Source organism: Solea senegalensis, linkage group LG3 (genome assembly GCF_019176455.1).
Source record: "Solea senegalensis isolate Sse05_10M linkage group LG3, IFAPA_SoseM_1, whole genome shotgun sequence".
Classification (NCBI taxonomy): Eukaryota; Metazoa; Chordata; class Actinopteri; order Pleuronectiformes; family Soleidae; genus Solea; species Solea senegalensis.
The window spans coordinates 31,839,290-31,907,471 of NC_058023.1; the positions used below are offsets into that span (position 1 = coordinate 31,839,290).

At 44.5% G+C, this 68,182-nt stretch overlaps 6 protein-coding genes across 8 annotated transcripts in view; 5 read left to right on the plus strand and 1 right to left on the minus strand.

Annotated features, from left to right (window-relative positions):
* The first annotated feature begins 5,595 nt into the window (after positions 1-5,595).
* On the plus strand, positions 5,596-27,721 carry kcnd2 (potassium voltage-gated channel, Shal-related subfamily, member 2). 2 transcript variants are annotated; one of them, XM_044020497.1, is made up of 6 exons: positions 5,596-7,203; positions 21,202-21,364; positions 22,055-22,153; positions 24,373-24,468; positions 24,753-24,997; positions 26,421-27,721. In XM_044020497.1, the coding sequence occupies exons 1-6, from the start codon at positions 6,092-6,094 to the stop codon at positions 26,605-26,607; spliced, it is 1,902 nt and encodes a 633-aa protein (XP_043876432.1). In that variant the 5' UTR covers positions 5,596-6,091; the 3' UTR covers positions 26,608-27,721. The 2 variants fall into 2 exon arrangements, with proteins under 2 accessions (XP_043876432.1, XP_043876433.1); XM_044020498.1 differs by lacking the exon at positions 22,055-22,153.
* A 2,493-nt stretch (positions 27,722-30,214) lies between these two features.
* tspan12 (tetraspanin 12) lies at positions 30,215-34,723 on the minus strand. The gene is made up of 7 exons (XM_044022639.1): positions 34,128-34,723; positions 32,948-33,030; positions 32,714-32,849; positions 32,470-32,535; positions 31,522-31,629; positions 31,003-31,146; positions 30,215-30,875 (listed from the first exon to the last, which is right to left on the minus strand). The coding sequence occupies exons 1-7, from the start codon at positions 34,191-34,193 to the stop codon at positions 30,573-30,575; spliced, it is 906 nt and encodes a 301-aa protein (XP_043878574.1). The 5' UTR covers positions 34,194-34,723; the 3' UTR covers positions 30,215-30,572.
* Positions 34,724-35,761: 1,038 nt separating this feature from the next.
* ing3 (inhibitor of growth family, member 3) lies at positions 35,762-40,529 on the plus strand. Its single transcript, XM_044022798.1, has 12 exons — positions 35,762-35,889; positions 36,034-36,105; positions 37,481-37,581; positions 37,795-37,860; positions 37,951-38,047; positions 38,131-38,202; positions 38,317-38,433; positions 38,523-38,686; positions 38,878-39,071; positions 39,166-39,358; positions 39,490-39,528; positions 39,638-40,529. Exons 1-12 carry the CDS (start codon positions 35,862-35,864, stop codon positions 39,752-39,754), a joined length of 1,260 nt encoding a protein of 419 aa, XP_043878733.1. The 5' UTR covers positions 35,762-35,861; the 3' UTR covers positions 39,755-40,529.
* A 460-nt stretch (positions 40,530-40,989) lies between these two features.
* On the plus strand, positions 40,990-53,051 carry cped1 (cadherin-like and PC-esterase domain containing 1). 2 transcript variants are annotated; one of them, XM_044021238.1, is made up of 20 exons: positions 40,990-42,803; positions 45,096-45,270; positions 45,585-45,676; positions 45,759-45,843; positions 45,939-46,005; positions 46,081-46,243; positions 46,319-46,452; positions 46,664-46,736; positions 47,031-47,177; positions 47,267-47,365; positions 47,908-48,017; positions 48,116-48,180; positions 48,270-48,456; positions 48,538-48,706; positions 50,764-50,863; positions 50,963-51,320; positions 51,398-51,499; positions 51,896-51,983; positions 52,117-52,263; positions 52,396-53,051. In XM_044021238.1, exons 1-20 carry the CDS (start codon positions 42,534-42,536, stop codon positions 52,582-52,584), a joined length of 2,820 nt encoding a protein of 939 aa, XP_043877173.1. In that variant the 5' UTR covers positions 40,990-42,533; the 3' UTR covers positions 52,585-53,051. The 2 variants fall into 2 exon arrangements, with proteins under 2 accessions (XP_043877173.1, XP_043877174.1); XM_044021239.1 differs by having other exon boundaries at positions 40,991-42,803; positions 46,081-46,213.
* Positions 53,052-53,597: 546 nt separating this feature from the next.
* On the plus strand, positions 53,598-58,352 carry wnt16 (wingless-type MMTV integration site family, member 16). Its single transcript, XM_044021240.1, has 4 exons — positions 53,598-54,193; positions 56,210-56,436; positions 56,891-57,183; positions 57,279-58,352. The coding sequence occupies exons 1-4, from the start codon at positions 54,087-54,089 to the stop codon at positions 57,735-57,737; spliced, it is 1,086 nt and encodes a 361-aa protein (XP_043877175.1). The 5' UTR covers positions 53,598-54,086; the 3' UTR covers positions 57,738-58,352.
* Positions 58,353-59,983: 1,631 nt separating this feature from the next.
* Positions 59,984-68,182, plus strand: part of stab2 (stabilin 2) — an 18,298-nt gene continuing 10,099 nt past the window's right edge. Inside the window, exons 1-28 of the mRNA XM_044021237.1 lie at positions 59,984-60,027; positions 60,201-60,411; positions 61,828-61,952; positions 62,027-62,142; positions 62,685-62,770; positions 62,864-62,930; positions 63,010-63,105; positions 63,184-63,306; positions 63,461-63,657; positions 63,760-63,887; positions 63,970-64,103; positions 64,194-64,273; positions 64,356-64,505; positions 64,594-64,737; positions 64,819-64,881; positions 64,962-65,078; positions 65,231-65,284; positions 65,380-65,460; positions 65,629-65,781; positions 66,004-66,063; positions 66,158-66,259; positions 66,341-66,427; positions 66,774-66,885; positions 66,964-67,138; positions 67,282-67,375; positions 67,682-67,840; positions 67,933-68,028; positions 68,114-68,182. The exon at positions 68,114-68,182 is cut by the window's right edge and continues 24 nt beyond it. Coding sequence (XP_043877172.1) covers positions 59,999-60,027; positions 60,201-60,411; positions 61,828-61,952; positions 62,027-62,142; positions 62,685-62,770; positions 62,864-62,930; positions 63,010-63,105; positions 63,184-63,306; positions 63,461-63,657; positions 63,760-63,887; positions 63,970-64,103; positions 64,194-64,273; positions 64,356-64,505; positions 64,594-64,737; positions 64,819-64,881; positions 64,962-65,078; positions 65,231-65,284; positions 65,380-65,460; positions 65,629-65,781; positions 66,004-66,063; positions 66,158-66,259; positions 66,341-66,427; positions 66,774-66,885; positions 66,964-67,138; positions 67,282-67,375; positions 67,682-67,840; positions 67,933-68,028; positions 68,114-68,182 — 3,108 coding nt within the window. The 5' untranslated portion in view covers positions 59,984-59,998. The remainder of the gene's footprint in view (positions 60,028-60,200; positions 60,412-61,827; positions 61,953-62,026; positions 62,143-62,684; positions 62,771-62,863; positions 62,931-63,009; positions 63,106-63,183; positions 63,307-63,460; positions 63,658-63,759; positions 63,888-63,969; positions 64,104-64,193; positions 64,274-64,355; positions 64,506-64,593; positions 64,738-64,818; positions 64,882-64,961; positions 65,079-65,230; positions 65,285-65,379; positions 65,461-65,628; positions 65,782-66,003; positions 66,064-66,157; positions 66,260-66,340; positions 66,428-66,773; positions 66,886-66,963; positions 67,139-67,281; positions 67,376-67,681; positions 67,841-67,932; positions 68,029-68,113) is intronic.

Genomic DNA, 68,182 nt, shown 5'->3' on the forward strand with positions numbered 1-68,182 from the left:
GGACCAGTCCAGGGTCTCCTAATTTTTTTTCAGTTTCTCTTTCCTTCACGTCTCATAGATTTTCTTTCTTCTTCTACTGCCACCCCACCCAGTCCCCTCCAGTCCTCCCAGTGCTCCCCCTCCTTATGTCCACATTAGACCACATCTTTCTCTGCAGAGGGGAGCTTACACTATATATAGAAATGGAGGATAAAGTGAAGTGATTCTAAAGCTCCTGGGAGAGAGAGAGCGTTCATGTCCATTTAGTGTGGTGTCACCTCAGAGCTGCACAGGAAACAGAAACATAAACACTGTCTTTTCCTCACGTCCACTGAACGAGTCTCTGACGTCAAAATGAATCAAACGTGGACCAATGAGACGACAGCTCAGGTGTCTCTGTAGCGCTTCACTGAAGTCTGGACGTGTTCCTGAAACTGTCCAGAGGGAGGCGCTGTACGGGCTAATGCAAACGTCTGCAGGAGTCCACGCTGACAGACGATCGATAAATAAAGATTGACACAGTATATAGATCTATATATAAAACATGCAGGTGTGTTTATCTGCTGTCAATCACTGTCATCTTCATTCATTCATTCATTCATTCATTCATTCATTCATCACACCACTTTATCTGCATTGGACCAATCCCATTTGACATAGGGTGAAAGGTGAGGTCATTTTATTGTCCACTTACCTCTGCATGTGGTTGGACTGTTGGGAGGAACCCTGAGAACTTGAACTGGGATTCAAACCGGCGACTGTCTTGCCGTGCAGCAACAGTGTGTGCCACTGCGCCGCCGCGTGACACCTGTCACATTCATTTTCATTTCTATACTTCATCTTTTTTCTCTGTGCGATGTTAAAATCTGTGTTTCCGTTGTCATGGCGATGCATCATAAACCACCCCTGCATCTTTCAGGCTTGTGAGACCACGAGGAGACAAAAACTGGATTTGATTGCAATCACTTACTCCACCTTTATTCCTCACCGGTAACATTATCACGCCCGAGCAACCACGCGCAGCGCCACGGCAACCATCCGTCAACGTCTCCTTTAATGTTATCATAGTAACTGGAAAGCCTTGGCAACATTTGTAACACCCCAACTACCACTTAATATACCATTAGATGCCTAACAACGCCAGGAAACCATGGCAACAAACTGGAAAAAAAAACTTTATTGTCATTGTTATGCTCGTTTAATCACGAAAAAAATTAATTTAAGATAATTTATTTTGGTAGCGCACTGACACGGAAACCACCGCAGTGCCTTAGCAACCGCACCCTAGCAACCAACCTTTACTGCCCTGTAACCGTCCAGCCGTCACGTTTTAATGTAACCAGTTTACATCTGTCTTCAACGTGGACACAAACTTCCCGAGAACGTCGTCGTCCATTCAGAAGCTCGTAGAGAAAGTTTCTGGTTTTTGAAGTTTGTCTTCGGTGTCGTGGTGACGCCGCGCAGTTAACTGTGTAACCCTGGTTCTCTGAGAACAGGAAGTGATGACAGTGAATTCAGCTGGACACATGGACACTTTTCCCCGAAAGTTTCAGAACTTTCCCAGAACCTTTTCCGGAACATTTTAGGAGATTTCTAGAGCTGTTCCTCAGAAACGAGGCTCTGCCTCATTAGGACCAGGTTTTGGTCTCTGAACACATCACTCTCACAGACTGACACATGTGTGCATGTGTATGTGAGACTAAAATCAGCTGACCTCACGTCGTTACTTCCTGAAAGACTGCAACTGCCCTCTAAATGTGGACTCTAGTCTCAGACGACTTTAAGACCCGGAGGACACGAGGGCCGTGAGACACAGACGATTTTTCATTAAGGTTTAAGAACAAAGCACCTGAACGCACCACTGGCTCTGATCTCTGTGCCCTAAATCCTCTTGAGGGGACGATCGTCCTCGAAAGGAAGGAAGGACTCGTCCTTCAAACGGGAGACACATCATGACGGTGCACTTTGTCTCCGGCTACAATTCACTGACTCAGCAGCGCAGCAGTGTGGGACACTCTCTGTGGACAGATGCAGGAGACGGTGTCTGTCCGTCCAACAGGACATTCAGAGACCAGCAAGTTAAGGACCGCGGTGTCACAGGTCACCTGTGACCTCTGACCTCGGTCCCGGGACCACGTCTCAGCGGCTGGATGGATTTCATCTCGATGCTCTCAGTAACCACGGCGACGTCTTCACGGTGTTGCTGAGCGTTGTGCTGATGCAGCAGAGAGGTGGATATGATGTGTGTGTGTGTGTGTGTGTGTGTGATGCCTTCAGTGTCAAACCTCACAAACATCAGCTCGTAGTAAACATGTAGTAAATCATTTGTGTGATTAGTTTTTTATTCGTTTTCTGTCGATCTGTTTCCTTGTTGTGTTGTTTATTGTGTTTTTTTGTTGTGTAGTTGATGTTGCTGTTTGTTAATTCAATGTTATTTGTGTGGCCCTGATTCATAACTGAGACGTTTCACACAACAAGATCAAACCTGTACAATTATTACAGAGAAAAGACAATGAACAAACAACTGCTGTTGTTTTTGTGCAACTATTTTATATACAGTGTCTTGCTGCGGGGTAATTGTTGTGTTGTTGTTGTGTCTCAGCAGCAGTAGCAGCAAATAGTTGTTGCAGCAGCAGATTGTTGAGTTATTGTTGTCATTGTGTTGTTGCTGTGTTGCCGCCGTTCTATCTCAGCAGTAGCAGATTATTGAGTTATTATTGTGTCGTTGTGTTGCTGTTGTGTTGCCGTTTTGTCTCAGCAGCAGATTGTTGTGTTACTGTATTGTTGTTGTGTTGCTGTTGTTGTGTCTCAACAGCAACAGATTGTTGTGTTGTTGTGTTGCTGGTTTGTGTTGCCGTTGTTGCGTCTCAGCAGCAGCAGCAGCACATTGTTGTGTTGTTGTGTTGCCGTCGTTGTGTGTTGTTGTGTCTCAGCAACAGCAGCAGATTGTTGTGTTATTGTATTTTTGTTGTGTTGCCGTTGTTGTGTCTCAGCAGCAGCAGATTGTTGTGTTATTGTATTGTCATTGTATTGTTGTGTTACCGTGTTGTGTCTCAGCAGCAGCAGCAGATTGTTGTATTGTTATTGTTGTGTTACCGTTGTTGTGTTTCAGCAGCAGCAGCAGATTGTTGTGTTGCTGTTGTTGTGTCTCAGCAGCAGCAGATTGTTGTGTTGATGTGTTGCTGCTGTTGTGTCTCAGCAGCAACAGATTGTTGTGTTGTTGTGTTACCGTTGTTGTGTTTCAGCAGCAGCAGCAGATTGTTGCGTTGTTGTGTTGCTGTTGTTGTGTCTCAGCAGCAGCAGATTGTTGTCGGTCAGAGTGTGAACACAGATGAAGAAAACAAACTAAATAATAAATGTTAAAGTGAAATAAAAAAATAAAAAAAAAGATTCTGTGCAGCTTCAGTCTGAATGTGTTCAAGGCCGAACAGCAGCTGTTGCCCCAGGGGCTGATGGGAGGAGGAGGAGGAGGAGGAGGAGGGGCCTCACTTTACACCTTTGGTCTGTTTGAAAATCGACCTGAAGGTTTTTGACACTGAGACGTCACAAGAGACAGAAGACGATGAAACGTTCACTTCATTCACTTTGTCATTAAACATGGACGCACAGTTTCTGTCAGCAGGGGGCGCTGGTATTACATAACATCACACACATGGTTAAACAGAGCAGTTATTATTTAATAACGCTGAAATGATCGCACTTTGTTAAACATCAGCAGGTGTCCCGCGGGACGCCGAGGAGCTGCAGAGGTGGTCAATAACGTGTCCAGAGGTGGCGAGAAAATGAGCGCCCATGCAGACGAGGACGTTTACATTGACGTGTGAGAGTGAAGTCTTTGGGGACAGACAGAGAGACAGTGTGAGACGTGTGGAGGACTGACTGCTGATGAGACGCATGAAGGAGAAATTGTACGTGTGGACGTTGTGATCTTTAAGGACACGTGTCCTACATGCTGTGAAGAAAGTGCTGCGTGAGGACAAACGCGTCCCCCGGGTAATGGGAATCTGACCACAGGGGGCGCCCTTGTGGTCAGATTTCTAACTCGAAACCCTGCCATGGATTCTAAAATGGCTGCCACTCTTGCTGCTACACGTTGCTATGCTGTTGGTGTTAGCAACATAACATCGGGTGCGTCGTTATTGACCGGTGTTGCTAACAATGATTAGCCCCAAATACGTATGTGTCCATGTTTTTTTTCCAACTGGGTCAACTTAGAGGCGACACCTCTACCAGAATAGCTGTTAGCTGTTAGCTTCAAATGCTATGGTATGCTGTCAGCTCAGCTAAAAGAGTTAGCTGTCAACTGAGCTCACAGAGTAAGGTGCTAGCTATCAGGTAGCATCATTTGCTGTCAGAGCAGATGTAGCTCAGATCAGATAGCAGTGCTAGCTGTCAGCTCAGCTAAAAGCGTAAGCTGTTAACTAGATCAGATTGAGCTCTCAGCTCAGACAGCAGAGCTAGCTTTCAGCTCAGCTAAGAGAGTAACTTGTTAGCTAAGACCACATTTAGCACTTAGCTCCGATAGCAGAGTTAGCTACTAGCTCTTATAGCAATTTTAGCTGGTAGCAGAGGTAGCTGTTATTTTAAGATATAGGTTAATATGTCTCAAGAGGCTTATGTCTTTGCTCTTATGCTATGCTTTGCTATGCTAACTGTAACGTAGTGTTGTTCAAAGTCTAAACACAGACGTGGATTTTTTTCTTCTTCAGAGTCTGTAAAAAAAAAACAACACCTGACGTGTTTCTGTTCTGACGTTTCATCAGCAGCAGGAGAGAAAGACGAAGGTCAGACACAAAGTGAACATCAAAGCGACGCCGTCTCCCGTCTCCAGACGCTCGGAGCGTGAGGACGTCCCGCTCGCTGAAGACATGTGGAGACACAACAACAAGAAAAGACAAGTAACTCAACATCTTTTATTCTTTCATTGTTTGTGTTCTTTTGAGACCGCAAGGCCGTAACCATGGTAACCACAGGTGGTCAAACACTACAGCAGGTCTACAGTGTGTTCACTGTCTCACACACACACACTCAAATAGTTGAGGACATTCACAGACATAGTAAATTCCCTGTTCTTTATTCTTAACTTAATTATTTACCTTAACTGTATAGACTTGTCTTAAAATAAATAAATAAATAAAAAGCTTTTGTAAGTTTTAAGCACCTGCAAATGTAAACATGTCTTCACAAAGACACACAATCAGCAGTCAGAGGAGGTACGAGGTCTCACTCTGCTGCGAAATCAGTGAACAAAAAGACCCAGAGGAGTTCCGATCAATGAGTGTGTGTGTGTGTGTGTGTGTGTGTGTGTGTCCGTGCACTGAATACCATGTATGATTGATCACACGCACGCACACACACTAACTCTCTTACTGATCAGGTCTTAATTGACTCGTCGTGACGTCATCACAGTCACACCTCTGTAGTTGTTCGACTTCCACACTGATGAAGATTCGAATGTGATCAGTCAGTGTTTTCTCCTCTTCACTGACCCGATGATGACACGTGACGCTCCGACAGTTTCACTATGCGTAAAGGAGGAGTCACAAGGGATACGCCCCCAACAAAGAGAGAGTGTGTGTGTGTGTGTGTGTGTGTGTGAACAGTGGTTCTCAGCTGCTCCTCAGAACGAGCCGCGTCGTCTCTGCAGGTGAACATCACTGTTCTCCTGCTGTGTTTCAGTTCAGTTCAACTCGGTTCGGTTCGGCTCGGCTCGGTCCTCCTCTCCTCTTCTCCGCCGCAGGTGTCGGAGTAGCAGCAGTCAAACCCCCGGGACGCTCCGGCGGTTAGAGCCGGAGTACAGTGTGCCCGTGGCGGCTCGGTGCAGCTCCGTGTCCCGCTGCTGAGCGCGGGATTGTCCGGGTCCTAAACTTGTTGCTGCTGGAAGAAACGGTTCTGATCCGAGGATTCGGATTATACCCGAGTTTCCAGTGTTTCTTAACTGGCCACGTGTGGATTTGTGTGTTTGTCGGATTCTTTTTTGGGGGGTTTTACGCGTCAGGTTTTGTGCGTAAAACTCCCTCCATCTGTTGCCCCGGCTCTGACTCTTCCCTCCGCGAATGTGCGCTCGCCGCTCCGTGAACCGCCTCTGACGCACCGCTCCAGCAGCAGCAGCATGGCAGCGGGGGTCGCGGCGTGGCTGCCGTTCGCCCGCGCGGCGGCCATCGGCTGGATGCCGGTGGCCAGCGCGCCAATGCCGCTCCCGCCGCAGGAGAAGCGACGCGGCAAAGACGCGCTCATCATGTTGAACGTTAGTGGCACAAAGTTCCAGACGTGGCGGGACACGCTGGAGCGGTACCCGGACACCCTGCTGGGCAGCACAGAGCGGGACTTCTTCTTCCACGAGGAGACCAACGAGTACTTTTTCGACCGCGACCCGGATATTTTCCGCCACATCCTCAACTTCTACCGCACCGGGAAACTGCACTTCCCGCGCATGGAGTGCATCTCCGCGTTCGACGAGGAGTTGTCGTTCTTCGGAATCATCCCAGAGATCATCGGGGACTGCTGCTACGAGGACTACAAGGACCGGCGGCGGGAGAACCAGGAGCGGATCCAGGACGACGAGGAGAGCGAGCAGAACAATGACCTAGTGGCCGCGGACTTGAGCTTCCGGGAAACCATGTGGCGCGCCTTCGAGAACCCTCACACCTCTACCATGGCACTTGTCTTCTACTACGTCACTGGCTTCTTTATCGCGGTTTCGGTGATGGCCAATGTGGTGGAGACGGTTCCGTGCGGGCTCATGCAGAACCGTGTCAGGGAGGTGCCGTGTGGCGAGCGGTACGCGCTGGCCTTCTTCTGCCTAGACACGGCGTGCGTCATGATCTTCACGGTGGAGTACCTGCTGCGTCTGTTCGCCGCGCCAAGTCGCTTCAAGTTCGTCAAGAGCGTGATGAGTGTCATCGACGTAGTGGCCATCATGCCGTACTACATCGGCCTCGTCATGACGGACAACGAGGACGTCAGCGGTGCCTTCGTCACGCTCCGCGTCTTCAGGGTGTTCCGGATCTTCAAGTTCTCGCGGCACTCGGCAGGACTCCGCATCCTGGGCTACACGCTGAAGAGCTGCGCGTCTGAACTTGGCTTCCTCCTCTTCTCGCTCACGATGGCGATCATCATCTTCGCCACCGTCATGTTCTACGCCGAGAAAGGGTCCAGCGGCAGCAAGTTCACCAGCATTCCCGCCGCCTTCTGGTACACCATCGTCACCATGACAACGCTGGGGTGAGTACCGCTGGCCCTTTAAGTGTGGGTGGTTTTCTGGGGCGGGGCTCAGAAAATGGGCGTGGTCGAGGGAGCACAAGTTGCAAAAAAAGAGGAAAGTTTGTTTTGTGTCTCTGTCCGTGGTGCTGAAACAGACGCCCATGTTTCCTGTTCTAATGTTTGTATCAGCCAATAGGAACACTGCTGATCATGTGACATCATTGGCAGCGTTATGTTTGGTCCTTTGTTGGACAGACGGGACACATGTGGGACAAAACCTTCATAACCTTCATGACAAAAATTAAAAATAATAAAATTATATATATATATATATATATATATATATGTATATGTGTGTGTGTGTATATATATATATGTGTATATGTATATATATATATATATATATATATATATATATATATATATATATATATATATATATATATATACACATATATATATATATATATATATATAATAAAAGTCAGCAATTCTCTCCCACACCAAACCCCATAGAGAAAATCAGTGATTTTACATCACAGCACACGGAGCTGTTGATCCACTGCTGCCTCCATCAGTATGTTCAAATGTCTTATTTTGTGTCTTCAGAGTTTGAAATCCTTCGTTTAAATTTACCTCAGTGACACAAACAGTACACAAGCAGTAGAGCAGCGGCTCCTGTGTCCCCGAGAGCTAAAAGTGCTCATTTTCTGTATGGACTTTGGTGTGGGAGAGAGAGCTGTTTACTATAAAGACTTATTGTATAACAATTAAAAAAAAAAAAAAAAAGATTTGTAAATGTATTTATTGAATGAAAACATTGTGAAGCGGCTCTGTGGTGAGCCGGCGTCTTTGTGTCTCTGCCGCCGTCCGTGTACAGACACAGGAAGTCGAGTTTCACTCTGATGAAACATTAGTTCACACCTGCCTCAGCAGGTGTGTTTACACACAGAGACACACACACACACACACACACACACACACCTGCTGCTCAGGTGTTATGTAACCACGGGGAGGCGACGGTGTTGTGTCAGACGTCTGTTATTGTGTGACAGGATCCAGGTGAAAGAGAGAGACGTTTCAGTCATCTGCGATACACAGTAAATCTTTATATTACACATCTATACATTTATCTGTCCCGCCCTTTTTACCAAATACACTTCCTGCACCAGTGGATTGGGACAGAAGACAGATGCGCACAGTTGAGGACATTTGAAAACAGCTTTCTGAAGATAGCTGAGGACGTTTTGAAGACTATTGGAGACCAGTCGAGTGCTGAGGACAGTCCAAGACTGTTGAGGAAAGTTTAGGGCTGTTGAAGTCAGTTAAGAACAGTTGAGGACAGTCGAGAACATTTAAGGACTGTTGGGGACAGTTAAGAACAGTTGAGACAGAAACGAAGTGGTTTCGGACTGCCAAAGACAATGGAGAATGGTTAAAGGACTGTTGAACAATGCTGAAGACTTTTAAGAACAGTTGAGGACAATTGAGGACTGTTGGGGACAGAAACAAAACAGTTAAGAACAGTTGGGGACAGTTGAGGACCACCAAAGACAGTTGAGAATGGTTAAAGGACTATTGAACAATGTTGAAGACTAAGGCAGTTAGGGACAGGTTGAGGACAGGTTGAAGATGGTTTGAAACACAGCTGACAGTGAGAGGACAGTTGAGGACACGTCCAGCGTCTGGTCGTTAGCATTAAAAGTTGATATAAAGATAAACGTGAGACGAGGCTCACGCCTTCTTTTGTCCACCAAGAGACACTTAATCCTCACAATGTCTACAAGGGTTTGATGTGTGTCCACGTCAGGATCCAGTAGCTCAGGTGGCGTGACGCCAGGACGAGACGCTCTGTGTGGACAGGAGACAGTTAATCAATCACAGATAACACGATGCAGGTCAGTGAATGTGTGGGACGGTCGTGTTAATGCAGCTAATAAAGTCTGTCACCACACACACACACACAGAGACACACACGCGCACACACATTATTTTAATGAGGTGTGTAATGAAACCTCCTACAGGAGCAGCCGAGCTGAAAACATGATTTTTGTTGTCAGAGGAATTACCCACGGTTCCTGAACGCTGCACCTATTTAATTCTGAAATGACCCTTTTAATGGAGGGACATCGCCGTGACAACACAAGACAACGCCGTGACAACACCGTGACAAGCGCTGCAGCCTTGCCAGAGCAAAGCTGCTGTCAATCAGAGCAGAGAAAAAGACGCTTACAAAGAGTCTGAGTGGCTAAAGTGAGAGGATTTCCATATTTGGAGTCACGTAACAGGAAGTGAGCAGGTACCACACCCACTAAACACGCCCCACTCTCCGATGAGCTGTTTCCAAGCAACGTCATGTGACTCTAGTGACTTCATCAAAGTGTCAGCCAGTCACATGTGACATGTGACCAGTCACATGTAATTAGTTCACACTAATATGAAACCACACCGTTTTCAAATTAAAAGTCTCACTTTCTGTTTGTCCACACTAATACGAAACTCCACCGTTTTCAAATTGAAAGTCACATTAAAAACAACGCCATGCAGTTTCCAAAATAAAAGTCTCAGTCCCCATTTGTCCACACTAAAACAATACCATGCATTTTTCAAAATTAAAGTTTCTGTTCTTACTTGTTCACACTAAAATGCTGTTTTCAAATTAAAAGCCTCTGTTAGTCCACACTTACCACGCAGTTTTCAAAATAAAAGTCAGTTTGTGTTAGTCCACACTGAAACAAATCATATTTTCAAAATAAAAGTCAACCAACAATGGTGTCTTTTATTGACATAAGGTCTTCATCATCATCATCATCAGATGAGGTGAATATTGTGGTCATGGGTGTGTTGTGGTTTTGCTGACATCAGCTAAAATAGAGAGAGAGAAAACTGTGTGTGTGTGTGTGTTATGAATGGATTCACATCCTGTTCCTGATCTATGAATCCTGGCTCCGCCCGCCGAGTCATTAAATCACAATCACGACAAGGCAAAATCAATTCCTGCTGACTCATCACAAATAAACTGAAAGTTAAAAAAAATAGTCTGAATTTCACTAAAATATTTTTTTTTAACTATAACTTTATTGAAAGTCATTTTCAGTGACAGTGTTGTTTTTGGGTTGAACACCTGTACAACACACACACCCGATCACCTGACATCACGTGTCACCCCACACCTGTGGGGGGCGTCACCCGTCCTTGAGTCTCTGGATCAGGTGTCCTCCTCGTCCTCCACATGCTCCCTGTGTGACCTGATCTCCAGTCAGGATCCGATGGCTGCACCTGTCACCTGTGTGTACCTGCGGGCCATGTGACCTGTGACCCTGCCCCCCTGACGAAGCATCCACACGTGTAGAAGACAAAATGTCCCGCAACACGTGGAGGATGTAGTCCTGATGCAGGAGCCGCAGACATGTGAACATGTCACATGACCTGTGTGTGTGTGTGTGTGAGAGATCATCATCATGTGTTCACATCGCACTGGTCACAGAAAGTTTTTCAAAATAAGAGTCAAACCACACATTATTTCCACACTAAAACATAACCATGCAGTTTTCATAATAAAAGTCTCGGTCTCCATTAGTCCACAGTAACAGGAAAACCACACAGTTTTCAAAATAAAAGTTTCAGTTCCTGTTAGTCCACACATTAAAACAATATGCACTTTTCTTAATAAAAGTCTCAGTTTCTGTTAGGCAACACTAAAACAAAACCATGCCGTTTTCAAAATAAACATTTTTTCCATCCTCTTTAAAACACGTCCCCACAGTTTTGAAAATAAAAGCCTCATCCATCCTCAGCTTCATCCACACTTTTCTTTCTTTTTAAATTATTAAGTCGCGAGTCAAAAGTTGTTGTTTTTTTCTTTCTCTATTTGTTTTTCTGTGAAGCTGAGACAGAGTGAGACCTCCCGCTCTGCGTACAGCGTCGCTGTTTGATCCGTTTACGTTGGATGTAAACTATCAGCGTGTTTGTTTGTAGCTGCATAAACACACACACGCACAAAGACAAAAAGGTAAATTGGTTGCTGTGGAAACAGCCTGGACCTGGGCAGCCAATTGGCCCTAAGCATGTTAAGTCTGATAAAGGCTGTGTGTGTGTGTGTGTGTGTGTGTGTGTGTCAGAGCAGATTGCACATAAACAGTTTGGACGAGTAACAGATGAAAATTGACTAAAAACCATCAAGTGTGTGTGTGGGGGGGGGGAATCCACATTCCGTGTTTTAATCCTGAAGTTAAAAAAATAGTTCAGTTTTTTTTTTTTAAGGTACAAACGTATCCAGCACTGACTGTGAGCGCCCCCTGCTTCTTACATCTTACCATTACACTGGTTTTTGTGTGGTTTTGTTATGTCACTTTGTAAACACCTTCTCTCCTGCACCAAACTCCATAGAGAAAATCAGCGATTTTAGCTCACAGGGGGACACAGGAGCTGCTGGTCCTCTGCTGCCCCGTGTGGACACTGGGTGAATCTGAGCCAAAGATTTCAAAAGCAGAATTTACACGACAACACATTTGAAACTTGAGACATTTAAAGATATGTTTAACTTTAAAGGTCTTCGTAACACACAGACTGGATCTGTGACGATTTCTGTTTTTTAATCTTCCTTGTCTGTGTGTGTGTGTGTGTGTGTGTGTGTGTGTGTGTGTGTGTGTGTGTGTGTGTGTGTGTGTGTGTGTGTGTGTGTATGTAATATGAGTAGGCAGAGCAGGTGTGGAACAAAGAGGATAAACTGCCCTGTGTGGGATAGAGTGACACACACACACACACACACTGCGGCTTCATGGGCCCGTGTGTGTGTGTCAGTCGGGCTCCAGAAGTTCAGGAGGTGTGGTTCTCGGGGGTTGCGATGGTAACGTGGCGGTTTTATTGTTGTTCTGTGGTTCTGATGATGATGATGATGATGATGATCCTCCTCCTCATTCTGTGCGTTCCTCTCCTCTCGTGAACCCGATCCGGCCGGGCCTCGGGATAGTCGTGGTCCGTTGTTTGTTTCCACGGCAACAAGCAGGTCACGCGGGGAGCAGCTCGGCCGCCCGACTCTGGTCAAATCACATTAAACCATTAAATCCGCGGCTTTTCTTTTTGTAACGTGAATCATTTATTATACAGGAGGTTGAATCACATATTTGCAAACGTGACGTTGACGTATGTTGATCAAATATTAATGAGAGCACCTTTAATGTCTATGTGCGAGGTTTTAAGGGCTTTTTAAAGGGTGAATTCCCTTGTAAAAACACTCTGAGGATAGCCTTTAATGAGCCTATTAAAAAGGCCTTAATGTTTTAGCTTAGTTAATCATAAGTCTCCAGGTTCATTATTCAAGTTCAAGTCATTATTTCTCCTTAAAAAAAACCTCAAACTTAAACCCTGGATTGAATCCATTAAAAAAAGAAAAGCCCATAAAGACGCAGTGTAGATGTTAATGTTGCTGTGTTGCGTTCCCAGTCGCCGTGGCGATAAGGACATTATCATGGAGATAAAGACCTGCTGTGAGCTGCAGGTAAATCTCCTCTGTGGGAAAACCGCCGAGGTGAAAACTGTGGGATTGAGGGGTTTTTACAGAGGCAGGCGGCGGCCTGTGATTGGACGACGGGGGTCACGTGGTGAACGCGGAGTTCAGAGGAAGGATGGAGAGGAATCTGGAGGATCAGGAGGAAGAAGAGCAGGAACGTTTTAAATTTATGACAAAACAAAACGTTTACCTTCAAAAAACCCAGAGTTTATGCCTTTAAACTCCCCTTATGTCCTTTATAATTGATTTTTTTTTATAAAGATTATTTTCATAATTGTTTAATTTGTCGATGATTTTGTCGATCATTAGATTTATTGTTAAAAACACCTCAAACACATCAATCAATCATCAAAAATCCTTTTTCTAATCAGTTAATAATCAACGAGTCATTGCAGCGCATTCGTTCACTTATTTGAATAAATTTTAACTGTTTATTCACATTTTTAGAGGTTTTCCGTCCTGAAGGCGGCAGTTAATCCCTCAAATATAATCCCTTAATTTATACAGGGATTAAAGGGAAGCTCTCACTTTGACTTCAGGTAAAAAAAAAAAGGTGTTTTGAATTTTAATGAAGGTTTATTGAGGTCAAAAGGATTTTATTTTCTTAACCCTGTTTCTGACTCGTGTATTCGACTCTTGTATTCGACTCGTTAGCGACTCAACGATTTGTTGCCTACTCGTTTACGAATCGGTTGCGACTCATGGATTTGTTGCCAACTCGTTTGTGACTCGTTTTGCGACTCATGGATTTGTTGCCGACTCGTTTTGCAACTTATGTATTTGTTGCCGACTTGTTTGTGACTCGTTTTGCGACTCATGGATTTGTTGCCGACTCGTTTCGCAACTTATGTATTTGTTGCCGACTCGTTTGTGACTCGTTTGCGACTCATGGATTTATTGCAGACTCATTTGCGACTCATGGATTTGTTGCAGACTCGTTTGCGACTCGTTTTGCGATTCATGGATTTGTTGCAACTTCGTTTGCGACTCATGGATTTGTTGCAGACTCGTTTGCGACTCATGGATTTGTTGCCGACTCGTTTGCGACTCATGGATTTGTTGCCAACTTTTATGTAATGTAAACATGTCGCGGACGACGTCTGATGGATGTTTGAAACCAGCGTCCACTACAATGTCAACCACAGAAAGGGAGGGTTTCCATGGCGACCTGTAGTGCACCGTATCACATTTCGCTCCTCTGTTGGTTTATTATCGTCACATGTCGTAGCATGTAGCTAACGCGCTGTAACCATTAGTGTGTGTGTGTCCTGAGCAGCAGAGCGTGAATTGTAAACACTTTTCTTCTGTATCACCACTGCGACCAGATGGTGCTGCATGAAGACCGTCACCAAGGTGACCGTTAGGGCAACGACCTGAGAGAACTGACATCCATCACACACACACATGTGTAACTTGACCCTGACCATGTGACCTGATGTGGTGTGAAGTCACGAAGCATCAACTTGTTTTTGATTCATTTCATGTGGAATCACCTCGCAGATGTTTTCACCGTGGTTCCCTGGTCACTTGGTCCACTTTGACCTGGCGCTCAGACACTGAGAGACAAAGTCACGTGAAGACAGTCGTGTCATCTGCGTATTTACATTTTTTGGATCCAGAAGAACTTCCTGGATCTGTGTAGAACTTTACCTGCTTATAGTTATTACCATTTTACATAAACATGACAAAGTCCATCCTGATCTGTGAAGATATCGCTGAGATAAACACAAAAATCTGAATCCAATCTGGATGAAACTTAGTGTGAGAGTAGAGAACCTGATCCTGCATACTCATACCAAATTCCATTCAAATGCATTGAGTTTGGACAGAGTTCCTGGAAAATGCGATAATTTTGGGTACAAATCTGGGTAAATTCTTACTAAATTCTAATGGGAACATACTTGGGTGATTACCTACACATCAGAAAGAAAATCTGATCAAAAACTGCACACAGGAAGTTGCTAACAGAAGGCTCCGAAACGCTGCCCTGAGGGACACCACACATTTAGTTTATAAGCGTAAGTGAAGACATGTTAAACCTTACAGGTTACATGTTTGTCAATAATTGTCAGTCACATCATGCCAATTGATTCTAACTTTAATTCTAACCCTTAAACCAGGTCTTAACCCCCGAAAAGGCCCTTTAAAGATGTGAGGACCAAACAAAATGTCCTCACTCCCTATGGTTTCTGTTTTTTTGGTCCTCACAAGCTCACACACAAACTTGTTTTTATGTCTTAGTGAGGACACATCATAGACAAGACATTCCCTAGCCCCCTTACCTTAACCACCACAACTAAGTATTTTAAATAATCTTCAAACTAAATCTTAAACCATGAACAGCCATTTTAAACAGTGACAGATCATGTGGACCAACAAACACACAAACTTTTTTTTGTGTCTTAGTGAGGACACATCATAGGTCGACCCTAACCACCACTTCCCTAGCCTCTTATCCTAACCTTAACCATCAAGTGCCAACCAAGTGCTTTACACTAACCCTTACCTTAAACCAAATGCCTTACCTTAACCCTTACCCTAAACCCAATTCCTTTACCTAACCCTAAATTTGTGGGGCCCAGGCAAACTGTCCTCATAAAGATAGGTTTTTTGGGGGCCTCACAAAGACATAATACAAAATGCATTCCTTAGCCCCTTATCCTAACCTTAAACTAAGTGCCTTACCCTTACCCTTAAACCTAAACCCAATTCTAAACCTTAATTTGTGGGGTTCGATAAAAATGTCCTCAAAAAGATAGGATTTTACTTTTTTCTTGGTCCACACAAAGATATAGATACAAGTGTATACATATACACACACTCTCAAACTTCTCACACAGCAATCTTTGTGAGGACATAAGGTGTTCCCTAACCCCTTATCCTACCCTTAAACATCACAAATAAGTGTGTAAAACTAGGACTTAACCCCCAAAAAGAGCCCTTAACGTAGTGAAGACCAGACAGAATGTCCTCACTCCCTGTGGTTTATACGTTTTTGTTTTTTGTGGTCCTCACAAAGATACAGATACAAGAACACACACACACACACACACACACACACAGTGAGTTGATAAGTTAAGTGTCTCTGAGACTCAGTGATAAGAGACGTTCACTGACTCTGATAGTGCTGCAAAATCAAGTGGTGCTCTTAATGTCTTTAGTGACACACACACACACACACACACACACACAAAGTTACACTGTTGGGGGTGAAGGGGACAGGGGGGAGTATTTGGGTTTCCACGGCGACAGCAGCATCCCTCAGGCTCACCATGGCGATTAAAACCTGCAACACAATCAGCTTCACTTCCTTTGCCCAAATTAGGAAGCGGACGTAACAAACGACAACAAAGACGCGGAGAAGAGGAAGAGGAGGAGGAGGAGGAGGAAGAGAGGGGATTTAAAATGAGTGCGATATATTTATTGATGACGAAATGCGTTTGAATCCGCGTCTCGCTGTCGTCGCGTGCAGCCACTGATCTGATCGCTGATCCTCGCGTGTCCCGCTCTGGTGGCGGTCTGTCGTGTGTGGGCGGGGCCTCTCGCTGTGATCTCCTTATGGTGAAGATGCTGTGGGCGATCGTGTGTGTGTGTGTGTGTGTGAAGATGTTCAGAGGAGGATGGTATTGTCGCCTGAGGACACACACACACACACACACACACAGACACACTTCAGCTCACTGATCTGTTTACAGTGTGAAGATTTGTTGCGGTTAAAGGGGACAACACGACATAATTCTGGTATTTTAGCCACTAAATAAAAGGCCCGTCTTATAAAATCTGTGTCAGCTTAAGTCTTTTATATCTTCAGAATGTTTTTCGCCTCTTTATCTCACTTTTTTCAAGCAGGAAACAGAAGTTTGCGCTGATTTCTAAACCGCTCGTTCTCCTGCACCAAACCCCATAGAGAAAATCTGCATTTTTAGCCTGTGGCCATAAAGGAGTCATGGATCCACCGCTGCCTCCGTCAGTGAGTTCAAATGTGTTGTTTTTGTCAATTCTGTGTTTGAAATCCGTCTCTCAGACTCACCTCAGTGACACAAAGTGACCACACGAGGCAGCAGTAGACCGGCAGCTCCTGTGTCCCCGTGAGCTAAAATCGCTGGTTTTCTCTATGCGGTTTGGTGTGGGAGAGTGAGCAGAAAAGTCCGTCTAACAGCGAGATTAAGTCGCAAACATATTCTGCAGTTGTCGTAAACATGAGCGGGCGTATATATTTTAAAGGGTGGCCCCTGTGTTTAATCTGCTGAGTCATGGTTTCATGTGCCAGTGCTTACTTGCATACAAGCACACTTAAAACAAATGGAATAGCCCTTTAATTAATCATGTACACAATATATGAATACATCAACAATACGGTCAAATAACATCCAATAATCTGCCGTGAAATGAAAACATGAACATGAATGAATGAAGTGAATAAAATAAAATGACCTTTTTTGCTTATCCCATTTTTTTTCTTCTTCTAAGCCGTCTCTCGACCTTTCGCTCGCTCACAAGCTCTTCTTTTATCTTCCTTTAAGCTCTAAGAGGCAGCGTGTGTGTGCGTGTGTGTGTGTGTGTGTGTGTGTGTGTGTGTGTGTGTGCGTGTGTGTGCGTGTGTTTTCCCTGCAGGGAGTCCGTCAGCAGATCCCGGATCAGAGCGCTGCTCATTTATCTGAGCTGGTTATTTATAGACACTGAGACTCGCAGCTGGAGGAGGAAAAAAGAAGAAGAAAAAAAGAGCGGATTCATCCTTTAACATCAGACATCAACACCCAACTAATCTGTTTATCCATATGTTTGATTGTTTAATCGGATTAATCGCCTGTTTATGTCTGAAAACGGCTCCTTTTAACTCAATTAAACCAAAACGAACACACACACACACAACCCAGCGCTGTCATGTGACCTCTGACCTCTGACCTGAGGCGGTCCTTCGGGACAAACGACTAAAACTTTATACAGATCAAACATGTGCAGTAAACGTTTGTTTGCTGTGTTGTGTCTTTGTGATGCGTTCAGGGACTGGACACTGAGTCTGTCCTCAGAGGACAGCAGGACAAGACTCCACAACAACTGTCCCGCGTCTCACAGCCGCGTATTAAAGAGTGTTACACAAGTGTTCAGAGGTACTCTTATGACCGTGTGTTTTAAGGGATTAATTAAGGTAGTTTTATGAGATTTGTTTGTGTTTTCAGTGATTATTTCAGATTGTTTTCATGGATTTGTAGATTTAAAGGGATTTGTTGAGGGTATAAAGTCATATTTGTGGGTGATTTCAGGGATTAATTAGAGGTTTCGATGCAGGTTTTAAGGGATCAGTTAAGGGTGTTTGTAGGGAGGTTTGTAGCTAGTGTGTTTAAAGGGATTTTCAAGGATCTATGAGAGATGTTTTTAAGGGATAAATCACGGTTGTTTTCTGTGATTTGTTGATATATTGATATGAAGTCACATTTGTGGGCGTTTCCAAAGATTGATTAAGGTGTTCTGAGGGGTAAATTAAGGGGGATTATGTAAGGTTTTAGGCATTAATTAAGGGTGTTTTAAATTACTCATTTAAGGTTTTTATGGATTTGTAGATAGTGTGTTTAAAGGGAATTTCTTTTTTACCCTCAACTTTTTCAAGGATAAATTGGATGTGTTTTAAGGGATACATTAAGGTTGTTTTGGGGAGCTTAACTGAGGATATTATAAGGAATTGTTTGGGGTGATTTCACGGGTTTTAAAGGGATAAGTTAAGGTGTTTTCAATGATTAATTAGATGTGTGTTAGGGATAAATTAAGGTTGTTTTCAGGGATTAATGAGTGGTGTTTTCAGTTATTAATTAAGGTTGTTAAGGGGTTTATAAGGGATTAATTTGTTTCCAGTGCAGGGTGAGTTCTGTGGTGTGTTCAGGGACTGTCGTGATGTTTGGGCGTCGCGAGCGGGCGCCTGAAAGTTGATCTGTTTAAAGCGGTTTACAGTCGTTAGAGAGCGCGAGAGGAGAGAGTGAGCTGTTACGTTTACACGCTAAGCTCATTAGAGGATTTTCATGCTTCAGACGCTGAGGCTGCCTCCAGGGGTCAGAGGTCAGGGGACAACACTGCATCCGACACATGATCTGCTGCTCAGTTTGTCACGTTAGAAGAGTTGTTGTCCTGTCACAGCTCCTCTCTGTCCTCCTCCTCCGTCCTCTTCTCCGTCCTCGGCCCATTGTTGTTGTTTTTTTAACTCGTTCTTTTATTTGAGGCTTTAAAGTCTGATCAGTGCTGAGCTGAGCTTTGAGCTCTGAGCTGAGCTTTGAGCTGCAGGATAATGAGCTTCATCAGCCGCCCGCTGAGCTGCTACAAAGCTCCACAGTCCTCCCGCTGCTGCGTTACCACCCGCCAACAACACATTACACAGTCTCACACACAGACACACACTCGTCAAGCCGACGTGTCACATCAGAGGGAGACGTGACAGCGGCCTGAGAGAAGGAACCGGTGAGGATGTCTCAGAGTTAGAGTCTACTGTAGTGTGGAGCAGAGTGAGACATCACGTCTCTCAGGATGACTCGGGGTCACCAAGTTCAGAGCAGAGTGAGCCATCGCGTGTGTAAATGAGTGCATGCATTTGCAGCAGAGTGAGGCGTCATTTTTGTGTATTTGCGAGACATTGCGCGTTTAAGGAGCCGGTGAAGTTGGAGCAGAGTGAGACATCACACATGGATGGATGGGTCCATGCATTTGCAACAGTGAGACATCACATGATATCCCGTGACATCACGCGATGAAGAGCGCGGCCTGTAGGCGGCGCTCTCTGTCACTGCAGCACTGTCTTGTCTCCACCAACAACAGATGAGGCGTTCAAAGCCCCGTCCCTCGGTCCGGGTCAGTAGATCAGCAGATCAATGAGTCCCCTGTGTGATGTCATCAATCAGTGGACGGTGCCGTGGACACGAGTGACAGGACGAGACTCGGCGGACACACACTCGCCGTGGTCACATGGGTCACGCGTCCCTTTTTATTAACGGCCGCGTCGCTGAGGTCAGTCGATCGTTTCGCGGCGAGCAAAAGTGATTTATGGTTTTTCGTGTCAATGTGACGCCTCCTTGTTAAACACGAAGGAAGATCTTTGTCCTCTGTCACTTTAATGTCCATTTAAACTGCAGGACTTTACAGTACTGTCCTCGGAGACACAGGACAACGTCCAGGTGCTGGTTGTGCTGCAGTGGTGGACGTTAATAATGGACACACGTGCGCACACACACACACACACACACACACACACAGACAGCTAAGAAAAATAATCTATAATAGATGCTGACTCTCATTACTGTGTGTGTGTGTGTGTGTGTTAATGGTTTGGTCCAATTGAAGCATGAATGATTCAGAGGCAGTGAACGCAACACGAAGTCACTTTATGAAACGTTAAACATGTTGTTAACACACGACACGCTCTCTCTCTCCTTCTCTCTCTCTCGCTCTCTCTCCCCCCCCTCTCTCTCTCTCTCGCACAAAACAAACACGTTAAATTTTAATGTTTTACTTTCACGATGATTTGATCGAAGCTGAAGGTTCGTAAAAAAATTGTTTTTTTACTGCATATTTTTTACAAATGTTTTTTATTTCCTACAGCGCCACCATGAGGACAAACTTTTTACCTTCAGTTATTGTTGTGAAACTACATTTCCCATGATCCCCTGCATCTGAAGCAGCTGAATTCCCTGACATAATTTCCTGTTTTTAGGTTTCCACTGATTAACACCTCAAACATCACTGTGACACTGAAGAAAACATAAAAACTGTCATTTTCTCTATGAGGTTCTGAATGGAGTTCTGTCGTCTTAGCTTTCAAACGGAGTTTCGCCGTGTTGATGTCACAGATGATGTTTTACACTAAGTCAGACTGTGACATCACAGCAGCTGAATTAACTGACCTCACCTCTTGTACTCAGAAAAGTAGTGTTTCACTAATTAACACCTCATGCATCACTGTGACACTGAAGGAAACCTAAAAACAGACGTTTTGTCGATGAGGTTCAGTTTGAACTTTCTCTGAGCGTGCAATATCAGAAGCTGCAAATTGACCGAGTCTGATGTCAGCGCTTTGTATCACTTACTAGTCAATAAAGTTTTAAATTGGATGGAGACAGACGTCCACTGGGACAAACTGTGGCCACCAGTGAGCGCTGAGCATGCTGGGAGGACACGGGGCGAGCATCAGTGGAGATAGAGGGGTGAGGGGGAGGAGGAGAAGAAGAAGAGTCGTCCTCTGAGACATCGTTAACTTGGACAATCTATTTTTACTCTGACTTAAACAAATGTGTTTATACTGGATATGATAATGAAGGAGCCACAGGGACGCAGAGCTCTGGCTCCGCCCTGTGGACGACCACTGAACTGCAGCCTCAAGACTCTCACGTGACAGAAAACAACACCATAATAATGATGAATTAGTGTGTGCACGCGTCCGTGTTGACATGTAAACATTTCCAACATCAACAAGCTGCTGTTAATAAAAACAAAAACTCTTCTGACTCCGCCCCCTCCTGTTCCCTCAGGTACGGCGACATGGTCCCGAAGACGATCATGGGGAAGATCTTCGGCTCCATCTGCTCGCTGAGCGGCGTGCTCGTCATCGCTCTGCCCGTCCCCGTCATCGTCTCCAACTTCAGCCGCATCTACCACCAGAGCCAGAGGGCGGAGAAGAGGCGAGCGCAGAAGGTGGTGACCCTGAACGCATCACGCCCTCATGCCCTCTCGCTGTCTCTTTAAATGTCCCTCACTGTCTGTGTGTGTGTAACAGGAGGTGGACGGTGCGTTCACTGTCACTGCTCAGTTTAGACGTTTCTGTGGAGAGAAGAGGAGGAGGAAGCTGTGGGCGGAGCTTAACTTGCCCTAAACATCAACAAACCACTTTAACTGTTGTTTTTGAGACGTTTGTTTGTCCCTGGCCTGTAGGAGGAGACATAGAGACAGCAGAGTTATGTTTATTAAGTACAGAGGGTCAGTGAACACACCACCGTGATTGTGATAGGAATTATTATTCTCACACACACACTGTAACAACAAATGTATCTATCAACAGTTTGTATTTGTTTTCTATTTATGATTCATTTATGAACAGAAACACTTTTTAATTAAAGGGACAGTTCAGGTTTTTTCATGCACCCTCACAAAAAAACTGAACTATCCCTTTAACGGTGCCTTAAAGTAAGAGGGTTACGACACGTGGCTTTTACTGTTTGCGCTTCATTCATAGAGTAAAGCACATTCACATGGGTTAACAGTGGCTTGCCGGCTTAATGACGCCATCTTAGGTCGCGTCTCACACACTCTCACACACCTGGACACACCTGGACACACCTGGACAGACGAGCTAAACAAACGTTCTGTGTCTGTGTCCACACACAGAAAACCAGCCTTGCTAGAATTCACGCAGTGAAGAGCAGAGGAGCTAGCGCGTTTTTGCAGTACAAACACAGCGGGCTGCGGGTTGACCAGGACGAGGAGGTAACAGTGGAAACACAGTCGTCGTTGTCGTCAGGGTGGTGTTGCTCTTCTTCTTCCTCCTTTCTTTTTTCTCATGTTTTCTCTTTGGTTCTTGAGCCGTAAGCTAATTTGACCTTATGTATGCTAATGTTAGCAAAGGCGCCGCAGGCCTCTGCATGTAAAAAGATGAGTTGTTGTTTAACTTCACTCCAGATGTTTCTCGTCGTCCTTCCGCCTCAATTTTCTGGTTCAACCGTAACATTTCTTTTCTGCTCACGTTACTTTTCTGGCATTTAAAACAAAACAAGGTTTCATATTTGCTTCTGTCACTGACAAGCTATCTTTTTTAACAGACTTTTGGCTATCTTTTAATCAAATTAAAACCATTTGGATAACTTTTAAGTTTAGCAATTTTTGGGCTAACTTGTAGCTATCCTTTGGCTAACTTCTTGTCCGTCACGCTGTGTTCCAGTTGTAGTCAGAACTTGGTGTTTCAAAGGTCAGGAACACACCCCTAAACTGGAATTTCCAACTCTGAAATATTCAAACTGCCTCTTTTAGCACTTGTCCTATTCATTTCACAGTAAATCAGTTAAACATGTTGCTATACTGTTTGTGTGCCCAAATACCAAGTGTTGTTATAGACTGGTATTGCTAACAGTAGCTAGCCCAAGATGTGTTGGCGTTTCCTACTTCTTAACTGGAATGTAGTGAACCCCTATCAGTGACGTCACTGTTATTATTCGCCTCCCTCCTCCATATGTATCATCATAAACTTGTTTGTTAAGGGGGCGGGGTTTATTTCATAAGCATAGATTTCCTCTTTGTGGGGTTCTTGCTCCTGATTGGATGAGGTGTTTGTGGGAGAGTCGCTGAGCAAACATAAAGAGCTGTTTAACACAAATCACTCAAGTCTGAAGATCTGTCATCGGTGCACTTGTCAGGCCATGTTAGTGTGTGTCATGGTCAAAGTCCAGCTTCCTGTTTGGCCCCTGACGTGGATTTAAAGTCACCCCAACAGGAAACTGTTACAGTTGAACCAATGTCACTCCTCATCTGTCGCTGCGTTGTTCCTTTTCTCTGTCGCTCTTTCTTTCTTGACTCCACTTGAGACCAGACGTGATTCCTCTGTGTGTGCATGACCGCCACAGTCTCCACCTCGCCACCAGGAAGCAGCTCTGTCACCTTTCACTTTTCCTTCCTCTCAGGCTCCGCCTCCTCTTCCTCTGTGTTTTCGTTGGACTGGTTTGGTTGTATTTTGTTTGGCCCACTGACTGTCCTTGGCATCGATAAGGCACATCTTGGGTTTCATCAGTGTGTGGAGGAACGAAGTCAATGAGCCAGTTAGGGGGTCATTAAGGGGGCGGAGTCAGTGCAACGCAGAAGTGATGACGGAGGGCTCTACATCTGAGAAGCTCTGAAGATCATTTGTTTTATCTTTAAGAGTCAGGTGAGATGATAAAAACAATAAGTATACAGAAGTGACTGTTAGGACTGTTAGTAGTGTTAGGAAACAGATGAACCTTCAGGAAGGTGTGGTCTTCTGGAGCATCACCAGGCAGGCGTTACCATGACCTACGTTGGGGACCTTGGAACAGGGAACAAGTCAAAGACCTTCTTTGACTTGTTTGGAGTGATTATTTGAAGCTACCAACATTTTGTGACTTAATGAAAAGGTTCTTGGATCTTCTTTTGGGATCCTCAACCATCCATGACTTATTTAAGTGTCTCCAGTAGGGACATCCATGACTTCCATTAAGCTAGCAAAGACGGTGAGATGTTCATATGTCCTTAAAGGTCTTAATAATATTTTTTACATACAGCCGGTCAATGGCAGCCACGGGATTCTGTTTTACTCGCCTCTCTTCTTCATGTCTGACCACCAGCACATCATCAAATGTTTCTTCCATTGATATTATTTTTTGGACCTCCAAGTTATTCACAAGTTTGTACCATTAATTCATGTTGCCATTGATGTGCTACAACCTTAAAGGGGTCTGAGACTCGCATAGTTCTCCAGGAGGGTCCTCAGAAGTCAGAATGATGTCTGGAAGTTTGGTGTTGTACCTTGACCTTTAAGGACCTTGTGTGTGATCTTCATTCTGTGGCTATACAGAGCTCCTTACCCATAATCCCAGAGTCACCGTCCCTCCCTACGTCAGCCCTTCTCTTCTATGAGTGAAGGTGTGTCCTTCACCGAGCTCACGTGACGTCATGTTGTCTCTGTTTTTGTCCTGAAGGAATCCAAGGAGGCGGGACAAGCGCTGGTTTGCAACAACAACCCCACCTTTGAGGTGCAGCGCCATCACCTGTTGCACTGTCTGGAGACAACCACGGTGAGTTCATACACATGGTCTTTTCTAACATTAAGATACACATTTTTGGCATAAATATAAGAACAAACAATTCAAACTGGAAAATGGTAACCCACAAAGAAAGAGAGGGCGGTCTGTCTCCATTTGAGATGGAACGTTTTGTGATACATCTCTTAAATTTCTTCCCCAAACGTCACCAAAGTCAGCACTGCACACACTGGTGCCCTTAGTAAGTCTCCTGCCAAGTTTAAAGCCTGTCAAGTAAACAGTTTGTCTCACCATTCTGTAACATCCCTGTTCCTCAGAACCACGAGTTTGTGGACGAGAAGTTGTTCGAGGCAAGCTGCAAGGAGGTGGCGCTGGTGAAGCAGGCTTCCCGTTCCTCCTCCATCTCCTCCTCGTCCTCGCCTCACGGCCTATCGTCCTGCTGCGCCCCTCGTAGGAAGAGGAAGACCTTCAGTGTCCCGAACTCCAACATGTCTGTTGGTCTGCAGGGCAGCATCCAGGAGCTGAGCACCATCCAGATCAGGGAGAGACCGCTCACCAACAGGTAGGCGGTCCTCACAGAGGACGGAAACAGTCCTTAAAGGTCCAATACTTAACTAAACAAAAGCAATCATGGCATAGCTAATGCCAGTAACTTATAGTGTCCACATCATTTTCTTTTACAAAACCACAAGAGAACAGTCCTTTAAATGCTAAAAACTGAGACAACTGGTTCCTGTGGATAATTCACCTCTCATCCAAAAGGCTTCTTCTGGAGTCCCCAGGTTTATAAACTCTTGGTGGCACTTTGGAGTCATACATGAGAAAAGCTTGCCCACTTAGAACCCTTTGGAAGCATTTGGAACCCGTTAGTAGCTTGTAGAACTCTCCATGTCAGACCGGTCCTAACCCTGGGCTTATCTTTCTCCATGTCGGGAATTTCTTCTTTGCCATAAGCTGTAGAGTTAAAGAATGCAGAAACCGTGACAACACATCAGGACTCGACTGTATATTTATAAAGGTCATATTTGTTTCTGACATCTCGTAAAACTTAACGGTGAATGTCAGAGCTCGATGAGGTTGTAAAAGCCCTTAAGGAGATGTAAGATCGTTGCTCCTTGATGAGGATTTGAAGGGAAATTGGCCACTGTAGGTAACAGAAGTACTTATCAGAGGTTGTTGAGAAGGTTCCAGTAATCCTGCAGTAGCTATCAGCGGCGCTTAGAGACGTCCCAGCGGTCTGTGAAGAGGTTGTTAAGTCTTTTTCAACAATTTATGGAGATTAAAGTGTCTGCAGTGGTTGTAAAGGAGATATTAATGATGGTTCTCGTTACTATGGTTACCTGGAGTTTGACAAAGCCTGGGCTTGTCATATACAGTTAATTGTGGTCGAAGTGACAGCCAAGCAGAGAACATGAGACGTCTGCATTATAACGACCCAAACGAACCTATAAATACACTGGTTCACTTAAACACTGTTATAAACAGAGTCGCACTTCCTGTATATAAACACATGCAGCACAGATCATGTGACAGCTAGTTCCCATGGAGATCGAGAGCAGGAATCCAGAGTATGTCCAGCTGTGGGACGTCTGGGATCTGTCTCTTGGACATGGACACCCACTGTCTCTCTCGCTCTGTGTGTGTGTGTGTGTTTGTGTAAACGTGTATAAATATACACTGCAGATGTATAGATGTAACTGCTGCTCAACAGCTTAGCGTCTCTGTGTCCACGTCAACATGATACGTACCTCAATCGCATCTTTTAATACCACCTTTACATTAAAACTATGACTTTGCTGCACTGCCCCCTATAGTTTACCATGGGGATCGAAAAAACAATGTTGTAAAAATATGAGTTTATTGTTTGCATATATAAAAAATGCATGTACTTAAATCAACAATGTTTCTTGGTCTGTTTCTTGATCTTAAGGCTTCTGGGGATTCATGGATCTGGACCTTACCGTTGTGTTTTTTTTTTTTTATAGTCGTTCCAGTCGATCCAGTCTGAACGCCAAATTTGTGGAGACAGTGCCTCTGAACAGTGAGCAGCCGTACCTCACCGCCGCCGTCATCAGCGTGCCCACGACACCTGGCACCACACCCGGAGGGGACGACTCAGCCAGCTCCACCGACTACTCCCAGGCCAACATCGTCCGGGTGTCGGCGCTCTAGGTAACGCTAACCCCTTCCAACAGGGTAACACAACCCACCAGCAGGTGGACAATGGGGGAGTAAACAACCCCGACACCACAAAGACTCAGATGACAGGTTTGGTGTCAACGCTGGAAGTTATGAGTGAGCACAAACATTTAGTAAGTCCACCTGATATGGAGGGGAAATGTCAGTGTGAACGAACAAAAGGACGAATCCTTTCTCCTGCAGTGAAACTCTCTCTTTCTGGGATTATCATTTTTTTTCAAATGTCTGCATATTTATTCTGAAAACACAAACGACTTGTGTAAATGTAGCATTGTTTGTTTTTAGTGTGGTTTAAAGGAGAATTCTGATGTTTTAGGAAGGTCACTGTTAACCAGTCACACCACAGTCAGACGAATTTTACACGTTTGTGTTTAGCTAGCATAGCACAAATGTTGCCTTTCTCGGCAATTCAGAGCTACTCTTCTAAGCACCAGTCCATTAAAGAGTTAACAGATTTTGGCTTTGAACGTACAAAGGATCGTCGTTGTCGTTGTCGTCCTCTGCTTATTCGGGTGCTTAGCAAGGAAGCCCAGACCGCCCTCTTCCCAGCCACTTCCACCAGTTCCTCCGGGGGGATCCCAAGGCTTTCCCAGGCCAGCCGAGAGAAATGATACCTCCAGCGTGTCCTGGGTTGGCCCCGAGGTCTCCTCCCGGAAAGGACATACCTGGAACACCTCCTAACCAGATGCCCGAACCACCTCAGCTGGCTCCGCCCGACGTGGAGGAGCAGCGGTTTGACTCTGAGCCCCTCCCGGATGTCCAAGCTCCCGCCACCCTGTACAGGAAACTCATTTTGGCCACCTGTGTTCACGATCTTGTTCTTTCGGTCAATACCCTAAAGCTCTTGACCCTAGAGTGACTGAAACTTTGTTAGACTCTTTATTTGCTACCGTGAACTTTTCACACATAAATCTGATCACGTTCTTTAAATTTAAAAAGAAAGAGCTGTCACTGAGGACACTTAGGTGTCAGTTTATTAGGAACACCTTGTTTAAACTAAGGCTTCAAAAGAAAAATGTGGCAAGTTATATTGATGCATACTGGAACGATATTATATTTAATTTAAAATTATGTTTGAAAACAATGACTTTTTATTTAAAATTTGCATTTTGAAATTATTTTCTTATTCACTATTTTATTTGAAATGGGTATTTGTCTTAAATTTATTTTTACTATTCTAATTTCATTCTATTATTTTTTATACTCACTGATGCACTTTTTCTTATTCAAATTGTTCTTAATTTCTTATTTATTTGTTTATATATATATGTGATTTTATTTATACGTTTCACATTTATACATGACCAAGTCACATACTGATAATTAATAGAACGCGAGTTCATGTAAACATGGTTAATATTATGCTCCTCCTGAAATAACAATATTTTCCTTCTCTGATTGAGGGAAGTTTTGTTTTTTGAAACGTTGCTGTAGAATGTAAAGAGGAATCTCTGGGCATGTTGACTTTTCTGTGTGTTTGAGTGCATGGACCGGTCTGTCATTCCTCTGCATGTATCTGTGTTTTAGCTGACGGTCTTCCTCTCTGCTGTACAGTTTTGTTTTGTTGTTCCTGAAGTGTGTGTTTTTCATTTAAACCAGGGGTCTCAATCTATTATTCATGACGATAGTTCACAGAATTTTCAGATAAAAGTGTTGAGCGGCATATAGTTAATAAAACGTATTTAAGATGCTTAATTAATCTATAAATAACAAAAATAGACAGAAATAACAAATCATAACGTCTCGGGCCGCATGAAATCAATTGAGGGGCCACATTTGGCCCACGGGCTGCAGGTTTGAGACCTCTGATTTCTGATTTTTGCATCTGCAGATACCACATAAATAACATTTAGACTTCATCACCAACGTGTCCACATTTATAATCGTTTTATTTTATCCTAAATTTGACACTAGCTAGCATTAAATAGCACTAGTATACGAAAATACTAGTTGGCTAGCTCTTAAACAATTATTAGCCAAGCACTATCTAAACCAGTATTAGCTGGTACTTAACTAAACTATTGTTAGCCTACGACTGAGTTGATAAGCTGCTGTTAGCTGGGACTAAACTAGCCTTAGCTTGTTAATGATATTAGCCACTAGTTAACTAAACTAAACTATTGTTACCTTAGAACTGATTTGATACGCTGGTGAACTAGTCTTAGCTAGTTATTTTCTAAGCCGATTTTAGCTGGTAATTAACAAAACTAGCATTAGCTAGTACTAGCTTTCTAAGGTAGTGTAGCACCCAAAGTGTATGGACTTCTACTTCTGCTTTGCTAGTAACACAAACTTTTTTTTCCTTAGCATACCCTGCGAATAGCAATAACTCATTTTGTTAGCATACCCTTCATGTCTATGACGTCAACAAACACACACCGTGCTCACTCACTCTCTCCATGTGTTATCAAAAAGAACCGTTAATGCCACACTTACAAGCTAGTGCATATGCTTGTGTTAGCCAGCACCAGTAATACAAAATGGCCGTTAACTGAGCTGGTATTAGCTAGCACAAGCTAGTATTACACAGTGACAGATGAAGGGATTATGGAAATAAGAGTATTTTTCGCATGGTTTTGTGGGAAAAACTATAACATGAATTAGCATAATGTAGCTTCTGTACTGAACCAGACATTAATCTGTAGAAATACGTTCAGAAATTATGGAATTGATGGAATTGTCTGAAATAATCATAATTGACCTGCTTGTTTTTTGATTTGTTTCAAATCTGTCACGTCAAACATGTGAAGACACTAAACTCAGTCATTGAAAAGAAGACATTCAGCAGTTTAATTGTCAAATGAACGAATGAATGAACACAATCTGTCAGACTTTGGATTATTTTGATACGAACTACGTTTTCCTAATAAACAGTGAACGTCTTTTTCCCTATTTGAGGACATGTAGACACGAGGATTAAGAGGATTTTCATTCTGGATTCACCGTGTGAACGTTTCTACGCCACAGATGGATTAAAGCACATCAGATCAGGTTCAGTGGTCTGAATTCAAATCTTTCCTGCGTCTGCCGTCAGAGAACCAAAGTTTCATCACTTGGACATTTGTGGACGACTGAAATCAGTCAATGACTGATCAATCATCTCAGTCTTGAACAATGAAACTTTTTTTGTTTTTATTTTTATGTATTATTTAAATGTTGGCCAAATTCACCTTTTTCAGATGATGATGCAAACGGCCACCCCTGCTCGCCGCCCCCTGAACTGACCCTGCTGACAGTTACGTTACATCATATGCAAATTGCTGTTGTGGTTTATTATTAACATTATTTATGTTTTGTTTGAGAAACAGAGAAGATAGAAATATATTTTCGAGTTCATTATGATCACTGTTTATGTGTCGTGATTACTGGTGTAGTGAACCTTTTCATTTTTAAACGCTCAGTGAACATTCCACGTGGTATTTTTCTACAACATGCATGTCTTTGATCGGGGACGCCTGTTTATGACGACGCGTTTGATTTGTTACAGTTTGTGTTTGATTGATACGGATTTGAATTACTGAGAAGCTTCGGTTGTTTTAGTGTAAAAAGAATAAAGAGAAAAAAAGTCAAATTAAAAGGATTGTTTTGAAAGTCTGGATTCATTTAGAAGCACCCGCTCACATGTCAACATGTTTTTTTTTTTTATTATACTTTTTGAACGTGTCAATAAATAATCTTTAATAAATTCACAGCAGTTGATCTACTCCACCCGGCTGCAGAGTCTGGTGACCGAATCAAACTTCCATTTTCCAAAGTCCAGTGAGAATCGTTGAACATTTATCATGATGCACATGTTCTTCTGTACAAATATATTATAAGAACTAATCGCTGATCCTTTTCCACAGTCTGGATGAACACGAAGAGTTCCCACTCACAGGCGAGTCAACGCTCCACTAAGTTCCTCTTCAGGCCTGCAGGAGGCGCCGCTCAGCAGTGGCCTACGACAGTCGCTCCATCTCAAACTGGACTTCCTGTGGTTTGGCCCCGGTCGCGTGGCCACAGCCCGACTGCGACGCCCCGGCTGAGGGTCCATGCGTCGCGGTCAGGGGGGCGGAGTTGTCCGGCTGCGCTGCCGTGGCGTCCGGCTCCGGGGCCTTGCGTCCGTAATAAAGCGCCCAGAGCAGCGTGAGGGTCAGTGCCATGGCCAGAATCTGAGCCACGCCGATGGACACGCCCAAGAAACGCAACACCTGTAGATGCTTCGTCCCACGGATGAAGGAGTAGATCTTTGGACCGCAGCCCTGAAACACACACACACACACACACCCACACGTTTGACCATATGTTCTTTATCTAACATCAAATATTTACATTTTTAAACAAACAGGTTGAAGCAAGCTGAAGGTGTGATGGAACGCTGCGTCTCACCTCTTGGTGGAGGTCGCTGAGGTCGTGGTAGTGGGCGTGGCGAGCGCAGCCTGGATACTGATTGGAGCAGCAGGAATCAGGCGGCCACTCCATCTCTGTCATCTCCAGCCAATCAGTGAAGTACATCACGCCGCAGCATTTAAACTGGAAACACGCGCAGGTCACATGACAGACAACGTGTGTTAGGGTCAGGATGTGGAGGACATTTTTTCTGGCAAGGACCAGTAGTCCTCATGCAGACCAAAACCTGGTCCTAATGAGGCAGAACTGGTTAACTTGACCCTTGTGGGTCAAGGTAATAGGTTTTTTCAGGGTTAAGACCTGAGGTTTCCCCATGGAGATAGGAAAACAAGTTTGTGTGTGTGTCCTTGAACGTGGCTCTTTGTGAGGACCAAAAAACTCATGAACCAAAGGGAGTGAGGACATTTTGGCTGGTCCTCAGGTTCTGTCACCCCTTAAAAGGACGGTTTGGGTCAGGTTAAGGGTTAAAGGTTAGTTGTGTGTGTTGTGTGTGTTTACCTCTGTCTGGAGGCTGTTCCAGGTGTGCGTCAGCCACTGGTGGCGCTGCAGGCCATAGTTTGGCATCCGAGTCTTGAGACTGATCATATCAGAGCGCTGCACTGACGGCTGCACACACACACACACACACACACACACACACAGTGATGATGGATTCGTCCTAATGCTCCGCCCCCTCTCTGATAACCACCAGGTGTGTCCACTCTGCTCTGCTGATAACAATCTGACTCCATTACCCACAAACCCCCTGCAGGCAGGTGACACAAACAACTAACACTGACACCACAGTCAGCGTGAGGTCAGTGTTTACGTAACTAACTGAACCTTTAGAACACAGAGCGTCTATGCTGCTTATTTTGACATTACAATATTAAAACGTTTACACAGAGGCTGTAAGAATGTGGTCTTAAGGCCTCTTTTCAGCACAATCTTATGAATCTTTTAAAAAAATATGAACAACAATAAAAGAAAAACAAGTGAGTTTTGCACAATTATCACCGTTCCTGTTGTTGTTTTTTAAATATGCAATATATAATGAATCCTAACTTTGACTCAACAACATGGAAAAATGCAAACATTTCATTTTATTTTACTGTTTTTTTTTATTATTATTTTCTTACATGTATTTATTTATTTATTTATTATTATTTACCTTATTTACTTCACAGTATTTGTATTCGCCGTTTGCACAGTCTTTGGTTTGTTTGTCAGAATATTTCATTTCGTTGTTGTTGTTTTTGTTTATTTTGTTGTTGTCTTGCCTGTGCGTGTGTGTGTGTGTGTGTGTGTGTGTGATAAACAGCAGCTGTCTCACATGTCTGTTTATTCTTAGATGAGAGTTTAGTTTGAATCAGCAGCTGAAAATATCTGAACCTGCAGCTGCTGCTCACACACACACACACACATTCAGTGAGACAGCAGGGGGCGCTGTACCCGGGGTTTCCTCACCTCGTCATACGTCCACACTGCGCTGGACAGCTCCACGCAGAAGATGACCAGCAGACTGCACAGGTACTGCAACACACACACACACACACACGCAAACATTGTGTCACAACGTCTCATCTTATCAGAGACACCTGACACCTGGCCCCGCCTCCCCCTGCAGACTGACCCCTGCAGTGACCCCCAGGTGTGTCCACGTGTGTGTGTGTCTCTGTCTCAGTGTTTGCCGGATGGTGTGGACTCTCACCCAGGAGAGCAGCAGCAGGTCACAGCGGAGGACGCCGCAGTATCCCACCATCGCCACGATGATGAGGAAGCAGCACACGGCGATGATGACGGGATGGACGGCCGGAGAGTACGTGAGGATGGCTGCTTCCTCCAACCTGAACACACACACACAGTGTGACATGTGACACCACCACGTCCTCACACATGTGAGACAGTTGTGCGTCCACGTGTGACAGCAGATCCGTGAACTCACCTGGTGTGGGCTGTCAGGGTCAGGACAGTGTTCAGAGAGTCTCGGATCCACGCTGCCACTCCGAGCACACACGCTGACATCAGCTGGACACACACACACACACAGAAATAAACACACACGGATCAGTTTCTGCTGCCTACAAATAACATCTCGGAATGTGAGACATGTTCCCACAGACAGACAGACGGATGTCCTACTTTCACTACAAACGTCAACTTTCACAGCAGAGTTTTTACAGTAAACTTTCACTGTAAATCTTTAAGATTTTGAGGGTTTTTGCGGTACTGTTCTTTTTAAAAACTCACATCGTAAACGTTGAACATTCCCCTGTCAATGTTTTACTGTCACTGTAAAATGTAACCCTAACTGACTGTTGTTGAATATCTTGTAGCTGCTAACAAATCATTTACTTGCACAGTAAACTTTAAATGTTCACTGTAAACGTTTAACTGAGTTCTGTTGAATTTCTGCAGTAACTTTAAGTGTAAACGTTCACTGTAAACTCTAAGACATCGCTGTAAATATTTAAGTCCCTGTAAATTTTAACTGGTTTCTGTTGAATTTTCACTGTAAACTGTAACTTTCACTGGAAACGTTCTCTGTAAATGTTTGACTCGCAATGTTATTGTTATCTTTCACTGCAAATTCTAACTCCAACTGTGAACTTTCAACTGAGTCTTGTTGAATTCTCACTGCGAACTGTAACTTTCACTGTAAATGTTAAACTTTTACTGTAAACTTTACAATATGTTAACTTTCATTGCAAATTCTAACTCTCACTGTAAATGTTAAACTGTCACTGTAAAGTTTACAATATCACTGCAAATCATAACTTTCACTGCAAATTCTAACTCCAACTGTAAACTTTAAACCTAGTCTTGTTGAATTGTTGAAGCTTTCACTGTAAACACTAAACTTTCACTGTACATTTTAAACTGTTACTGTAAACATTTACCTGAGTACTTTTGAATTATTGCTGTAAACTTTACATTATCACTGCAAATCTAAACTCGAACTGGAAATGTTAACTTTCCACTATAATTTTAACTTTCTTTGAGTTTGACTTGCCAACTTTAAATCACGTGTGATTTTTTTTTTTTACAGTACATCGGTTATGTTTCTGTTTGATGATAATGATGGAGCTGATGATGAAGATGGTGATGAAGATGACTTCACTCACCCAGAACAGCAGGTTGAGCGCGTACAGCAGACAGCGCAGACACCTCACCGCGTCCTGCCGAGCCATCCCGACCCACTCACCTGAGCCCGGCACACCATGACATCATCTGAGCCCGGGTCACCATGACAGCATACCCACTGGGAACACGCAGCACGCAGATTTCCAGTCACAAGAGATTCCTCTCTGTGCGTAAAAGGCGCATTCTGCTGCGCGTCTTCTTCGCTCCTTCTCTCTCGGATCTGTCCGTCGTCCTCTCTCGGCAGTTCGGGTTTCTCCGTCACTCGCTACAGGAAACTTTTGACGACAGGTGGTTTCTCACTTTGCTTCAGTCCCGCAAGAGGATGGAGCGCGTGGTTCTGGACCAACTATCACGTATTTGGTCACACCAGGGAGCCAAAAGTGGTCTACAGGACAAATCCAAACCCCAACTTTCCAGACTGAGACAACCACAGTGACCTGGACGAAACTGAAGTCCACAATCCAGCAGAGAGATCCAGCTCCAGAATCCGCTGCGGGTCCGAACCTCTGAGTCTGGACAGAGTCCTGTCCTGTCCTGCACTGTCTTCTTCCTCCTCCTCACTAATTAGATCCGCAGCAGCCGCTCCCTCCTGCTCCCTCCCTCCCTCCCCCTGAGAGTCCTGGGGGAGGACAGAGGAATGTCAGAGGGACAACAGGAAAACACAGACACGTGGAGGCCTCTGCTGGCAGCACTGACACTGTCCACATACTTCTGTCCACATACTTTCTCCAGCTGAGTCCTGCAGAAGTTACTTCTGTTGTTGTTGTTTATAGTCACACTGTGTCCACACATGTGGACATAAACCAATTTATAGTCACTAGTTTGTGGACAGAAACTAATGCACTGAAACAATTATTTTGCACAAAATAAAACCTGTTTTATTTAAAGCAGATCTTTATTGTCATTACATATTTAATAGAATGGAATAGATGTACTTTATTAATCTCAAACTGAGAAATTAGGGTGTTAAATACAACCACATTCACATTTAGACCAAACCACACACATGACACAAAAACCACCAAATAAACACATAACAATCATGTCAGGGAGACTATATAGTCAATATAAAATGAGATAATAATAATAACAATAATAATAATAATAATGTAAAATATATATAATGGTAATTTTGAGAATAAAAATAAAACCACACTGCACAGGAAATGAACATGAAATTAAACAAAACCAATTTTAATAAATATTTATCTCCGTTTTTGTTTAGTAATTAGAGTCCACATTATTTTGGAAGAAATGGTGGCTTCAAAGTTATTTCATATTGAAATGTAATCAATGACAAATAATTAGAATAATACTGCTTATTTATCCAGTTTATGTGTATGTACTGTAGTTTAAGATATTTGAACATCAATTTATAAAACTAACATTTTAGTATCTGACTCTTAACCTGTTTTATTGTTGTTGATCTTTATTATTACGTTAAAATCGTGTTTAATACTTAAAATCACCCATATTATAGTAATTTCGTTAAGAAATCGTTCAGATACTCCATTTCCCACAAGGCATCTCTTCCGAGGACGCAAATCGACGCACGCACTTCGTTTCGACCAATCAAATCAAGGCTGGGCGCCTACGTCACATTCTCTGACCTCAGTTCTCGGTCTGTTTTTTTCTGAGAGACACCGCGGCTGACGGCGCCATATTGAAAGAACAGATTTGTATCGTAAAACGCGTCAAACGTCGAGTTTTTCACCATGTTGTACCTGGAGGATTACCTGGAGAGTGAGTATGACACTGTAACACGGCGACGGGGGTGCTGCTGGCGCGTTTCGTGCGCTAAACGTGCACCATTTTCCGACTTGTGTGGCCGCGGCCGTTAGCTTAGCCGCGCTAGCATGTAACGGCGTCTTCTTCTTCTCTTGGCAGTGATCGAGCAGTTACCCATGGATCTCCGCGACAGGTTTACGGAAATGAGGGAGATGGACCTGCAGGTTCAGAGTACGTACACTGTGCCGGTAACACGCCGAGTACACACAGTTTACTCGTTTAATAGTCCATAAACTCATCAGATTATGGACTATTAGCCCATTTTAACAAATAAAAGCCCATATTAGAGTGAATAGTCCACGATCTGCTAACATGAGCGCTTATCAGACTGTTGACAAGCAGGTTTATTGCCAGGTTAAGTTTACACAATACTAAAAATATAGAATATATGCACATATAGAGTAAAGTGATATATATATATATATATAATATAAGGAAAATAAAATAAATAAAGAGTCATAGAAAGCCTTCATTTAATACAGAGTGTATATAATTTAAAACACAAATCAAAACAAGTTATCAGACGGTTGCTAAGTAACTAGATCAGTTCTAAAAATTATTAGCATAGCCGTTGGCACCAGGGCTGCAATGGTTATTAATCGATTACTAATGAATTGTCAACTGTTTTGATAATCGATTGATTGGTTTGAGTGGGTTTTTAATAATTAAAACAAGCTTTCAGATTTTGCAGCTTCTTAAATGTGAATATTTTCTGAAACAACAATCGACATTTTTCAACATTTTCTGACCAGCACATTTCTCGATTATGAATCTAATCAAAGTTGCACAGTTGCAGCCCTAGCTGGCACTGAGTGAATGAATGAATGATCTGCTGGGCTATCAGTCTGCCATTATAGCAGAGTAGCATTCGTTCACTCATTAGCAGATATGGCAGACGGGCAGCTTCATGGGGTTAGCAGCAGTTCGTTAATATGAGTGTACTCTAATTTAACATCATTTTACACATTTTACCTCTGGTTGCACCAGTTTATATCAGTTTACATTAATTTACACCTGTTTAACACCTGGTTATCATAGCTTACATCTGTTGGCGCAGGTTTGCTTATGATTTTATACCAGGTAAAAAAAAGTCTGTCTACATTCATATCCCTTTATATATCTGTTCCCAAGAGTTTGCACTTTTTATACCTCTGTTTTGTCATGTTTAACATCTGTTTACTCACCTGGTCACCACAGTTTTCCTTTGTTTACACCAGTTTTTTCATGAACACTTGTTACTCATTAATAGTGTCTATTTTGCAAGAGTATATATTTTAATTTGACTCAATATTTGTTTACATTTATTTTCACAATTTTAACACCTGTGTACAACTGCTTTCATGTGTTTACATCTGTTTGATTATAACCAGAGTACATATGTTGTGTGTTTGTGTAACATTGGCCTTTTTATTTTATATGTTTTTATGGTAGTTTATTGATTTTTATTTATAAGCTTGATTTGACTAGTTTTCACTGCAGCCATGTTTATATTCTGAGGTGTGACAGAGGGTTGATGATACTGCTGTTCATTTTCATTCTCTCGCAGATGCCACCGATCAGCTGGAGCAGAAAGTGATCGAGTACTTTGTCAACGCAAAGAAGAACAAACCAGAGTGGAGAGAAGAACAGATGGAGGTCATTAAAAAGGTCAGGACACAGTAATGTTGGAGGCTCTTTCCACATCTGGAACTAACATCCGTTCTGAGAGAATCAATCACAGTGTTCTGCTTTTAGGTTTTTCTGTGCACACTTGTCACATATTTGTCCCCTGCACCATGCTAACACCAGAAGACATCAATAAAGATTGTTTATTGCTTATTTATATATATTTATTTATTTTTATTATTTATTTTTTTTAAGGATTATTACAAAGCTCTGGAAGATGCAGATGAGAAGGTGCAGCTGGCCAATCAGATTTATGATCTGGTGAGTATGACACACGTTCAGTCAATCACATGACTCCGCCCCACTGTCGAGACGGCTCCCTGATTGTCCGACTGATGTCATGATTGACAGGTGGACCGTCACCTCCGTAAACTGGACCAGGAACTGGCCAAGTTTAAGATGGAGCTGGAGGCCGACAACGCCGGCATCACGGAGGTCCTGGAGAGACGTGAGTCGAGATCAATAATGAAATCGTTTTTATTTATGATGAAGAAGAAGAAGAAGTTTTAACCTTTCTTGTCTTCTCCTCAGGGTCTTTAGAGATGGACAGTCCGTCTCAACCCATCAACAACCACCACGTCCACTCTCACACCACAACAGAGAGTAAGTACGATTCAGGGACATTCACGGACAAATGTTAGTCCATGTTAGACAATTGTTAGTCATTCCCCAACGCACACGTGTTCTTTCAACGTGTTCGTTGTGTTTCGTAAACAGAGAGGAAGTACAGCGCTCCCGCTCACCACACGACCGAACACGTTCCGGAGAAGAAGTTTAAATCTGAAGCTCTGCTGTCCACGCTCACGTCAGACGCCTCCAAGGAGAACACGCAAGGTAACTGGCTCCACCCCTGACACTCGTGCACACCTGCACGCTGACCTCCCCGTTCCCCCTGACCCCTGTTACCTGTGTGACCCATACAGGCAGCCGTACCAACAGCACGACCTCGTCCACCAACAACGTGTACAGTGTGAATTCTTCTCAGCCACTGGCGTCTTACAACCTGAGCTCTCTGCCCGCCGGGCCCGGCGCCGGAGCGGGCGCCATCACCATGGCAGCCGCTCAGGCTGTACAGGCAACGGCACAGGTATAAAAAAACAATTTATCAGATCAGAGCGGTCAGGTTGTGATCTCTGGATTCTCCATCTTCAATTGTTTTCTTTTGGGACATCATTAGGGGCCATGTTGTTTGACCTTATCTTACATGTTGTGAAGTGTAAGCGTGTGCTGGTGAAGTCGTGTTCAGCGTAAACTAACACCGCTGTCACTCTGTGTCAGATGAAGGATGGCAGGAGGACGTCCAGTCTGAAGGCCAGCTACGAGGCCATCAAGAACAATGACTTCCAGCTGGGCCGGGAATTCGCTCTGTCCAGGGACAACACGGGATACTCGTCCTCTGCCCTGGCCTCCACCCTCACCCAGACCCTCACGCCCACCACCACCACCTCTGACTCCAGGGGGCGCAAGTCCAAGTGAGACCTCACATTCATATGTCTGAATCTGTGTTTTATGTTTTTTTTAGTCGTGATACTGACTCGTCGTCGTTTGTTTTGGTTTTTTATTCAGAAGCAACGTCAAGTCTTCCAATCATCAGTCATCTTCATCGTCGTCCTCTTCCTCGCTGTCATCATGCTCCTCGTCGTCAGCACTCGCCCAAGAGCTTTCCCAGCAGGCCTCAGCGCTTCCAGAGGCCGAGGCGACGAGCCAGGTCGACTGGACCTACGACCCCAATGAGCCACGATACTGCATCTGTAACCAGGTACACACACACACGTCTGTAACCAGGTACACACACACACGACTGTAACCAGGTACACACACACACGACTGTAACCAGGTACACACACATCATTCCTGGTCATGATGAAGATGACTGATTATTTGTTTCAGGTTTCTTATGGAGAGATGGTCGGCTGTGATAACACAGATGTAAGTGTTTTTGTCTGTGGATTCTCAAGTTGAGATTCTCAAGACCTTCACGTTTAAATGTCGTGATGATTAGTTGTGATTATTGATCCGTGACCTTCCCTCTGCTCAGTGTCCCATCGAGTGGTTCCACTACGGCTGCGTCGGCCTGACGGAGGCGCCAAAGGGAAAGTGGTACTGTCCTCAGTGCACGGCCGCCATGAAGAGGAGAGGCAGCCGCCACAAATAGACCCGTCCCCCTGCTGCGGCCATGATGGATTTAAAACCTGCAGAGTGTCTGAGGTCAGAGGTCGTCAGGCTGCTCACACTCATGCAGCTGACGGTGAAATCATTTTTGAAACAAACGAAGCCACAAGAAGAAAAATCGTAAAAACAAAAACAAACAAACAAACAAAAAAATGAAAACATTGATAATTTATCTCGCAAAAAAAACATTTATCTGATCAAATGACTTTAAGTCTGACTTAATTAATCCTGACATATCTTGACCAAATCTGTCTTAATTAAGTCGGACTTGACTAATATTAGGATCACTGCTTGTTACTGAGGGGTAGTCACATCATTTTTTTTGTCTTAGATGTCAGCTGACTGACAGATTATCTGGTCAGGTCAGAGGTCGACCGGTCAGGCTCAGGTTGGTGGGTTTAAAAACGGAGTCTGACTCGAGGTCATGTGACTCCGCCCCATCACAGGAAGTGAGCTCAGACTGTCTGGATTATTAAAAACCTGACTTAATGGTCTGTGTTTTCCTCCATAATCCTGATTTAAATAAAGTGATTTTAATAATCCAGATTTTGATAGAATATTGATTCAAAGTGATTGGCGTCGAGTTCCCTCATTTATTTCCTTAGAGTCTTTATCGCTGAACTATCATTAAACTCGGCCGATTGGTTGTTCATGTGAAAGCCTGACAGGCCCCTCCCCCCTCAAAAATGAGACAAGATGTGACCTCACACCTTTTTGAGAATGTATTTGTGTGTATGTGTGTGTGTGTGTGTGTGTGTGTGTGTAAAAACAAAAAATGACGTCCAATAAAATGGTTGATGTTTTTTAAATCTTGTTGTAAAAGTCTTTTCTTCTCCACATTTTACTGATCAGCTTAATCAATTATTTATTGACCTGTCAATAAATTATTGATCAGTTCTCAATTGTCAGCAGATATCAGGTCAGATTAAATTTAAAATTATGGAGTAGTCTAATCTGAACCAGTGCACACGATCAATAACATTGTTTGTTTTCAGATTTTAATTTCTAGATTCAAACGCGGTCATTGAACGCATCACCCACTTAATCCAGTTCATTTCCCTCTTCACTAAATCCCAGTCAAACAACGACGATTTTACACACGCAGTCTCTGCACACGTGTGTGTGTGTTCCATAAATAGCCTAAAGTGTGTGTGATGGGGTAGCCGTGGGGGGAGGAGGGGGAGGGGCAGAGGGTAACAGAGCGGACTTCATGTGAAACAGCAAAAGTTCAAAAATAAAGCAGAGGAAAAGAAGTGAGGCGTTCACGAACCTCCGGTCTCCAAATGTGGATTTAAGCGAAACCAGATGGTTCATGGTTCCGCCTGCCAGACCAGACCCCTCCAGGACATTTCCAGACTTCAGGACTCCTCCAGGAGCTGGACCAGTTTCCTCCGTCACTCGGCTGTTTTTCTGCCTAAACCGAACGTCGGATCCTTCAGTCCGAACTATTTAAAGCGCACTTTTAAATCGGGTTTCCGGGATTTTTTGCCTGTTTCGTTGGAGTTCTGCGGCACTTCCCTGCTCCTCTGAAACGTCCCGTTATGTCTCCGTTTATTATCGGAGTCTTGATCAGCTGACGAGACGGCGGGTATCCCGCGGACACGGATCAAACCCGGGTCATTCCCCAGTCCGGATCCAGGAGGACGACTTCTCTTTGAAGTGTCATGACCTTTCCAGAACAACGCGACGAAGAAGCGATGAGACGAAGCATTGACGCGCACAGAGGTCGCCTGAAAACCGGAGCGATTTAACGTTTGACTCGTTACCGATGAGACTTGAGGACTTAAATATCACAAACCGACAGCTCCACGTGTTCTCCTGATCCCATCTCTGAATTCGGCATAAACATAATATTTGAAACTTATGTTTATTTAAGTCAAGCTCGCGTTTACAAACCGTCGGCAGATTTGTACATTCCCGTCAGATCAGACGCACAAAGCCAGACTCTATTGAAGATGAGTCCGTTTTTAAGTTTGATTCGTTTCCGATGCGATTCCATTATATGTCAAATGTAAATTAGTCCTTTTTGCAATCTCTCATTAATACAACGGTTACTTCGGTATAAATATAATACATCAAAGCGAAATGGTCTTAAAATAAACTTTGGGACATCCGTTATTTTCTTGTCCGTGGAGCAGTACAGCGACAGACTCCGTTGAAGAATAATCCGATTCTAGATTTGATTCGTTTCTGATTCAAATGTTTTACGTTTAAAATGTTTTGGACACTCTTTACCTTTTCTCATAACGACGCGGGTAAATTCGGCATAGATAAAATGAGTGAAAACCAACTCAATTGAAATCAAAACACGTTGAGATATAGTTGAGAGCACAGCGCCAGACGTCTTTGAAGAACATTCCGGTTTAAAGTTTGGCTCGTTTCTGCTGTGGCTTCTTTGTTTATTTTTTTTAAAAAACATGTTTTTATTTCCTCATGGACACACCAGTTAATTCGGCTTAAACATACTTTTTTTTCTTCTTTTTTTTTTAAACCAAACTTTCATTCAGCAGGAAAGCACCAGTCTCAATTTAAGAAATCTATTTTAAAGTTTGCTTGATTCTGGATTAAAGTTCAGTGTGTTTAAATGACGCCACAATGACTCTGCTTACACCTGAGGATCCACTGATGAATTCGGGGTGAAAATGAGAATTTTTAATTGAATGAGACTCGAACTTTCAGCGTGTTTCCCTCTCAGTAACCTGAAGCGGATGAAGATGAAGAGGAGGCTCCGTGGAGAGACACCGGGGGAGTGAAGAGTGACCATGCGGGGTCTCCTGGCTTCTGCCGGCGGGCTCCTCCTGGCGCTGCTCCGCCGCCGCTCCTGCTCCGGCCCGCCGCTGCTGCTGCTGCTCGGTGTCGCGGTGTGTCTCTTCTATCAGACCGTGATGGTGGCGCGCAACCGGCTCCGCTCCGGTACGCAGCCCGCCGCCGCCGACGTCCGCGCCCGGAAACCGTCACATGACGTCATGATGGAGGAGACGAGGAGGTTCATCTCTGACCTGGAGGCTGTGCAGAGACGGAGGGACGCTCAGGTGAGTTCACCTGTCAACACGAAGTAAACAAAGCAGTATAATGTTAATTATGTAATTCGTTTATCAGATGTGTATTCATTGCTTTAAAAAAAAAAAACAATTCATAAATTAAACACCTGGATACATTCAAACACGGGGGGAAAGAAACAGTTCAACCAAACTCCATTCAAAATGTACACATTTTGACGTTTGTTTGTATTTTTTACTATAATCAACACTAAATCACACTCCATCACACATAACACATTGTGATGATGTGTTCGGGTCTGTGGTAAATCACACAACCATGAACTCAAAAACCAAACCTTATTCAGAAAAACTGCACTTTAACGTTTGTTGAGCTGATGACAGGTACTGTGATAACACTCTGTCACGATGTAACAATCATGAAACTAACTTCATCACAGCAATGCGATGTATATGTGTTTTAGTCATTATAACATCCATTATGTATAAATAAAATCACAATCAAGGACAAAATCCAAACCAAACCTCATTTACAAAAGAGGGTATTTCAACACGTGGTTTGTAGATTCCCCAATTGAGGACTTAAACATATAAATAGATCCTGGCTAACATACATATAGATACAGTATATAATATAAGAGCAAACTGCATGAAGTAAAAATGAAATCCTTTTAGCTGCCGTTGTGTACTGGTCTATTACCTCCTGATCTAATGTTAATCATTAATCCTTAAATCGCCACTTTTCCTAATGGAGTTCTGAATGTGTTCTGTTCCCCAGTGACAGACAAAGAAGTGCCATGGCCGCCCAGTTCAAAGCTCCCTCCTCCTCTTTGTTTCCACTATTTTTAGACAATGCATGAGGTTTTATTTTACTGCGGCGTGATTGACAGCTGCACGGGCCAATCAGCTGTCGGCACGTGAACCGCTGGGTATTTTAAGTGTCACTTGTCATCAAAGTGTATGTGTGTCACAAATCAGCTGACAATCCAAAGTGTGAACTGAACTGGACTGAGTGTGAACTGTCAGATGACACGTACACACACACACACACACACACACACACATATACACACACACTCGTGTGAGCTTCGCAGTAAAACTGTCACAAGATGTTGATAGATGATGTGTTTATCTTATGTTTATTTAAGTTTATGTCATGTAGTCTCAGATCCTGGTCTGTAGGTGGAGCCACTCCCACCAGAGAACAATACACATGTTCTCTTTACTATTCCCGGAGATTGAGGAATGTTCGGGAGTGTTCGTCTTTCTGTCCTCTTACAGTTTCCACTCTGTGAACGACATGGGCGAGACTTAGAGGAACGTAAACTGCAGCTGTTTGACAAGACAATAAACTCCGCCCTCACAGCAGGTGACTGAGGCCGTCATTGGACCCCTGCTGTTTGATTGACGTCAGGTCAGACAGGTGGAGGGACAGAGTTTGGACAGCTGGTCCGACCTGAAGAGAGGCAACACGTTGTGTCCTCATCAAGGCCACTTCAACCACCTTATAAAAAGACAAGACCACCTTAAAAGAGACAAATCCACCTTAAGAATACTGCAAACAATAGTGAAACGCATCAAAACCACCTTAAAAGAGACAAATCCACCTTAAGAATACTGCAAACAACAGTAAAACACATCAAAACCACCTCAAAACTCATAACATCGTCTAAAAAGACTCAAATCCACCATAAAAAGACAACTCAATAACAGGAAACCATCATAAAAACCACAAAATCACCTAAAAAGTGAGCAATCCACCTTAAATATACTCCAAACTACTTCTAAAAGACTGAAATGTGCCTGAAAAACAGCAAACTAATGTAATAAAATACGTTATAAAGACATAACTTCATTAAGAAGATTCAATCTACTTGATAAAAACTTAAAACAACCTTAAATAGACACAAAACCACCTTAAAAGGACACAAATCTGCTGAAACAAACACAAAACCCCCTTAAAAACCACAAACCCAGAGACCAAGAGGAAAAATAACCAAAAGGTCTGAGGCCTTTACAGGAGGGGGGGGCCTTTTCCTTGTCATGTGACCAACACATGCACACACACACTCATACAATGTCCTCGTCTCACTGAGAGGAAGAAAAACACTGAAGTCAAACTGAGACAGAAGCTGCCAACATCCTCTGTCCAACGTGGAGTGAATACTGAGAGACGTCTGGACAGAAGACAAAGACACAGTCAACTGTATTCATAAGAGGAAAAACAGGAAGAGACGAGGCAGAGAGGACGTGTCCCTTTATTCATGTCTCTGTTTTGGACCGCATGTGGACCTAACCTAACTGTCCATCATCTTGTCTCCTCAGGTCCAGTCCTGGTTTCAGAAACCCTTGCAGCGGCGCCGGGCCGTGGTTCTGACAGGTCAACACCAGGTCTCCGACACCGAGGTCCAACTGTACCAGCAGGTCCTGCGGCAGATGGACTATGACGTCCACCTGTCCACGTACGCCGAGACAAGCAGTGTCCTGAGATCACAGCAAGGTGAGGGACAGCTTGAAGACAACCGATGGACAGGTTTAGGATAGTTGATGGACAGGTAAGGACTGGGTGGTGTACAGATAAGGACAGGTAAAGAACAAGTGATGTGCACGTGAAGGACAAAAGATGGACAGGTGGTCAAAAGGTGAGGGACACAATGACAAGCAAAGAACAGGTGGTGGAAAGGGGAAAGTCGTGTGAAGGACAGGTGTTTGACAGGACACCGAAAGACAAGTCCAGGATGTGTGCTCAGTGTGATAATCACCTGACCAGCAGGTGTTCCTCTAAGTGACAGGTGTGCGTCTCCATGGTTACAGATGGGAGTGGGTGGAGCCTGTTGCTGTGTCTCAGCAGCGCCGAGCGGAGCTGCCTCAGGAGAGTCTCCTTCTCTCACCTGCGACATCAGAGGGTGAGACGCGCATCGGTTCGGCCAATCACGGCCTGAGGCTCCACCCACATGGTCATGACCTCACCTGCGTCTTTGTCCTCAGGTGAACCTGATCCCGGCGCTGATGGACGCCTTCTCTGATGCAGGCGGCGGCCTCTGTCGCCTGTTCGCTCGCTCTCAGCGGACAGGTGAGTCACCCAGGTGTGATCAGGACCACAAGTCAGTGTTTTTACACTGTAAAAAAATATATACTGTATATATTCTGTGTTTCTACCTGGATCAGATTTACCCATGAGGCCGTTCTCCTGTGGTCAGCTGACCAATCAGAAGCTGCCGTTTCCTCAGGACAGGTGAGTGTCAGAGCACTGGTCAGAATATTCATGTACGCTGTGCACCTGTGTGTTCACTTGTCTGTCACCTGTCAGAGCCCCGCCCCCTGGTCTGGTTGCCACGGTGAACCTTTACGTCCTGGTGACCTCTCTCAGACCGCTGACATCATTCCTGCATCACATCAGCGCGGTGACGTCCAATCAGGAGCTGAGAGGACGAATCACCGAGGTAAAACCTCCTGAGTGGGCGGGGCTACAGGTGTGTTTTTGTTTTGTTTGTGTTGTTTTTAATAAAGCTTCTTCTTGTCTGGTGTTAACCCTGCCCCCCCCTCAGCTCAGCGACTTCCTGCTGCAGCAGCTGGGACCAGCGGGCTCCCATCATGCTTTGTGGCAGGTGAAGCAGGTGGTTGGTGACGTGCTGCAGGCGGCTGCGGCATCGACCAATAAGAAGAGAGAAAAAGACAACAGGTAATATATTATATATATATATATATATATATATATATGTACATATACATATACATATATGTGTATATATTTATTTTTATATATATAATAAAAATATATATTTTTATATATATATATTTTATATATGTATATATATATATATATATTTATGTACTGTATGTATATGCAGGAAGTGACGTTAAATTGATTGATTGATCGGTGTGTGTTGCAGGTGTGTGTTGTGTTACCAGCTGCTCACCTTCACGCTGCTGTTCAGCGGCTCCATTACACCTGAAATCATACAGGTGAGACCTCCTGTCACCCAGAACATTGCCGTAGCTCTTCAAAATAAAGGCGTTTACCTGGTGAATAACGTGAGTGATCAGAGTGAGACCTCCTGTCAAACGTCACGTCTTTCCTCCTTTGATGGATGATTTGTTTAGCTCAGGTGAACTCTTCAAAATAAGAGCCTTTAATTAATATCAGCGTTCTTATAAAGTGATGCTTAATTTGTCTGACGCACGGAGGACAACGAGGATAAATGAAAATGTCCCATACTGGTGGACACACTGACGTAACGACTGTCTCCGTGTCTCCAGGTGGACACGGACTTGACGTTTGTGTCTCTGAGAGACGACGCGTTCGACGGACAGATCGGCAGAGACGTGATCCTGGAGGACACACTGCACTTCCTGCTGGGGACACAACCACACCTGTCCTCTGAGGCGGAGACGGAGGCGGGACAGGTGAGTCCCAGCTGATCCTGAGTCGGTGTGAGGAGTCGACACTGACACATGTTAACACTGTGTGTGTGTGTGTGTGTGTGTGTCCTCAGCACGGCGGCTGCACAGACTCTCTGTGTTTGTCAGACGAAGACTTTCCTCGTCTTCTTCAGTTTCACAGACAGATGTCCACGTCCTCAGCTTTTCAGCTGGTAAACAAGCCTTTAATGTTGTTGTTTGTTGTTAATGAAATGGTTGTTTAGAGACTCACAGCTACTGTTTCACTGTTTGTTACACAGCTGCTGCTTTCAATATCGCAAGTACACACTAGCGCCTGCAGGTGGAGCTGCTGCACCACACACACACACACACACACACACACACAGTCTCACAGTTTTTTGCCACTTCCTAAACCTCTCTCCCTCTCTCTCTCTCTCTCTCTCTCTCTCTCTCTCTAAACCAAATCCCATAAAGAAAATGAGTGATTTTACCACATGAGGACACAGGAGCTGCTGGTCCACTGGTGCCTCTTGTGGTCACTTTGTGTCACTGAGGTGAATCTGAACAGAGGACAAACACAGAAGTCACAAAATACGACATGTGAACTCACTGATGGAGGCAGCTGTGTGCTGTGATGTTAAAATCACTCATTTTCTCTATGGGATTTGGTGCAGGAGATTATCAGTCTGACACACACACACACACACACACACACACACACTCTCTGTCGCTGACATTGTTTGTTTTTCTGCAGCTTTCTCCCAGCACCACCTGCTCCTCCTCTTCGTCCTCCTCTTCCTCTCTGTCTGACCTCCTGATCAGGATCAGCTGTTACTATGACCTCCAGATGAACCTCAGCTCCAGGTGAGGGCAGGAAACATCCCATAATTCCCTGTTTTACACACCTGTCCCTCATCCTTCACTCTGATCGACTGACTGACCGAGTCCCGCGTCTCTGACAGGAGCGACGACACCAACGCTTTGACCAATCAGGAGTCGCCCGTGTCCTCGCAGGGCGGAGCTTCAGGTGAGACCTCATCTGTCACTCACACAGCATGTTTGCCGGACTCTAGTCCTGGTATGTGATTGGTTTTCTGTCTCGCCGGGATCTTCCAGATCTCTGTGTGGACCCCCGCCTCCGACAGATCTACACTGACCCCGCCCTCACCCTGACTCCGCCCTTCAGCCCCCGGGTGAAGGAGTACCGTGCCGAGGTGACCTTTGACACAGTGACGGTTCGAATCCGGCCGATGCCCGTCAGCCCGGCATGCCGGGTCCACCTCGACGAGCACCGAGGACCCAGGTGAGGCGGGGCCTAACCCCTGACTCCGCCCCCTAACCTAACGTCACGGACGATTTAACGGTTTGTGTTTCGTGTTAACAGGATGGCGAACTACCCGGTCGGCCTCGGCAACAGCAGGATCAGCATCCTCGTGACTGATGACAGCGAACACGAGCCCGTCGTCATGACGATATACACCATCTACGTGTACCGAGAGAGCCGCCCCAGTCTGCCTATGTTTGCCGATCACGTGATGTGCAGCTTCGTGCAGGTAAGCCAGCCGCTCTCCTCAGGTGTGTTTACACCTGTGCGGTCATGTGATCGGTCATGTGATCGGACGACTGCCGTCTGATTAGAGTCTGATCGTAATCTGATTACCACGACCTGTTCCAGGGCTTTCGGCCAACGAAAGTGTCGTCCCACCTGTTCTTGTCTCATCTGCGGTCTCGTTCTCACCTGTCTGCGCAGCTCAGGTTCCGTCTCGTCCCTCACCTGCGTCTCACCTGTGCGACTGTGTGTCTCTAGGTGTTCCCGATGTCTTGTGTTTCCGTCTCGTCCCTCACCTATGTCTCACCTGTGCTTCTCTAATGTCTCTCATTTGTGGGTGTTTAAACGTTTCTGTGTCTCTGTTCCTTACTGATGTCTTGTCTCGTCTTTCACCTGAGCGTCTCTGTGTGTCTCACTTGTAGACGTGGAGCGTGGCATTCAGGTTCTGACGTCTCTTGTTTGCGTCTCATCCCTCACCTGTCCTCTCTGGTCCACCTGTGTCTCCCCTGTGCGTCTGTGCATCTCTAATGTCTCTTGTTTCTGTCACATGTAGACGTTTACCTCTGTGGCATTGAGGCTCGTCCCTCACCTGTCTTCTCTGGATGTCTTTTGTTAGCGTCTTGTCCCTCACCTGTCCCCCCCGGGTCCACCTGTGTCTCACCTGAAGAGAAGCGTAGGTGGGCTCGCGGGGGTCCAGCGGAACAGAGCGTCCATTGATGGCGGCGTCAGCGGCCGCTCTTTGAAGGTGAAATCAAAGCGGCGGCGCGTCCGCTTTGATCGCAGGTGATGACCACGGCGAGGAGCTCGTCCACTTTGATCTGAGACACTTTGATTCTTCAAGCATGAAAACATCTCATCAGTGTCTGGTGACCGCTGTTTCCATGGCAACGGTTCGCTCACTGATGCACGTGAGGCTGTTAACATGGTCACAGGTGGATGATCATCTGATCAAGCTTGTATTGTTTTGATCGGCCAGGGAACATGGATAATTAATGTTCATGATTCATATCGGGGGGGAGGCGGTGCATCATGGGGGTTCAGGTTCAGCCCCTCCCCCTTCTTTCATTCCTCAGCATGTTAGACGGAGCCTGTGTGACATTTGACCTCGTCTCTCGTTACAGACGTTTCTCTTTAAACCCGCGGTTTTTCAGTCAAACGTGTGGCGGGTTTCACAAATTCATGTTTTCACCCGCTGCCATTAAAGTTGTCGTGCGTGACCTTTTAAATAAAAACAAAGCTCAAGTTACATTTATTCAAAGCGTTGTCATCGATTCAGACTAAGATTATCAGCGCTACACAACTCCCTCTCTGTGTTTGTCAGTGTTTCAACATCACGCCGCACACAGGAAGTGACTTGTTTTTACACCGACGAAGTTTGAAAACACAAAGACGCGTCCAGACCTGGCCTGAGTGCAGGGACACATACCTGGCCCCGTGTCCGTCAGGACCACGTCAGTAGACCCGGCGGGGGCGTGGTCTCGGACGCTCTCTACGTGGCAGCGGCTCCGATGAAAGGCGGCGGCGTCTTTGTCGGCGTGTTTTGCGTGGCGGTGGTGGTGGCAGCGGCGGCCGACCTCGCAGCGTTTACTCTGAGCTCAGGTACGAACAAGAAAATCCCTGTTAAGTTTTCTTGTCGCACTTTGTTGTGAGCTGCGGCGCCAGAGTGAGGAATGTGACGCCGCCGCCACGAAACCTGCAGCAGTATGTGTGTGTGTGTGGACTTGTCCTCCGTGTTGGACCGCTCATGCGTGCGTGTGTGTGCGTTTGATGGCGGCGTCTCTGAACTCGGGGTCAGACGCTGCGGCTCTCACGAGGCCTCTGAGCTGTGCGAGTTTATTTGACCTTTGACCGCTGACAACAGAAGAAGAGGAAGAGACGGTCGTCACACGACGAGCGCACTGATCGCTGAACTCACTCCATTTTTTTTTTCCCAGCATGCATCATCGAGAATGTCCCGTCTCTAATCTGAGGACGTCCGCATTTTAAAATGTCTCATGTTCATGTGAAAAGAGGGTGTCCTCTGTCCTTGTCTCCGTGGAAACCTCTGTCCTGTGTTTCCAGGACTGTGGTCTTCTGGTACGTCCTGCACAGTCCTGTGGTCTTCAGCCGCTCGCCACGTCCCCGAGTCCACGTCGGATCTGCAGCTCCGGACACGAACCAGGTCCGAGGTCACTTCCTGTCTGTGCCTTTCCCTCTCTGTCTCTCTTGTCCGTCTCTCACCCGCCTCTCACCCGCGTCCCACTTGTCTCACCTGTCGTAGGTCGGTGGGTGGTCCCGTGTCTCAGCTGTTCTGACAACAGGACATGTGATTGGAGGGAGGTTGCCTGGCAACCGGACGGCTGTTACCACCCGCTGGTGAACCGCCCCCTGTTGCAGGACTGCATGACGGACAGGAAGGTGATGTTCATCGGCGACTCCACCAATCGCGGGATGATGTACTTCCTGATGGAGCGTGTGAACGCGAGTCTGTCGGACTGGGGGAAGGCCCACGACACGCTGGTCTACGGGAACCTGAACGGGGGCCGGACGCAGGTCAGCTACTCGTACTACCCTCAGTTCTGGCTGGAGAGGGGGCGGCGGCCCACATTCAGGCAGGCGCTGCTGCAGCTGCTGCACAGGTGACACATCGGGGTTCACAGAGCGGGGTTCTTTTTATTTTTACGGTTTTTCGACTGACAGGTGTGACCCTGAACAGGTCTCGCCCTCTGGTGGACTCTCACCTGACCGTGCTGGTGGTGGGCGGAGTCCAGTGGGTTAGCACCGATCACCTGAGGACAGTCGGCGAGGTGCTGGACAGGTGAGGATCACACTGACTCACTGATTGGTTACCAGGGTTGCTGTGATGAAACGTTGGCTCCGCCCCCTCTACTCTTATTTGTAGTAGTTAGTTTCTGATGCATAATAACTAGTTTTGGCTGCATTCTAACTAGTTATCTGATGCATAATAACTAGTTTTCCAATGCATAATAACTTGTTTCTGGTGCTCACTAACTAGTTTCTGGTGCATACTAACTAGTGTTGGATACGTCCCTACTAGTTTCTGGTGTATAACAACTAGTTTTGACTGCATTCTAACTAGTTTTGGATGTAAGTGAACTAGTTCCCGTAGCATAAGTAGTTTGACGACTAGTCTTTAGTGTGTACTAGTTAGTTTCTGATGCTTACTAACTAGTCCCTCATGCTGTCCCCTCAGGGAGTCTCTCAGTAACATCCTGGTGGTGGTCAAGTCTTTGGGAATGGGTTTCCATCTTCCTGTGGACGGGATAAGGTCTCTGAGTCTGGTAGGTCCTCCAGTTTATGTCGACACTTCTGTCCACTCTTCTGTCCACTCTCCTGTCCACTCTTCTGTCCAAACTGTGAAAAGAATGAACCAATGATTCACTGACGCGGCCTCGGACAAATTCCGTCCTTTAGAGAGAAATCCAGAACCTTGACAGAGACAACGATAACATCGTTTCCACTGCAAAGCATCATGGGTACGAGGCGATCGACACGTTCAGCATCACGATGGGTCGTTACAAAGAGTTCCTGCAGGGGCGCTGTGCCTGCCACTTCCACGAGGTGATTAAACTTTATTGACCTGTGAATGACGAATGACAAACTGCATCAGAAACGATGGAGTTCCTCAGGGATCGAGTCTCGGTCCGCTTCACTTCAGTCCAGAACTAGGAGTCTCTGTTGTCTTCCCCTCAGGTGGAGAAGCTTGGCTCGTCCACCAACAGAACCAAGTCCAGCAGACCTGGACCCAGCAGCCAATCATCCGTGCAGGACACGGACCTGGAGGCGGAGCCTGAAACCTTCACCTATCATGTGAGAGGACCAGTGAACCAGGTGTACTCTGAGATCCTCCTGAGCCGCCTGTGTCCCAGAACCAGGACCTAAAGAGAGAGTGCGTGTGAAGTGAAGCAGACGGACATGAGAGAATAAGTTTAAAGCTTTTTTTCTTCAGCTCATGAAGGCGTCATTAGTCTTCATTTTAACAGAGAAACAGTTGACAGCTCGTCAATAACCATCAATAAATAATATATATATAATATTTATATATATAAATGTGAGTCTTATCATCATATAGACCCATTACATATGTGCAGCTAGTTTTAATAACATTTCCTTCAGTTGCGCCTTAGCTAGTTTTTGACGTATACTAGTTAATTTTTAAATGCATACTGACTAGTATTTGATGCTTATTAACTAGTCTCTCATCCCTGTGTACTAGTTTTTATTTATGTGCTAGTCTTTTACTAGTCATAATAACTAGTTTGGGCTGTATTCTGACTAGTTTCTGATGTATAAGTAGTTTTGCATACCAACTAGTGTTTAGTGTCTACTAGTTTGTTTCTGATGCTGACTAACTAGTTTATGGTGCATATCAATAAGAGGTTTCTCACGCTTACTGACTAGTTACTAGACTAGATTTTGATTTTAGTCTTGGGTAAACCTCCGTGTTTCCTGATGTCAGAAGTTAATATCTGACCTGTTGTTGAAGGGTTGACCAATCATTGGTGGATTATTGACCAGTGATTGGTCGTCTTCCTTCTCTCAGCCTTCATGTGATTATTATTATTATTATTATTATTATTATTTTTATTTACCTCACTAAGTGACCTTTGATCAGAAAACCTTCACAAACCAAAGATGATAAACACGCGTCTTATATTTGATTCTCTGTCTATATTTTTATCGTTGTTGTTGTTTTTCTTCTATATTTTTCTACAGATGTTTATTTTTCCTTTAACATGTTCACATGCTGGAAATATAGAATGAATATATATATATATATATATGAATATTTATATTAATGCTTAAAAAAATGTATGAAGCTATTTTGAACTAAAGTGACTGTGAATGTTGTTTATTTTCATAAATGTTTAATAATTCGAGTTTATAATCCGCTTCAGGTTTTTTTTTTAACCAATAAAATGTAACTTTATCATTTTAATAAAACTTTCTCACGATAAACGCGACATTTCTCTATTATTGTTATTATTATTATTATTGTTATTATTGTTGTTATTGTTGTTAATGAGGATCAATCACTCGTTGATTATTAGTCCTGCACACTGTGTCTCTGTCTCTAAACCCGTTCGTCCAATGAGAGTCCAGCTGTGACGTCACTGATGCGTATGAATCCGCCACTGCTCCAATGAGGATCCTCCGGGACCCGGACTGGTCCAGTTGGTCCCGCGGTTTCTGCGGCTGGAATAAAAACTGAAGAGTCCGCGGGAGGAGACCGCCGATCCATCACCGACCACCGGAGCAGGACACCGGGGACACAGTTCAGAGACACCAGAGCATCATCATCATCATCATCATGGACTGAGGGACGAGCTCCTGGTCCGGGTCTTACTATGAGCCAGTGTCCTGCCGATGGAGACTAGCAGCGCATGGAGAAGGAGGTGATGGAGATCCGGATCAGCGGAGTCCGGCACATGTGCGCCCTGATCCTGCTGCTGATTTCTGCGTGTCCGCTGAGCTGCGCAGGAACCTGGATGTGAGTACAACATTATTATTAATAATGATTAATGCGACATAATTGTGTTTTCTCGAGGAGAAACAAGAAGAAAATGTGAATTTAAGGTTTTTCCGTTCGTTTGAAAAATAATTTCAATTCACACAACAAATAACAATCATGAAGAGTTCGTGTTAGGAGTTTGTCTTCACTTCGGGTTGGGTTTTAATTTCACACAAGCACTGTAAATGAAACGGTTTCTGTTTTATTTCATTTTTTTCCAAAACAAAACCAAACTCCGTTCAAAAAACCCGTGAAATCTAATAACTGCGCCGTTTATCTGATCAACACAACATTTAATATGCGGTTCACTGAGGCGGATTTGTAAAGTGAGAGCAGCTCCTCTGTTCGGCTCAGTTTAATCCGCCATCACAGGTTAACACACAGTCACTGTGGAGCTGAACAACATCTGGACTGTTTGTGGGCTTTTACAGTCTTGTCAGTGAAGGCTCAGGAGAGTCGAATAAAACTGGACCTGGATCTGAGGTGAAACTCATTCAGGTCCAGATGTTTCTGATCCTCTACAGGTTTCTCTTTTTTTATGATTCTTAGAAAAACAGAGGTGAATTAAATCCAATCTTTTTTTCTTTTTTTTTGGAGTCCACTGGGAGAAGCACTGTATTCTCCAGGAGCTGTTGAAATCAATTTAAGTGAAACTGAGAGACAAAGTGAGCAGTTGACTTCAAACACTGAGGAAGCAAAAAAACAAAAAGTGCTGGGCCTCAGATGTTTCTCATGATTTGATTGAGTTTCATGTGATTTCTTCACTCACACACACACACACACACACTGACCAGGGTTAAGCTGAGCTCAGCGTGACTCCAGCAGAACCTTCGTGTGTTTGCGCCTCACTGAAGTTCAGTTCATGTGTAACAGATGTTTTTCATTCAAAACCGCACGTTTAAGAACAGCAGATCTGTCAAATGTACACTTTTACACGGAGCTGAATTCAGTTTAAATCAGCGCAGGTGACACAAAGTAACGTGGCATAATAATACACTATTAAGTGAGCCTTAGATTAAAGGCATAGTTCTGTTTTTTTCTTAACGTGCGATTCACTGAGAACCAGCCTGAGACACAGGATCATCTGTTAAAAAAACAAGAAAATAACTCGTTTTGACTGCATTCTGCAACTAGTCTCTCATGCATACTAACTAGTCTCTAATGCATACTAACTAGTCTCTAATGCATACTATTTAATTTCTAATGCACACTAGTTAGTTTCTGATTGAATGAATACTAGTTTCTGATGTATAATAACTAGTCTTGACTGCATTCTAACTAGTTTCTGATGTTTACTAACTGCTTTCCGATGTGTACCAACACATCTCTGATGTGTACTAGTCTCAAATGCATACTAGTTAGTTACTGGTGCATACTTACTAGTCTCTAGTGAATACTAGTTAGTTTCTGGTGCATACTAACTAGTCTCTAATGCACACTAGTTAGTTACTGATGCATACTAACGAGTCTCTAGTGCGTACTAGTTAGTTTCTGATGCCTACTAACTAGTCTCTAATGCATACTAGTTCGTTTCTGATGTACACTAACTAGTCTCTAGTGGATACTAGTTAATTTCTGATGCATACTAACTTGTCTCTAGTGCGTACTAGTTAGTTTCTGATGCCTACTAACTAGTCTCTAATGCACACTAGTTCGTTTCTGATGTACACTAACTAGTCTCTAGTGAATACTAGTTAGTTTCTGGTGCATACTAACTAGTCTCTAATGCACAATAGTTAGTTACTGATGCATACTAACGAGTCTCTAATGCGTACTAGTTAGTTTCTGATGTACACTAACTAGTCTCTAATGCATACTAGTTAGTTTCTGATGTATTATAACTACTGCAGTCTTGACTGCATTCTAACTAGTATCCGATGTATACTAACTCATGTCTGGTGTGTACTAGTTAGTTTGTGATGCACACTGACTAGATTAGTCTTGGGTAAACATCGGTGTTTCCTGTTACTAACAGTCATTGTTTGTCATGTGCAGGTGGCTGGGCATGACTTCGGCCGGCGCGCTGGAGAAGCTGAGCTGCGCGAACCTCCCTCTGAGCCAAAGGCAGCGCGAGCTGTGCAGGAAGAAACCGTTCCTGCTGCCCAGCATCCAGGACGGCGCCCGGCTTGCCATCAGCGAGTGTCAGAACCAGTTCAGACACGAGAGGTGGAACTGCTCTACCACCAACGAGCTGTCGGTGTTCGGACACGAGCTGACAAGTGGTGAGTCTAATGACACGAGGAATTAACCTAAAAATACTGAATAATATGAAGTGACTTGCTTAATAACGCTTAATAGTACTCCGCATAATACTTATAAACACTTAGCAAAGCTTAATGATACTACTTTTTTATACTTTTGCAGATAAACATGAAATAACACGTTAAATGATCCGTAATAACATATAATAACACTTAATCACACATAATAACATGCTTTATAATATATAAATAATATTATATTTGTAATATCAGTTATTAACACTTATTAAAGCTTAATATTGCAGATAAACACCAAATAATACTAGCATGCTAACTAAATATATATGTTTAATAAGCAATAAGAGCACTTAATCATACATAATAACATGCTTAATAAGGCTTAATAACACCTAACATCTCACCATGTATCACATACTTGAAATGATGATGTCACTTCCTTCCACACATCCAACAGGAACCAAAGAAACGGCGTTCATTTACGCGGTGATGGCAGCCGGGCTGGTCCATGCCGTCACGCGGTCCTGCAGTCAGGGCAACACGACGGAGTGCGGCTGCGACCCCAAACTGCGGGGCGGCGGCGGTGTCGCGGCCGAGGGCTGGCACTGGGGCGGCTGCTCGGACCACATCCAGTACGGGACCTGGTTCAGTCGCAAGTTCATCGACAACACCGTCAAAAACACGTCGACCACCCGAGGAGGATACACGCTGCTCGCCATGAACCAGCACAACACGGAGGCCGGACGCCAGGTGAGACAGGAAGCACAACACAAAAGCTGCATTTTTGTCTCCCTTGTTTCCTTGCATCCTTATCTCCTTGGGTCCTTCTTGCTTGTGTCCTTCAGGCAATCGACAAGACGATGTCGACAGACTGCCGTTGCCATGGCGTCTCTGGTTCCTGCGCGGTCAAAACGTGTTGGAGGACGATGGCGGCGTTCGAACACGTCGGCGTTTACCTGAAGGAGCGATACGAGCGCAGCGTCCAGGTGTTGGACCGCTCCAAGAGGAAGACGCGGAGGAAGGAGCAGCGCCACCTGCCTGTCGACAAACACCAGCTCATCTTCTTCAACAAGTCTCCAAACTACTGCCTGGAGGACCGGCGGCGGGGCGTCGCCGGGACCAGGGGTCGCCGCTGTAACCGGGCGTCTCCCGGACCAGACGGCTGTAACCTGCTGTGCTGCGGCCGAGGATACAACACGCACGTGGTGAGACACGTCCAGCGCTGCGAGTGCAAGTTCGTGTGGTGCTGCTACGTCCACTGCCGCCGCTGCGAGAGCATGAACGACATGCACACCTGTAAATAAAGACCCTGGACCCCGGATCCCATTTAGACTGTTCCAGGTCCTGGCTCCTGTTTAAACTGCTCTGTCTCCCATTTAAACTGTTATTAATCATACTCTGGATCCTGTTTGGACATTTCTGGGTTTAGACTGCTATGAATCTGTCTTGGCATACTGACCAGACCAGTTCCCGATCCTGAATCCTGTTCAGACTGTTCTGGATCTTGTTCTGGATCCTGTTTGGACTGTTCTTACTCCTTAAACCATTCTGGACCTTGTATAGACTGCTTTAGATCCAGCTTAGACTGCTACCAGGATCCTGGTAGGACTGTTATGGATCGTTCTCTGGATCCCGTTAAGACTGCTACAGATCCTGTTTAGACTCTTCTGGATCCTGGTCAAGACCGCTGGATCCTATACAGACTGTTGTGGATCCTGGATCCTTTTCTGACTGTTCTGCATCCTTTATAGACTACTCTGGATCCTGTTTAGATGGTTCTGGATCCTTTTTGGACTCCTCTGGATCCTGGATCGGCATTAGACTCTGAATCACAAACTTGTGGTTTAAATATTGACAACAAACAAAGTAAAGGTTTTTGTATTTTATTTTGGTCATAAACGTTTATTTATGTGTAAACAATGATGTGTTTTTATGTTACTTTGAGACAATAAAAAAAAAACAAAAAAACAAAACCCAGAATCAGATGTTTGTAAAAATCAAAGACGAGAAACATCGACTTTAACGTTAGAAAATAAGAAGTAAATGTGTAAGAAAAGTTTTCTCTTCCTTCTGTTTCAGCTGAATTCCTCGTGTTGAGTGTAAATGTTTGCGCAGGAAGCGACGACGCAGCGTCAGATACTCGGAGAGTTTCCACTGACGCGGACACCGCAGACGGACGGACGCTGTTGTGTGAGTGAATGACGTCACTGTGGCTGAATGTTAAATAACTGTAATAAAAAAAAAGATTCTTTCAAAGTTTAAGTCTAGATAATATAAGCACTTGGGTTTAGTTTAGCTAAATTTTTTCTTTCTTTCTTTTTTTTTTTTAGCTTGCTTTAGACCCGTTTTCTTTGTTTAGCTTAATTTAGCTTAGCCTTTGGTTTATTTGGTTTAGCTTAGCTTTTAGTTTAGTTTGACGTAGGTTTAGCTTTGTCTTTAGTTACTTTTCTTTTAGCATACATTCTATCTACACCAGTTTTTTGTTTAATTTAGCTTAGCCTTTACTTTAATTTGGTTTAGATTTACTTTTAGTTTAGCTTAATAGAAGATTAGCTCACTACTCTTTTTGGTTGTTGTTGTTTGTTTTTAGTTTTTGTTTTAGCTTAATTTAGCTAAGCCTTTAGTTTATTTGATTTAGCTTGGCTTTTAGCTTAGCTTCATATAACATTAGCTTAGTCTATTGTTTAATTTTAACTAAAGTTTGTAACATTTTTTGTTTAGCGTAATTTTGCTTAAATCTTAGCTTTCAGTTAAGTTTAATGTGGGTTTAGCTTTTGACCAAGTTTTTAATTTAGACCAGATTTTTGTTTAGCCAAATTTAGCTTAGCCTTTAGTTTGTTTTTGGTTAATGTTTAGGATCTTAGTCTATTTTGGTTTAGCTTAGCTTTCAATTAAAATGAATTGGACTCAGATTTTATATCTGTATTTAAATAAAACCTTGTAATAAAACTTCAAGTCTTTATAATGTAGACGCTTGAATAAAGTTTGGGACAATATTACAGTATATTACAGATTTCAACAGTGCACTGTAAATAAATTCAAATAAAAACATGAAGACATCAAAGGATGAAGACAAAGTCAGGATGAAATTTGAAGTGGTTTCTGATCCTGGTCTCTGGTCTTTGACACCTGATCCAGGATTTATCCACCAGGAGACGACCTGAAGGAAGTTTGTCACACTTATTATTATTATTATTTTGTTTTTTTAATAAAACAAGAGCTGAGTCGGCAGTTTAAGAGATGATTGACCCTGATTCTGTCAGCACAAATACTCTGTGTGTGTGTGTGTGTGTGTGTTGAATAGCAGGAAATCCTGGATTGTAAATAAGAATCTGTTCTTTTCTCTTTCCTGAAACTTTCTGCTCAGTCATCACACACTGATAACACACACACACACACACACACACACACACAGGTCTCTGCATTGCCTTTTATCCAAGGTTCAAGATTAACTTTATTTGTTCATTTGGACAGCCTGAGCACAATTTGTAAATATCTAAATAGTGAAACAAATTTTTCAGTAAATATTGAATTATTTTTCGTTTTTGAGACTTTAAACTGTTCCATGTGTTTAAATGTTTCATTTAGTTACAGGTACGGACGTCTGCATGTTTGTGTTGTTTGTTTGTCTGTTTTTGGTGACGCTGATCCACTGGTGTAAAAAATTCCGGATCATTTATATTTTTTGTTTATGCGTTGATTCATTTATTGTTGTGTAACCTCCTCGTGAGTTAAAAAACAGCTGAGTCAGCACTTTCTCTGCTCAGGATGTCCAGGAAACATACGGGGGGTGGTGGGGGTAGAAAAAAGGCTGAAAAGAGGCCGACTAGTGGAGTTCCAGGATCAGAGTCCGGGATCAGAAGAGTCCGGCAGGATCAGAGTCCAAGATCAGGAGACATGGATGTCAGTCAAAGCTCAAAGTTCCTAGTTTCTTCTCTGATGATGACGATGATGATGACTTCAGCTGCAGCACAACAGGTAACTGTATTCATTCATTCATTCATTCAGTTTCAGAGACACGTTCATGCTTTAAACTTCAAACTGGAAAGAGTTTAAATGTAAAGTTAGTGTGTATGTGTGTGTCACTTCCTGTTTACGCTCCACACCCTCATCTTCATGGGATTTTGATTACGATCACGTTTCCGTGTCGACGTGTTAAAATTTCAGTTTCCTGTCCAAAATAAAATTACATAAGTCACATGACCGGATTTCTGACAACCCGGTGAATAAACATGATTTTATGGATGGATGAAATAAACAAAGGGGGTGGACACGTGTTATGATGATGGTAACTGCTTGAATGAATTAAAATGTGTGCTTGGTGTTGACACTTAATGCTAATGCTAGCCTATGCTGCAGAGTTGTATTGTTTTTTTTATTTTATTTATTTTTTATTAAAAACAGAAGAGTAAGTCATTGACAGAAAGAGACTGCTCTAGTAATATGGGTTTTTTTTAAGAGTGAGCAGCTCCCCCTGTTGGCCAAAAACAGGCACAGCACCAGTGCTGCTGCTGCTGCTGCTGGGTCTTAGCCCTCATGTCCGTCCATGCTAGTGTTGGATGGTAACTGTAATTTGAAGCTAATATTTTTGATTTTCTGGACAGGTTTTTAAAAAATGTGTTGTTTTTTTTGGTGTCACATCAGCACAGACTATTTAAAGACAGGGGACATTTTGAGGTAAGCTCCATCATCAAAATGGACGACTGTCCCCAGAAAATGAGGACATCTGAGGGTCTACTTTGATTAAATACTCAAACTTAGCTTAGCTTTTTGTTAAATTTGCTCTGCTTTTGGCACGGTTTGCTATAAATTTAGCTTAGCTCTGTTAGCTCTGTTTTTGTTTTAGCTTTGTAAACCCTTTGTGTAGTTTGGTTTAGTTTAGCTAGCCATTTACCTTTTAGTTTAAATTGGTTTATCTTAGCTTTTAAGGATCATTTAGCTAGGCTAATTTTAAGGCCTAATTTAGCTAGGATCATAGTGAATTTTGGTTTTTAGGGTTTCTAAGGTTTTGCTTATTTTAGACCAAAGTTTTGGTTTGTCTACCTTGGCTTTTTGTTTAAGCTTATATAAGATTAGCTTAGTCTCTTTGTGTTTGTAGCTTATTTAAGACCAGTTTTGGCTTTAGCTCCATTTTATTTTATCTTTTATTTTAATGCTTAGGCTTTAATTAAGCTTGATATATTTTTAGGTTAGCTTTGTCTGATTTTAGGTTTCACTTATTTTAGTCCCTTTTTTAAGATTAAGCTTATTTGGTTTTACTAAGATTTTTGGTAAGTTGAATTTTTAGTGACTTTAGCTAACACCCAAATAACCTTTGATAAGTGTTTATGAATGCTCTGATGTCATGTCTCTTATGTTTGTTTGTTTGTTTGTGTGTTTGTTTGCTTGCATCAGAACCTGTGCTCCAACTCGACAGTGCTGAGGACGCGGTCGTCGTGTCACTCATGCAGCGTCAGTCTGTTGATCCCATGTCCATCAGGATTCAAACAGACACCACAGTCCGTCGCTCAGGACTGCAGGTGAGTGCCACCGTCTGGCAGAAGGGGGGCGTGGCCAAACACTTGTACGGTCTTAATCTATGTGTGTCTTTCAGGTACTATATCAGAACGCCCAGTCTGAAGTTACCACTGAGCGGCTGCTCTTTTGAGTGTTACCGTGAGGTGGAGTTGAAGAACTGTTGCCCTGGTTACTGGGGTCCAGACTGCATCGGTAAAGGAACCAACAAAAACAGATCAACTTCAAGTCATGTTTGTTGTCCGTGCTAAGCTAACGCCTCTTGATTTCATACAACATGTACATGTGCAGCAGTTTAGCCGAGCATAGCTCAACTATCTCGACTGTCACCTGTGACAATCAAGCCACATGCTAATGCAACAGCAGACAACAGTCATGAAACTAGCACCACCTGCCGTTGCCACGGTAACAAGAATACAAATAACAGTGCTGTCGTTGTATACAGCATCACTTCAAAAAAAAAACAAAAACCCTGAACTATCCCTTTACCAAAGTAAGGGGAGGAGCTCGGAGTGGGACAGCATGACTGTCACATGTCCTCAGTCCTGGATCCTGCAGTCCAGGATGCAGGTTTATACTCCAGGGACCAGGACTTCCTTCCTCACTGCAGACTTTGGTTTAGAATCAGAAATTTGCTGACTAACTTACCGTGTGACTGACTCCACCCCAACACACACACACACACACAAACACAAACACACAACGCTCTGCTGACTTTTTTCCTGTCGTTGTGTCAGAGTGTCCTGAAAACGCTGAGAGACCCTGCAGTGGCAGAGGAGTCTGCTCCGATGGACTGGGAGGGAACGGAACCTGCAGCTGCCAGGTAACACACACCTGAGATACACACACACACACACACCTGAGATACACATTTACCTGTAATATACACACCTGAGAATTGTGTGTGTGTGTGTAGGCGGGGTTTGTAGGAACAGCCTGTGAAGGCTGTCTTCCAGGTGTTTATGGTCCCACCTGTAGTTCAGGTAAAGTCACACTAACAATCTTTACAGTTTGATATACATTCATTACACTGACTCTCCCTCTCGCCCGTCTCTCTCCCAGAATGCACCTGTCACCACGGTCTCTGTAACTCTGGATTACGAGGTGACGGTCGTTGCACCTGTTTCTCCGGATACAGAGGCCCACAATGTGACCAAGGTCAGTCACCAGTCTGTAACCTGTGACCCGTCTGTGCCCTCTGACCTGTCTTTGACCTCTGACCTCTTGCTGCTGCAGAGATGCCGGAGTGCGCGGCTCTCCGCTGTCCACAGAATTCTCGGTGTTTGGAAGAGGCTCTGACAGGGAAAATGGAGTGTCATTGTGCAGTTGGTTTCCAGATGACAGCAGACCAGTGTTTATGTGAGTTAATCCTCAAGATTATCCCAAATTAATCCTGACATAATCCAGAGATTACGCTAGGATTATCCTGAGTTTGTTCTGCAGATTTTGTTTGACATGTTAAACACTGAAGGAACATAAATGGCATAGAAACTTGAGTCCTCTGTGTCCGCAGCCATAAACCCGTGTCTCCAGCAGCTGTGTCATGTCCACGCCTCCTGTGTCCACACGGGTCCAGGCCAGCACCTGTGCGCCTGCAATGAGGGCTACAGTGGGGACGGAAAAGTCTGCATGGCTGTTGATCCGTGTCAGACCAAACTGGGAGGCTGCGCTGCAGAGTCAGCGCGGTGTGTCTTTGACGGACCAGGGAAGGTAAGAGGAACAGGTGTCCGCCAGACCAGGAACAGAGGCAGGATCAGGATTGAGGAACAGCTCATAACTCCGGCTAACCACTGCATCTTTATGGCATTTCAGTCTCACTGCGAGTGTCTACCCGGTTTTGACCTCCTGTCCAACGGCGGCTGCAGTCTGAAGGAATCATGCGGACCTCGTTCCTGTCACGCCAACGCCAACTGTACCACCATGGGTCCCGGACAAATCCAGTCAGTCGCCTGCAGCACTCTCTGTTATTGACGGTGTGGGTGAGGTTTGGCTCACGTCTCCTTCTCCACCTCTGTCCCTCAGGTGCACCTGTCTTCAGGGCTACATTGGGAATGGGAAGGTGTGCTATGGGACCATCATGCAGCGTCTGAATGAGCTGAACACAGAACCCGGCGGACAGTGGAGCGGTCAGCTGAGCAAAGCCATCTCTCTGTTTGGTACGTGAGGGAGGTGGATTGTGTGGGGAGTGCGCTGGGAAAAAAATAGCGGGGACACTTCGGAGACAGAACTCATGTCTTTCGTTTCAGATTCTGTGTCGTGGCCCCTGCAGAACCTCGGTCCGTTCACTGTGTTTGTCCCGATCAATAAAGGCTTCAAAGGAACGGCGGTGAGAACCCGATCCAGATGAAACAAAGGAAACTCTCATTACCCGTCTCTGTCTCTCACCTGTCTCTCTGTCCTGTCCACAGGTGAAGACCCTGACTGCCGACTTGTCCAAAGCAAAGTACTTATGTAAGATGCACCTGGTTGCCAAAGTGATGCCCTTTGACACTCTGAAGAAAACCGATGTCTTCTACACCCTGACTGGAAAAACAGCAGAGACAGACACATCGCTTGGGGTGAGAGGGCGAGGACATCCTAATCTCTGTCCTTTGCCATCTGTCCTCATCTTTGTCCTCTGATCAGACTGTATCTTTCGCTATGCAGGACTCCCAGACTAAGATCCGTATCCATGGCAGCAGACAGAGAGGCGTCATCGTCCAGTCTGACCTTGTGGCGTCCAACGGGCTGATCCATTTGATCAATAATCTAATGCAGAGTGTGTCTCCCACAGTGGACAGTGACCCCAAGGTAGAGGAGCATCAGCAGGTGTGACGGTGCTGTGGCGACGTCGTCCACTGACTCACTGGTTCATGCTTGTTTTTTCCTCAGGAGAACCTGATGAAGATCATTGGCGACTACGGGAAGTTCGCCACATTCAAGACTCTGCTGGAGGTACGGACGTGAATTCACCCCAGCTTCCTGTCACACGGCACACTATGTTCAAGTAATGATGCGTTCACTCGTCTCCACAGAAAACGGACATGGCGTCGGTCATGGATCTTCCCGGCCCGATCACCGTCTTCGCCCCGACAACTGCAGCCTTTCAAGCCATGACAGAGGGACATCTTTCTTACTTTAACAGCCCTCAGGTGACAGAGAATAACAACAACAACACAGGCCCTTTTTTTGCAGCTAGTCTAGCTAGTCAGTTGTGGAAACATGCTAATGTGATCTAGCGACCACCTGACAAACTCTGGATACTGGAGTCAAGACTCAATTTCCGTCTTCTTTAAATCTTCAGGGTCACAACAAACTGCTGGAGCTCATCAGGAACCACGTGGTCATGTCCACCTCTGTGAGTATGACCGTCTGACGTCTGTCCACCTTTACCTCAACTCAACACTGCTTCTGTGATGATGATGAGGATGATTTTTCCTTCCTGTTTTCAAGCTGGAAGTCTTTAACGCCGCGTCGAGTCCCAGGATTGTAACAATGGCCAATCAGGTTCTGGAGATTAACGTGACAGAAAATGTAAGTGCGTTCCCTCCTTTTTTTGTCATCACAACTTCAGGGAACTCTTTTTGGGTTTTTACAGGCCGGGTTCCGGCCCCAGGGCCGTATGTTGCCCCCCCCGCGTGACATACAACATGTGTTGCCTTCAGGGTCGTCTGGACTGTTCACTGCTCTGTTGTCTCTCAGGGTCAGTTTCTGGTGAACGGAGCAGCGGTGGTGGAGGCAGCCGTGGAAGCAAAGAACGGACGTCTGTATGTGCTGGATGGAGTGTTGACTCCGGCCTCCATCCAACCTGTGCTGCCCCACAGGTGTGACGTCACAGAGAGCAAGACTGTCCCGGTGAGAATGGCAGTTTCAGACTCTATAGACAGTATATATTAGTGTGGCTAGTGCTAAGCTAATGCTATATATATATATATATATACTGTATATGTATATATATATATATACATAGTATTAGCTATATATGTATTTTTATATATACATATATATTAGCGTGGCTAGTGCTAAGCTAATGCTTGAACCAGCTTTTTAACAATGTGGTTTTTTTTGCGTTTTCAGGGTGAATGTGTGAGCTGCTCTAAAGTTAAACTGTCTCAGTGCTTGTCTGGAGTTTACATGGTAAGACAAACAGTGTCTCACTGGGACAGATGTTTGTTGTCCCCCGTGTGGACGCCTGTGTAATGACAGTCTATCTGTTTTTGTTGGACTCAAGAGCTACTACACCTTCGGATGTCTTTACACACTGTCCTTTGGAAATCCACCCGTCAAAGTCCCAGTCAGCGGCTGTTCGCCGCTCTGTAACACCACAGTGACGGTAAAACAAACAACAACAACACATCGAGTCATATGGTTACATTCACTTCAGTGCTGACTCGCTCTCTCTTTCTGTTTTTAGACACGGGCCTGTTGTAAAGGTTTCTATGGCGACGACTGCACTCCATGTCCGGGTGGATACCAGACTCCGTGCTCAGGACGCGGTCAGGTCAGACGCAAACACATCAATAAGTTCTAACCTTTGTTTTATGTAGTTCTGTTATTCATGGGAAGTTTTAAGATTCCTTAGGGAATATTTAAGTATTTTTATATGTCGTATACGTTTCAATAAATATAAAAAAAAATACATTGAGCTTTTTTCAAAACTTCTGAAAATATTTGATAAATCTGAAATTTAACCTGTTTAGCCCTAACCTGGTTTATAACCGGAGGGTTGCCCATTTGATCCCCGACAGGTCAAGGGCTGGGGTATCTCTGATCGACTCCCCAATGACTGGGTTAATTGGACTTTCTAAATTCATCCAGGGTGTTTTATACAATGGCTTTTTTTACAGTGCACAGAAGGCATCACAGGAAATGGGTCGTGCATCTGCGAGCCCAACTTCCGTGGCTCTCGCTGTCAGTACTGTTCGTCCCCCAACAAATACGGACCAAACTGTGACAAAAGTGAGTGCTTGTTCCTTATTAACAAATGCTGTGTCATGTCAGAGTCACGTCAGCCTCACCCGTGTCCCCCCCCCGCAGCCTGCCTCTGCATCCACGGACAGTGTAAAAACCATCCGGAATCAGACGGCCGATGTAAACAGGACTCGTGTCTCGCCGGGTTCACCGGACAGTTTTGCGAGCGCAAGACGTCGCCGTGTTCTTCTCAATTCTGCCACGCCCACGCCGACTGTGACTTCAGCCAGGGGGCGAAAAGGTGAGTTCTCCTGCATCAGTCGCACAGCGACACCGTACGCAGCTCAGGGGTCCGGTTTGGAGCTGCTCTACCAGATGAACAGCAGGAGGCAGTAGAGAATCAACACGTGTGCTATGTGTTTGTGTGTGTGTGTGTGTTCTTAGATGTGTTTGCAAGCCAGGTTACCAAGGTGACGGCATCACCTGTGTGGAGTCGGACCCCTGTGCACCGCCTCTGCGCGGCGGGTGCAATGTGAACGTAAGTGGAGTGGAGCGATTACATTTGGTTCAGAGTCTTACGTATTTTCTTGCGTTTACCACTCGGAGTAATACAAAAATAACCAGTGCCAACCGTTCCATCCTTTGGCACCCGTCCCTCATTATGAGTACATGCTATAAAAGCCACTCCCATGACAGTCATACCGGTATGATGTCACGCTACGCGGTCATCAGCCCACAACCAAGTAAAAGTACTGTCGCAATGCAAGACTGACTCCACGGCTTTACCATTCCAAACTGTACCGTACTGTACCAAACAGAACCCTAACACAATCCCCCCCCGCAGGCTAAGTGTATAAAGACAGGACCCGGGACTCACACCTGCCAGTGTCTGACAGGGTGGCAGGAGGATGGAGACGAGTGTCAACCAATCAACAACTGCAACGGTCCAGACAGAGGAGGCTGCCATCCCAACGGTACCTGCATCTACGTTGGCCCCGGACAGGTGTAGTTTTATCTTCTTCACTGCCAGAATGTCCACTAGAGGGCAGCACACAGCGACTGCAAACATGAACATTTTTTGTCTGTCCCACACAGAGCGACTGCACCTGTAAATCTGGGTACAAAGGGAATGGACATGACTGTGAAGCCGTGAACCAGTGTGTCACCGTCGCCGGAGGCTGCCATTACCTGGTGAGTCGTGCAACGCCTGCGCACCAAAACCAAAATAAACTGTATACACGAACATGTCATGTGACTTATTTGTTTGTGTCCTCAGGCCACCTGTCGCCTGCTGTCCTCTCAGTGGACATGCGTGTGCGATGACGGGTACATCGGAAATGGACAA

Excerpts from the sequence above, each read along its gene's own strand:
- kcnd2 (XM_044020497.1), top strand. The coding sequence starts at position 6,092 with ATGGCAGCGGGGGTCGCGGCGTGGCTGCCGTTCGCCCGCGCGGCGGCC. Across the intron at positions 22,154-24,372 it reads GGGTTGACCAGGACGAGGAG|GAATCCAAGGAGGCGGGACA; the intron begins GTAACAGTGGAA and ends TTTGTCCTGAAG. Across the intron at positions 24,469-24,752 it reads ACTGTCTGGAGACAACCACG|AACCACGAGTTTGTGGACGA; the intron begins GTGAGTTCATAC and ends CCTGTTCCTCAG.
- tspan12 (XM_044022639.1), bottom strand. The coding sequence starts at position 34,193 with ATGGCTCGGCAGGACGCGGTGAGGTGTCTGCGCTGTCTGCTGTACGCG. Across the intron at positions 33,031-34,127 it reads CGCTCAACCTGCTGTTCTGG|CTGATGTCAGCGTGTGTGCT; the intron begins GTGAGTGAAGTC and ends GTGTGTGTCCAG. Across the intron at positions 32,850-32,947 it reads ACCCTGACAGCCCACACCAG|GTTGGAGGAAGCAGCCATCC; the intron begins GTGAGTTCACGG and ends GTGTGTGTTCAG.
- ing3 (XM_044022798.1), top strand. The coding sequence starts at position 35,862 with ATGTTGTACCTGGAGGATTACCTGGAGA. Across the intron at positions 37,582-37,794 it reads AGATGGAGGTCATTAAAAAG|GATTATTACAAAGCTCTGGA; the intron begins GTCAGGACACAG and ends ATTTTTTTTAAG. Across the intron at positions 38,048-38,130 it reads CACGGAGGTCCTGGAGAGAC|GGTCTTTAGAGATGGACAGT; the intron begins GTGAGTCGAGAT and ends TCTTCTCCTCAG.
- cped1 (XM_044021238.1), top strand. The coding sequence starts at position 42,534 with ATGCGGGGTCTCCTGGCTTCTGCCGGCGGGCTCCTCCTGGCGCTGCTC. Across the intron at positions 45,677-45,758 it reads CTCACCTGCGACATCAGAGG|GTGAACCTGATCCCGGCGCT; the intron begins GTGAGACGCGCA and ends CTTTGTCCTCAG. Across the intron at positions 51,500-51,895 it reads GTCGGCGAGGTGCTGGACAG|GGAGTCTCTCAGTAACATCC; the intron begins GTGAGGATCACA and ends CTGTCCCCTCAG.
- wnt16 (XM_044021240.1), top strand. The coding sequence starts at position 54,087 with ATGGAGAAGGAGGTGATGGAGATCCGGATCAGCGGAGTCCGGCACATG. Across the intron at positions 56,437-56,890 it reads CGGACACGAGCTGACAAGTG|GAACCAAAGAAACGGCGTTC; the intron begins GTGAGTCTAATG and ends CACATCCAACAG. Across the intron at positions 57,184-57,278 it reads ACACGGAGGCCGGACGCCAG|GCAATCGACAAGACGATGTC; the intron begins GTGAGACAGGAA and ends TGTGTCCTTCAG.